The following is a 60948-nucleotide window of genomic DNA, read 5'->3' as shown; positions in this document are numbered from 1 at the left end:
TCCCCCCTTTGCTTCCTCAAGAAACGGAATGTTTCCTTGATGGAACAGTAAAAAGAACATAATAACTTTTGCTGACTAATAATATGCGAACAACAATACAGAAAAGGAAGAGAGGAAAGTTTTTGTCCAGAGGGGCGATATTTTTTTTTTTTCCTCATGAACCGACGCTTTGACATTAGTCTTGCAAAGGGAGAGCCTCTGCAGAGAGTACATGTTACAGATAGTATATAACAGAAAGGAGATAGTAAAAGCTAATAAAGCAAAACAGTTCATATAAAGTCTCTGAGTTCTCTTGTCTTCTTGAAGTGGTAAGATGTCATCAGGAGGAAACTGGATTCTGGTCTGGAAAACTGGATTCTGGACTCTGGTCTGGAAAGCTGGATTATCTTCTTTAACTGTTTGAATTGCTGTATTTTTAAAACCTTAGCATAGCATTGTCAATGATCAAATTAATAAATTCCATTACATTCCCTCCTTTATATGGTTAGACTTGTAATAGAGGGTTGAGGTAGTTATGCAATGTGTAACACTTTTTACCACCATGTGTCTGGATCAAAGCCAAATTTAGTATGTGTTCATGACACCTGAAAATGTTATGGAAAGGTTATCATACCATATCTCATGGTTCTGAAACAGCCAGGCTGGGGAAGGGCTGAGCCTGAAGCAGCAAATGTAGTTAGAAAAAGGTGAGCATGCGCATCAGATCTCTGGACTTCCCAGGCAGGGGAAGCAATGGGCTTGGCCATGGTAGGAGTAGAGGGTGGGGTCTGGAGAGGAGGGGAGGGACCAGAGCAATTTGAATCAGACTTGATTTTGAACTCAGGCCTGGATTCCTCTTCCCCCACTTTGCCTCCCGGTGCTAGGGGATTAAAAGCTTCTAGAGGGTGGGTCATTGCCTCCAGGCATGCAAAATTAGAGCAACAATTAGTGTTAGAACTGGGAAAAGCTGCAGGAATCTCTTCAGGTTTCTCTGAAAAAGCATGGTTGGGAGAGTGGGAGATATTTCCTTGTGTGAGTATGTTGCTGGCTCTTCTAACAAAAATAAAAAGAAAAATAGAAAATCCACAAAAACAAAGCATTAACATGATCTTATCTCCCATTTGTCTGGTTAAACAGACTAAAATCAAAAATAGGGTAATTAGGGAGTTTAAAAGGTCCATTCGAAAAAATTTAAAGGGAAAACACAGCCAGTGCGCCAGTACTTAGCAGTTTAAAGGGTAGGGGAAATTTCTTACCCAACCGGAAGATCAGAAGTGAGGTTCAGCTTTCCTCTTCGTGGTCAGCCATCTGTTAAGGGCTAAAATTCTAGCTAAACTGTCTAAAATATCTAATGAGTGGTCGCCAATAAATTATAAGCTTTAGCAAGAGTTAGACTTTTAAGCATTTATTAAGGAGAATAAGAATTTGGTAAAGAGAGAGAAAAAGGCCTAGATTCCTATCTATTAAAGGGAGAGCACATTTCTAGCTCCGCTCTCCACCAGAGTCCAAAGGAAAGAGCGCAAGACTGAGCGCCAGTCTCTTCCTTCCTCCTCCCACTAGTCCGCGTCACTTCCTGACTCCTGGTCTTGCCCTCAAAGACGTTCCCTTCATGGGCAGAACTCCTCTACAGTAAGTATCCAGCAGGTGGCGTTATTCCAATCGTTACAGTAACAACAGGGGGGACTGTAACGATTGGAATAACGCCACCTGCTGGATACTTACTGTAGAGGAGTTCTGCCCATGAAGGGAACGTCTTTGAGGGCAAGACCAGGAGTCAGGAAGTGACGCGGACTAGTGGGAGGAGGAAGGAAGAGACTGGCGCTCAGTCTTGCGCTCTTTCCTTTGGACTCTGGTGGAGAGCGGAGCTAGAAATGTGCTCTCCCTTTAATAGATAGGAATCTAGGCCTTTTTCTCTCTCTTTACCAAATTCTTATTCTCCTTAATAAATGCTTAAAAGTCTAACTCTTGCTAAAGCTTATAATTTATTGGCGACCACTCATTAGATATTTTAGACAGTTTAGCTAGAATTTTAGCCCTTAACAGAAGGAAGGAAGGAAGGAAGGAAGGGAAAATATATTTCGATCTTGCACTCTGAGTCTATCAGCTCTCTATCTGAAGGTGGAAAGCATGCTTCCTCATGAGTCCTCCAGAACTGTGTTGATCAGAGTTCCTTAGTCTTTCAAACCAACTTCCTCATTTTAGGGGCCCAGAGAGGTTAATTGACTTGACCAGCATCATAAAGCTAGTAAGTGACTAAGGGAGGATATGAACCAGGTCATCCTGATTCAAAGTCCAGGGCTTTATCCACTATGTCAAACAACTTACAGAAGATCACTTTAACAGCAGTGTCTCTGGAGGACAGATAGGAGAAATAAAGATTCAATACTAATTGTCTTATCACAGTGCCTCAAGTTTAGTAATATAATATTTCACATTTATGTATCACTTTAAGGTTTACAAAGCACTTTACAAATATTTTCATTTGATCCTCACAACCATAGCAGGTAGGTACTATTATTATCCTCATTTTGCAGTTAAGGAAACTGATGCAAACAGCAGTACTACTAGAGTAGCAGTGGTGTAAGTTGAGAGGTGACACATGAGAAAGAGAGGTTGGATTTGAACTCAGGTCCTCCTGAATCCAGGGCCAGTGCTCTATCCACTGCTCCACCTAGCTGCCCCCAATGAATTATCTTAAAGTCATTCATTGGCACTTCCTAGGGGATGGGTTTCAGTAGCTGGAGCTTACCCTTGAATAATGGGTGGACTTTGGTTATTGAAAGGATGGAATCTGCAGGGAGAATGAACATTTTTATGTGGACCTATAAAAATGAGCCAACACACCTACTCAGGGCTCTGGCTTCTGCCACCATGGTCTCTGGTACCTTGCACACCCATCCCCAAATTCTGAGAGTTCCCCAGCAGGTAAAAGCGTCCCACCTCTCCAAGCTCAGTCAATAGTAGCTGCTTTGGGAGCCTATGTGGACCAAGAGAAGATTTCATGGAAAATTATTCTAAATCACAGCATTCTTCATAGAAAAAAATCTGGGGTGCCACAAGCAATGGGTATTCAAGAACTGAGTCTGACTGGGGACAACACTAAAAAATTATTGTTCCCACCTGGAGTTTACTCTGTAAAATCTCTGAATATGGCTTGTGTCTAGGTTCCCAGAAATGTAGGTAAAAGGGTTCCCAGCTCAAATGAAAGCACTCATGGTAACAAATGATATTGGTACAGAACATCTTTTATTTCAGTCGATCAACAAGCATTTATTAGATACTTACTATATGCCAAGCACAGTGCTAAGTACTGGGTATACAAGAAAAGGCAAAATCACAGTACCTGCTTTCAAAAAACTCACATTCTAATGGGGGAAAGAACATGCAAATAACTATAAATACAAGATATATACATTGTAGATGAAAGGTAATCTTAGTGGGAAGGCACTAGCAAAGGGAGGGATTAGGAAAGGTCTCTAGAAAATACAGAACATGCAATAGATTCACAGGAGCCCATAAATGACTATTTAAAAAAAGCAGATAAAGGAACAAAGATGTACCAAAATATTATTTGTAAAAACGTTTATTTAATTTTATTATCACTTATTGTCTCTCCCTTTCACTACTGCCCCCAATTAAACAGTTTTGGGGGAAAAAAAACCTTTTATAGCATATGCGTATGTTGCTGTTCAGTTGTTTTCAGTTGTGTCTGACCTTTGGGGATCCCATTTGGGGTTTTCATGGAAAAGATACTGGAATGGTTTGCCATTTCCTTCTCCAGCTCATTTTAAAGATGAGGAAACCAAGTCAAATAGGGTTAAGTGACTTGCCTAGGGTCACATAGCTAGTAAGTGTCTGAGGCTAGATTTGAACTCAGGAAGAGGAGTCTTCCAGATTTTCAGGTCCAGCAAACTAGCCATTTGTACCACATAGCTGCCCAGCAAATATATCCAGTCTTATCAAAACAAATTCCCACACTATGTCCAAAAATGTATGTATCAAGTAGGGGATGCAGCAGATAAAATACTAGTCCTGGAGTAAAGAAGATGAGCCTTAGACTCTTACTAATTGTGTGACCCTTGTTAAGTAACTTAACTTCTACCTGTCTCAGTTTCCTCACCTGTAAAATAAGTATAATATAACTCCCAATGATTCTGTGAGGATAAATTCAGATTATATGTATATATGATTATACCTATATAAACTATATCAGATTGTTTTCCACCTTGGGGAGGGGGAAATTTTGGAACTCAAAATCTTGCAAAAATGAATGTTGAAAACTATCTTTACATGTAATTGGGAAAAAATACTATTAAGAAAAAAATTTGTCTACTTCTGAGAGGAGAAGATTGAAGTCCTCCACTATTACAGTACTACTATCTATTTCTACTTATAATCCATTTAACTTTCCTTTTAAAAATTTGGTTGCAATATATTTGGTGCTTATAGGTTTGGTATTTGTGTTGCTTCATCATCTATGGTACCTTTTATCATAATGTAGTTTCCTAATTTACCTTTTAACTGAATCTATTTTAGCTTTTTTAAAAAGGTTACATATGTGTGCGTTTATATACATACACGCACACACACAATTGCATAGTAGGTGCTTAATGTTTGCTCCCTTCAAGCTTCCCCTATTCTTTATGACCCAGAACAAATACAAACTCTGCTCTTCATCCTTCCCTGATCTCCCCACAAAGCAACGATTCTTCTCCACTTGGACAACAATGAATGAATGAATTAGAAAGCATTTATTAAGCTCTTGCTATGTTCCAAGCACTGTGCTAAGTCCCAGAGATACAAAGACAATACAAAAGCAATCTTTGCTTTCAAAGAGCTTACATTCTAATAAATAATACATGTGTAAATAAAGGTGGTCACAAGATACAAAGGTGACAGGTTATTTTGGGAAGAGAAGCACCAGAATCTGAGTTCCTCAGAAGGTGGCATTTGAGACCAGGAATCCAAGGGGGACAAGTCAAAATATGGGGGATGGTCAGTACAAAGGCAGAGAGAGAGAAAGAGAGAGAGAGAGAAGGGGGAAGGTTGTGTCAGGAACAGTAAGCAGGTCAGGATAGACCAATAGACCAACCATAGAATGCAACAGGAAAGGTAGGAGAGGGCCAGGTTGAGAACAAAACACAAACCAGTATATGTGCATCTCCCATTCATGTATCACAGCATCACAGATTTAGAATTGGGAGGCAATGCACCTGTAGGTCTTCTGAACTTGCACTTGGAGTCAGTTACCACAGGTTCTAGGTACTCTTTAGAACCTAGAACTCCTAAAACTACAACTCACAAGCACCTTTCAATTGTCAGTCAACGAACAAAAGCTATTTACTGAAATGACCTGGTAAGAAAAGTCATCTTTCCTGGGGTACACTTTTCCACAAATACAGGTGGCAGTAGCTGCACACTACCTGTAGTCTCAACCTCTTCTGACTTCTGGAGTGCAACTTTGCACTCCACATAGGAAGGATGCATCACAGGAACCACATGGGACATTTTTTTTCCTTCAACCAATAGTAGGACCCATCAAGAAATCTCTCTTTAGAAAAGAGGCGTCAAACACACCACAACAGAGTGTTGTCCAAACAAGATCAAACTGGACTAGGGAATTTAACAAAACAAATAAAAATACAATAGAACATAACGTTCCTGTGGTTTCTTTATGTCACCATGCAACCTGCATAGATCCTTGTGTCCTACTGAGTGTCCCCAATTCTACTTGAGTCTGATATTACTGCTCTAGAAGATCCAACCCCAGGAACTCCCAAACTCAAGAAATCTGAAACTTGGGAGTTGATGACATGACATCTCTCAAAGTGGGTGCCATCCTAGAAATCTTACTGGCTGGGAGGTTTGGTTATAAGGTTATGCTTTCTATGGAAGTCAAATGCCCCTCTCCTTTACAAGGAAGTTGGGGCTCAGGCAATGATGTCCTTGAATTCCCCTCTCAGTCAGCATGCATCTCATGTAACATTTTGTATTAGTTGTAATATTTTGTATTACATGTATGACACATGCACATGTCATGTCTCCTGCCTCCTCTCTGGATCCTGTGAGCTACATACAGCCATGAACCATGTTTCATTTAATCTCCTCTAGCACCTAGAATACCCTAACCTGAGTATTAATAGAAAGATGGACATAAGAAGAATTTAGTCATTCTTCTCTCTCAAGGCAACTAACACTACTGTAACTAGTGACAAAATCTGACACTTTGTCTTTGATGTAGAATAACCTTTTTGTTTTACTTTATGTCAGTGGGTATAAGTTGAGGGCACCTAGGTGGTGCAGTAGATACAAAACTGGCCATGCAGTCAAGAAGATCTGAGTTCAAATCCTTAGATACCTACTGTGTGATCTTGGGCAAGTCACTAAACCTCTTTGCTTCAGTTTTCTTACCTGTAAAATGAGGGTAATAATTGCATGTACTTCCTGGGGGAGTTATGAGGATCAAATGAGATACTCTTCATTAAAAAGTTAACAGAGCACCTGGAATATAGTAGGCACCAAATAAATGCTACTTATAATAATAATTATTAAGTCATCATGGAAGAAGATTTTTGGTGCAATGTTCCTGGGATCTGTGCTAGACACTGATCTGTTTAATATTTTAACTAATGGCTTAAAGGTGTACATGCCATACTCATCAAATTTGCAGCTGATACAAATGTGGCAGGGGCAGTAAATCACAGAAAGGATTCCAAAAGATCTCAACTTCCAACAGCATTGGGCCAAATTGACTATGATGAAATAATGGAAAATTTTACAGTTGAGTTCAAAATATCAACTGCATAAGTACAAAGTAGAGGTATGGCTAGAAATAGATCATAAGAAAACCATCTGGAATTCTAATGGATGACAGGCTCATGAAGGAGTCAAAGAGTGTAAGGGCAGCCAAAACAGAAAATTCAGTCTTATGGGTTACATTAGGAGAGAAATAAGACTAGGAGTGAGAGTATTGCAAATGTGCACATTAGTCAGAATACATTTAGAATTCTGTCATAGGATTTGCATACCCTATTTTAGGAAAGACATTGATAATCTTAAGGAGCCTGAAGGAAAGCAACCTAAATGGTGAACTGTGTGTTAGTTCATGTTATGTGAGGATAAACTGAAGTTATTTTATCTGAAGAATTGAAAACAGACTATCTATCATAGCTGACTTCAAGCATATGATGGTTTCTCACAGGCAGGAAGGATTTGGATTGTTCTCTTGGGCCCAGAGAGTATAAGTAGGAAAAAGGGATGGAAGTTGCAAAGAGGCAAATTTAGGCTTGATATAAGGAAAAACTTCCTAATATATAAAAGTGGAGCTGACTCCTTTAAGAACCAGTGGCTTCCTCCTCCTTAAAGAACAAAGGCTGGATGAGGATGTGTATGGTATACAGGGCAATCTTGTTCAGATAAAGTTTGGACTGAATGTTCTCTGAGATCCCCTCAAACTCTGAAACTTTGTGATTTTGTGTATCTTTTTCTTCTTTTATGTAATTTTTTTCAAACCATCATTTCAATATAACAAATGCACAGTTAATCTTTATTATGAATTCTCTCAGGAACTGTGAATTTTATTCATAAAGAATCTGATCAGCATTATCTGATAATTTCTAAGATTTTTTTCCTCGAGCTGAAGCTTTCTTTTTTTTTAATTTTTTTTTTTTACAGGGCAATGAGGGTTAAGTGACTTGCCCAAGGTCACACAGCTAGTGTCAAGTGTCTGAGGCCAGATTTGAACTCAGGTCCTCCTCAATCCAGGGCCCATGCTTTATCCACTGTGCCACCTGGCTGTCCCCCATAGCTGAAGTTTCCTGGAAAAAAATTGTTTAATTCTTTACAACAATTTTCTTATATGCAAAAGCCTGATTCAGGGTGTTTGCATTCCAACATTCATTATATTTAACAAGTTCCTCTCTTTAGTATGAAGTGTCTTATGGGCCTTTTATTCAAAAGTCTGCACACATTCATTATCCAGAATGTATTTTCAGTATGTATAAACAATATGTAAAACTCTGATGCATAACAACTATTGCTTTACAATATTCTGTGAATTTCATGCACCTCTGGGAGCATTAAGTCATGTTCTTTAAGATTTCAATCAAGTTTTCTACACTCAATACACTAAAAAGGTTTCTTATGAGCCTTTAGTTTTCTTGTGTATATTACAATTTCCCTTTCTGCAAAAGGCTTTCACACTCACTTAAGTTCTTAAGATTTTTTCCCATTATGATTTCACATCATACTGCATAAGTCTTGACTCAAACATAAAGCCTCTCCTGCATTCATTATATTTAAACAGGTCTCTCTCCAGAATGAATTGCCTTGTGTGTTTCAAATCTGGAACTGGTACAGAAGTCTTTCCCACATTCATTACATTTATAGGGTTTTTCCCCAGTGTGGACTCTTCGATGTCTTGAAAGCTTTTGACTACTGTTAAAGGCTTTCCAACACACATTACATTTATAGGGCTTTTCTCCAGTATGGAGTCTTTGATGCTGAGTTAGGTAGCTATTACTGCTGAAGGCTTTCCCACATTTATTACATTTATAGGGCTTCTCTCCAGTATGAGTTCTTTGGTGTCGTAACAAATTTTGATTATTGTTGAATGCTTTCCCACACTCATTACATTTGTAGGGTTTCTCTCCAGTATGAATTACCTGATGTTGCATAAGGGATGAACTTTGCCTGAAGGCCTTCCCACATTCATTACAATTATAGGGTTTTTCTCCAGTATGAATTTTCTGATGTTGCATAAGTGATGAACTTTGTCTAAAGGCTTTGCCACATTCCTTACATTTATAAGGTTTCTCTCCAGTATGAATTCTTTGATGTTCAATGAGATAGCTGTTACTGTTGAAGGCTTTGCCACATGTATTACATTTGTAGGGTTTCTCTCCAGTATGGATTCTTTGATGAAGAGTGAGCTTTTGATGGCTGCTAAAGGCTTTTCCACATTCATTACATGTATAGACCTTCCCTCCAGTATGGATTCGTTGATGTTGAATTAGGTAGCTATTACAGATGAAGGCTTTTCCACATTCGTTACATTTGTAGGGTTTCTCTCCAGTATGAATTCTTTGATGTTGAATTAGGTAGCTATTACTACTGAAGACTTTCCCACATTCGTTACATTTATAGGGGTTTTCTCCAGGATGGATTTTTTGATGCTGCATTAGGTTATTATTACTGATGAAGACTTTTCCACATTCGTTGCATTTATAGGGCTTCCCTCCAGGATGGATTTTTTGATGGAGATTTAAGTAGCTACTGCTACTGAACGCTTTTCCACATTCATTACATTTATAGGGTTTCCCTCCAATATGAATTCTTTGATGTCGTGATAGCTGTTGATTGCTGATAAAGGCTTTCCCACATTCATTACATTCAAAAGGCTTCTCACCTGTATGAATCTTTTTATGTGTTTCAACATGTCCCATCTGCCTGAAGGTTTTTCCACATTCATTACAGCTATAAGGCTTCTCTCCAGTATGGATTCTTTTATGTTGTGACAGTTGTTTATTACTAATAAAAATTTTCCCACATTCATTACATTTATACAGTTTCTCACCTGTATGAATTCTATGATGCTGAATTAGGTAGCTATTACTGCTGAAAGCTTTCCCGCATTCATAACATTTATAGGGCTTCCCTCCGGCATGGATTCTTTGATGCTGAATTAGATAACTATTACTCATAAAGCCTTTTGCACACTGATTACATTTGAAGGGTTTCACTCCAGTATGAATTTTTTTATGTTGAATTAGATAGCTATTGCTGCTGAAGGCCTTTCCACATTCATTACATTTGAAGGGTTTCACTCCAGTATGAATTTTTTTATGTTTGCTTAGGTAGTGTTTATTGCTGAAAGTTTTCCCACACTCATTACAACCAAATGATCTTTCTCTAGTATGAATTAACTTATGTTTAATAAATTGTGATTCCTGGAAGAATGCTTTCCCACAATGATTACACTTATAGGGCATATCCCTAGTATGGATTTTTTTATGTTGGTCTAAATAGTATTTTTTACTGAAAGCTTTCAAACACACATTACAGTCATAAGGCTTCTGTCCAGCATGAATCATCTTATGGATTTTAAGGTTTCGCTTCTGCTTAAAGGCTATGCCACAATCATTACATAAATAGGATTTCTCTCCACTATGAATTTTCTTATGTACAAAAAGGTTTTTCCAGGAGCTAAAGACTTTTTCACATTCTTTGCATTTATAGGGCTTCTCTTCAGTATGAGTTGTTTGATTTGCACTTAGGTATTGTCTACTGTGGCCAGCTTTCCCATGTTCATCAAATTCAAAAATTTTATCCTCATCACTTTGAGATTCAGGAAACTGTGAACTGATGCTGAAGCTTTTGCCAACTTCATCATGTTTAGAGAGTCTTCCCTGAGTATATGTCTGATGGAAATACATATGTTTTGAATTGTGAATGAAGGGCTTCTTGCATTTATTATGCTCAGATAGTTTCTCTGTTAAGCAGATTTGATTATGTTCACTTGGGTCTGAAAACAGATTCAAGCTCTTCCCAAGGTCGTCATACTCATGGACACAGTTTTTTTTCAGTAATTTTCTGTTTTGCAGCGAGGATTGATTCCAGACTGCCTTTCAGTCCAAATGTATTATGTTCAGGAAGAAAATCTGGTGGGGAGGGAAAGGTTAAAAGGTGTCGATATTCAATGCTCAATGACAAAATTAAATTAATTCATACCAAATTCTAGATTCTGTCACATTCATGAAGAAGAGTGAACATTAATCTGGTACAGGAAGAACATTCTTTATATAATCTTTTTTTTTTTTTGTGGGGCACTGAGGGTTAAGTGACTTGCCCAGGGTCACGCAGCTAGCAAGTGTCAAGTATCTGAGGCTGGATTTGAACTCCAGTCCTCCTGAATCCAGGACTTTATGCACTGTGCCACCTAGCTGCCCCAATAAGACATCTTTATGGACAAGGGATACATCTTTTTCTGAGGCTGTAGGGAAATATAAGGACAGGAAGATCAGGAGAATATAAGATGAAGAAGTAGCTAAAGAAGAACAACCACAATCCTCCAGAGCTTTGGGGGTCTTTTAGGATCAGGTCCTACTGACATCCTTACTGACTAGCTATGGTGCAGCTTGCAACCTTATACAAACATCTCCCTGATTTTTATAAACTCACCCACATAAATGCCTTTTAGGACTTCTCCCACTGGCAGCCACGGTGCTTCTCTTCTCTCCAACTGAGAAATCAGAAGTGGTTTGGAATCTAGAAGCTCTTGATCATGAGGAAACTTTTGGAAAGATGCTGAGAATGAAGAAATGTTTAAGAATTCAATCTTAACCTCTTTCTCTTTAGGAAAATAGAGAGCAGGCTAGGAAAGGACCTCTTAAGCATGCACTCTCTCTCTCTCTCCATATATATATATATATATGTAATTTAAGATTCTAAATGTGGATTCTAATCTGTTCCCCCAGTTTGGGGGAAACTGACTAAAAATCACTGATAAAACGAGTTTAGGTTTTTAAGGGTTTATTGGAAAATAGAAAGAAAAAAGATTGAGAACAGAATTCTAACAGCCTGGCATTCCTATCTTTCCTCAAATTTCCTGTGAAGTCCTCTGCCGCCACCACCATCAAGTCAGGAAGCCAAAAAACCCCAGCGCTCTCTGCACAGGCTCCCTTTCCTCCTTCCTGTCTCCTCCCAGACCATAGGAGGCTCCTCAAGTTGATTGGCTGGTAGCCTTGATAGACAGCACCCATGAGCAAACGTCATTTCCTGATGCCAAGGAAAAGTCACAATGCCTCTGAGGCATTTTCCTCATGGTGGAACTTTCCCACAGCAAGTCTCCAGTAGGTGGCGTCATTCCAATCATTACATATATATATATATATACACACACACTATAGTTCAATAGTATCAAGTATGGAAGATAACTGACAGGGTCTGAGTTAGGTTAAACACAATTAGTTTATTTCAGCACATTCCCTACAAAAACTGTAATAATATTCCATGTCTCCAAAGAGCTACTGGAATAGGGACTTGAGTGGAGAAGTTTTTGTCTTTTCTGAGCAAAATGTAGGCAAAGTATAGCTTTAGAAACAGCATAATAAAGCTGCTGATTTCCAGTTTTAAAAAGCCAAGGCCTTTCCTCTGGAGAGGGATCAGGAAACACTTTGCCTCTTCACACCAAAGGATTTAGGGCACTTTCTACATTATATGCATTCATGAGAAACCTCTGAACACCATGTAGAACTCAGTAAATCACTTGAGAAATCCCAAAACTGTTAGGAAATGAGAATGTAAAGTCACCTTGATGGTCAGACAATTCATGAGAGAAAAGCTATCCTTACCAAGGATAACAAAGTTCTCATAGTTTTCAATCATCACATCCCAGAAAAGGTCCTTCTCTGCAGGATCCAACAAGCTCCATTCCTCTTGGGTGAAGTCTACAACCACATCTTGCAATGTCAATAATTTCTGAAATAGTCAAAAACATTCCCATACATTCAAGGACCATTCTTTGTGTGAAACATGAGGAAGACATAAAATTGGCTGAACCTAAAGTGAGTAGTTCCCACAGAATCAAAAAATTGGAGTATCCCATGTCAAGTATTTCTTAAGAATTTATTTACCATTATTGAAAATTAAATATACTTTAACCTGCCCATCTCCTACAAAAAATAATAAACAGATCAGAGAAATTAATTTTATATCTCCTACAATTTGTTTTCATACTTGTCCTCCTACCAAAAAAAAAAATAGATCAGAGAACACAAGTCTCCTACCAGAAAACAGATCAGAGAACATGACTAAAAACCACATCAGAGAACATAATGTCTCCTAGAGGATAAACCAGATCAGAGACAGACAGAAAAACATAATACCAATTTAATTTGTCCCAAGAAGAAAGAAAACATGATCAGGTAGGAGACCCACCCCCTCCTCAGAAAGAGCTCAACAACTCCCCCTTTCTAGGGGGTTTTAAGGTTTCTTTGCTCACTTGTTACAGAATAACTTCATTAGCATAAAGCAAATCAACCCAAAGCAAATACTACAAATGTGAATCAGTTAAACAATACAAATCAGTTTAACAGCTCAGCTTAAAGCAGGTGCCATGGTTAGATTATGTGGAAACAGGAAGCATATTATCAAAGACAAGGAAGTCTATATAGTTGATCAGGAGAACAATAAGATCTATTTACTTTATTGGGAAAGAAGATTGTGAATAAGAATTTCAAAGGGCTATTTAAGTGACTTGCCCAAGGTCATACCGCTCTTAGGCATCAGAGGCTATACTTGTTTTTGTTTTGTTTTGTTTTTGTTTTTGCAGGGCAATGAGGGTTAAGTGACTTGCCCAGAGTCACACAGCTAGTAAGTGTCAAGTGTCTGAGGCTGGATTTGAACTCAGGTCCTCCTGAATTCAAGGCCAGTGCTTTATCCACTGCACTGCCTAGCTGCCCCTCAAAGGGGTATTTACATTTGTTCATTCTCTTGGGGAAAGTAAATATGGACTGCCTGGTTTCAGTTTGAAGTCTGAGCAAAAGGCATTTTGCTCCTATTAATCCAGGGTCTCATAAAATCCATTTGGATAATAAGACAGCTCCATCAAATATAGGTGATCTATATGTTCATATTAAAACCATGTTCTCCACTTTGAATTAGACTTTATAAATTATAGATCATTTTCATTTATTGGTCAAAGTCAACCTTACAAATTATTCTGCACAATGAGTCCCAAGCAAAACTTTCAAGTTACTCTTTTAAAATTTTTCTCTTTATTCAATTAACATTTATTTCTTATCCCCACCTCTCTTACCATTGAAAAAGAAAAAAAGAAAAGAAATCCACCAAAATATGCATAGTCAAGCAAAATAAATTCCCACAATAGCCATGTATTATAATATTTGATGATATAACCATTTCCCTGCTTTGAACTCTCATAGCAAATTTCTATTATCTGGGTAGGCAAACAGTAGAAATTTGCCATTGTAATAATGGATCTATTAGTAGACTAATACTATGGCCTCTGAATCACTGTAATAAGCTGCAAGAAGGAAAGATTTTGCTGTTTTAATCTGAATTTGTAGTCATTCCATGGTCTAAATAAGAGTTAAATCAGTGCTTAAACTTGTCATATGTTTACGAGTTAGTTCCTGAAGTATCTCTGTTTCAGAATGATATGAGACAAAGGTAGAGAAGCTTATGAAACAGAGATGTGAATCTATTAAGTTGCAAGGTTAAAGTCAGGAACCTCTTTCATTTTCTAAGGAAGAGGGTTTCAATACAGTCAACTATGTTAGTAGAGAATAGTAACCTATGAGCTATCCTGTGTTACCTTAATGAGAAATCTGATTTTACTTATGTTTGTTATTTAATCTAGGATTAGAACCTGTGTGTAGGACATATCCTGAAATACATGAAAACTACTTATGAGTCACCCTAAAGATGTTCCCATTGTCTAAAGGGATTCTGAGAGTAGTAGTCTATGTTCATATCCATTTGAACATGGTTAATAACTGAATGTTTTACTATAGACAACATTTCATATAAGTTGTGCCCTGTATACAATTTGGGATTATTATATTTATACATATCACCCCAAGTCTTTTGTTGTTTGTTATTAAGCATCTTAAAGAAAAATCACTTGTGTAATGTTGAACCTTGGAATGAAAAAGCATATACTTACCTTGAGTACTGGTTACATCAAGATAAGCTGTAATTTTTCATGATTAGTGTTACCAATGTGAAATTATAGTCAATACTTATTATCAAGGAAATGTGATCCTTGAGAGTTGAATCTACCTGAAGTTCTGATTATTGTAACTTGCTTTTTAAGACCTTATGTGGCTGTAACATATTGTTCTGAGTCTGACTCCCTTTGTTCCTTTTATCTGTAAGGTCTACTTAGTAAAGGGATTGCCCCCTTTGCTTTTGTCAGAGCAATGTTTGATTTGTCAAAGCAATCTTTCCCTTTTCCCCTCACATTGTTTCTCCTCATAAGCTCCATTGTTAGAAACCCTTGATGAAGTGCTTGTCATAGCAGTTTGTGATTCATTAAGGAGACTATGTCTTTCAACAGAATCAAATGAAGGAATGAGAAAAATTATTATTAATAACCATTGATTTGGGGAGATCTAGAGTGTTCTCCCCTTTTCCTAAAACCCTTATTTCAAGGCTCAGCCTCTGAAGGACAAGACTGATGATAATAGATAGCATTAACATTTGCCTCAATCTAGGTACTGGTACCCCACCCAACCTTATAAGGAATTTAACATATGGTGAAACTCAGGCCCATTGTGTTCTACTCTGGCTCAGATGGTCGATATACTGCAGATCCTTTGACTAGATTCACCTGAAGTTGGTGGTGATTTGTAAGTAAATGACATGATCAAAGTCAACTCCCCTAGCCCCTCATTAGAACAGGTCCACATCTCATTTTAATTTTCATTCTCTTTTATTAACTGTTAATCAGAGTTGATTGCTACACTCAGGTACACCCACTTTCAAGGGCATATAAACTAAGTCCACTGCCATGATTTGTCTTTGATCCAAGAGAGATGGCAAAACAACCACACCTTCAACTATTTAATTAATTAAATATACTAGCATTATTAATAAAACAATCAATTAACCAGAAACCATCTCTTGAACTTTTTAGACATCATACATGATTGTGAAGATAGTCTTACTCTAGAAAAGCATTTCTTCAATGCTTTCAATGTTATGTTGTCTTCATCATGGAGTTCTTTGCATTTTTATCTTGAATATACTTTTATATAGTTTAATAACACTATTATTTTCTTTTTTTGGTTTGTTTGTTTGTTTTTTAGTGAGGAAATTGGGGTTAAGTGACTTGCCCAGGGTCACACAGCTAGTAAGTGTCAAGTGTCTGAGGCCGGATTTGAACTCAGGTACTCCTGACTCCAGGGCCGGTGCTTTATCCACTGCGCCACCTAGCTGCCCCAACACTATTATTTTCATTACAAAAAGAGAGTAATGAAGACTTGAAAGCTATGTTTCCAGGTTTAAGAGCTAAAGATGTGATTTAATGTGAAAATAACTTTCCCCAAAGACACATACACAGAGTGATGCATTGGAACCATTAAGTTAACTTTTTCAGTGCACTCTTCTTACTTTTGGTAAAAAAACAAACAAAAAAACCCCCATGGAAGCCCAAAATATACTATTGTGGTGCTCCTAGCTCACTCTGTAGTATATGCTTATGTTCTTTGCTAATTCCTCAAAGACCTTTATTTGTTTGGGGGGTTTTTTGGGGTTTTTTTGTTTTTTTCACTTCTTTGCAGTATATCTATACTACAGTAGATTCACTCCTGGATAGTTTAGGCATTTTGTAGTTATTCTGAATTGGACTTCCCTTTTTATTATTACCTCCTGAATTTTATAATAATTACACTAAAATGTTGTTGACTTTTGTGGGTAAGTTTATTCTGTAACAATTTTGCAAAGTTATTTTCCTAAAACCAGGTCTGATCATGTTACTACCACCCATCCCACACTCAATAAACTCCAATAGCTCCCTTTCACCTCCAGGAACAAATACAAAATGTTCTATTTGGCCTTCAAAGCCCCTCTTAACCCAGCCCCCTCCTACCTTTCCAGTCTTCTTATGCCTACTCTCTGACATGTATTCTGTGGTAAAATAATGGAGTTTGGCAGACGCCTAGGGGTCTCACCTGAATGACCTAGTACTGATTTAGGGATGATTGGATATGGGCCACACCTGGCCTGCCCTTAGTGACATATACTGCTGATGTCAGCAGGGAAACCACTCTCCGATCGAGTTTGAAGGACCTCCCTTTTGGGGGAGGGAGAGTAAACGCTCACTGAGGGGAGCTCAGTCATTTCCGGTCAGGTGAGCTTCCAGGAGTGTACGAGAGTGAGTTTTTTCCTGGCGGTTTTGTCCTGTGGGCCTTGGCTGCACAGCTGTCTCCCATTGAAACTACAGACCCCAGGTGGGTGAGTTAATAAAACTAGCCCGGCTCTTTGAATTAGCTGAGCTGGAAGCAAGTTTGGGGGTTATATAGGCTTTTGTTAGAGTTAGGGGGATTATCCAATTTTTTCTTTTTCTCTATTCCCTTGTTCTTGACTTTATTAATTTCACCTTTGCTGTGTATTTTATTCCCATTAATAAAACCTGATTCGTTTGTGAAAAAGAGGCTGTTAAGCTCCTTTCTTATTGGCCTGGGAGAAATAACTAAAAAGGCAGTTCGGAGGGGAGGGAACTTCATCTTTTGCCTGTTTTTATGCATTTACCAGGCCAACTAGGTGGCACAGTGGATAAAGCACTGGCCCTGAAGTTGGGAGGACTTGAGTTCAAATCTGACCTCAGATACTTACTAGCTGTGTGACCCTGGGCCAAGTCTCTTAACCCCAACTGCTTAAACATCCAGGGTCATCTTCAGTCATCCTCATTTATATCTTGCCACTGGACTCAGAAGGCTCTGGAGGAGAGAGTGAGGTTGGTGACCTTGCACACTCTCCCTCACTTCAATCCAGCTGAAGGACAAACAACAGCACTAACCACAGTGCCTGGCACACAACAGGTGCTTAATACATGTTTATCGATTATCTGTCTGAATGGGACACATTACTTCTCAGTACCTCAGACAGCTCACACATCATATTTGGTTTACATATTTCTTAAGATATAGTCCAATCTTGAACATACTTCCAGAAAATTAATGATAAAGAATGTTACTCACCCCCTGAGAGGGAGGTGAGGACTAAATATGTAGAATGAGACACAAATTGTTGGGCCTGGCCAATGCAGTTATTTGTTTTGCTTGACTAGGCACCTTTGTTACCAGTGTTCTGTTTTATCTTTTCTCCACTGGGGGAGGAGGGGGGCAGCAGGGCAGAGGGTAAAGATAGGAGGGAGAGAAAATAGATTTTTGTTGATTGAAAAAAAATAAAATATTTTTTAAAAGATATGACCTCTACGAGCCCTATATCAGACATAAGGAGAGTTAAAGTCTTCCAAGGAAGAACAATTGATGGTTAGATCCCTGAATATGATTTGCTGAAAGGAGTTAAAGTGAATGAAAAGTATCTACACTTTTAGGAATGAAACTGTATTTCAGGAGAGAGAAAACAAAATAACTCACCTGGGACAAGGCTGTTAGGCGCTCAGACGCCATTCTTTTTGCCACCTTGATTCTCACTTTTTGGTCAGTCTTGAAAAGCCAAAACTGGAAGAAGGAGAAATACATCAAGTAGAAGATCAATTTTATCTTGCATTTCCTAAACTCAGCAAGATATAACTATAAGCACTCAACCTAGGAATCAGTTCCATGGTCCTCTACAGAGACAAAAATCAAGCCTACCCAAGAACAAACTTACATTTACCTAAAATAAAAAGGAAAAGCCACAGATATTAGTGCCTGAGACCTGGATTCTAAGCTGGTATGTCTAACAAGTTCTGAGAGACAAGGATCCAGGAGAGGGAATTAGTTGACATGAGTTAAATTTACAAAAATTCTTTCTACATTCTTCATTGATATTGAGTATGCAAACCAAGCTCTCTATGGCTCTACCACCTCTTTACTGAATTAAGGAAAATATTGCCATTCCCCTCTATTCCTCACAGTATATGCACAAAATTAATTTGTTGAAATCTTTAGAGAAAACTTTGTGACACTAATGCTCTGTTGCTGGAGTTACAAACTGGTTCAACCATTCTGGAAAACAATTTGGAACTATGCCCAAAAGTCTATAAAACCTTCTGACCCAGAAATATCAGTACTAGATTTGTATCCTAATGATATAAAAGAAAAGGGAAAAGAATCTATTTGTAAAAAAATATTTATAGCAACTCTTTTTGTGATGACAAAGATTTTGAGATTGAGATAATGCCCATCAATTGGGGAATGGCTGAACAAGTTGAGGTAAATGAGTGCGATAGAATAGTATCATGCTATAAGAAATAATGAGTAGGGTGGTTTCAGGAAAACCTGGGAAGTGGTACATGAACTAATGCAAAGTGAAGTGAACAGAACCAAGAGAACATTGTACACAGTAACAGCAATATTGTAACAATGATCAACCTCAAAAGATATAGCTACTCTGATAAAGACAATGATCCAAGGCTAGCCCAAAGGAACCATGATGAAAAAAAGCAATTTACCTCCAGAAAAAGAACTGATGAGTTCTAAGTGCAGACTGAAGCATACTTTTTTCACATTCTTTATTTTTCTTGTTTATTCCTGTGTGTTATTGCCATTTGCAACATGCTAATATGGAAATTTGCATGATTTCACACGTATAACTGATATCACATTGCTTGCCTTTTCAAGGGACAGGGAGTGAACAGGAGGGAGGCAGAGAATTTGGAACTCAATTTTTTTTTTAAGTGAGGCAATTGGGGTTAAGTGACTTGCCCAGGGTCACACAGCTAGTAAGTGTTAAGTGTCTGAGGCTGGATTTGAACTCACTTACTCCTGACTCTAGGAACGGTGCTCTATCCACTGCACCACCTAGCTGCCCCTCAACATTTTTTAAAAATGAATATTAACATTTTAAAATATAATTGGGAAATAGTGAAATAAATAAAATATACATACCAAAAAAAAAACAAAAAAGAAAAGTTTGTGACAGGATAGGAAAATAAATTACAAAAATGGCTAATGGGGAATTGACACCCCCTCCATACACTTTTCAACTTTCTTTTGTGTGTCTTCCTCCATTAGAGTGAAAGTTTCTTGAGGCCCAGAGATTAGCATGGTGCCTGGCCCACAGGAAATCCTTAATTAATATTTATTGATTGCCTGAAGTATGAGGATAGTAGGAAGGTACAAAACTACTTTTCAAAAGTTCAGATCACAAAGCCCAAAAGTACTAGAAGATTTTAAAATTGGGAATGCTGAGATACTTACTGCCTGTGATCTATGAAAGACTATGGGATATCAATAATTAAATTCTGGTTTCTAAAATATACAGAGAATTGACATAAATGTATTGTATCAAAAACTGTACTGTAATAGATAAGTGGTCTACGAAGACCAACAAGCTGTTTAAAAAAAAAATACGAGGGGGGCAGCTAGGTGGCGCAGTGGATAAAGCACCGGCCCTGGATTCAGGAGTACCTGAGTTCAAATCCGGCCTCAGACACTTGACACTTACTAGCTGTGTGACCCTGGGCAAGTCACTTAACCCCCACTGCCTTGCAAAAAAAAAAATACGAACCTCAAAAGGCCACATAAAACATAGTCTAAATTACTAAAAAAAGAAATAAAAGCACACAAAATAAACTGGAAAAAATAACAAAACATGGGAATAATATTAGGTAGCATCTGCATATCACTTTAAGGTCTGCAAAATATTTAACATATATTATTTCATCTAATCCTCCAACCAACCTGAGTTCAATCAGTGTTAGGAGAGCTGCAGGACAGGGTACTGATGGGGGTGCTATGAAATAGCCTAACCATTGTGAATTTCAATTTGGAATTATGTAAGAAAAGTAATTCAAGTGTTCATACTCTGTGACTCAAGAGTCAAATTACTCAGCAGAAAGTCAAGTATGTGACCCAAGTATTCAGAGAGACAAAAGTCCAATATATAAAAAAAAATATGACACATAGGACAGATTCAAAGTGATCTGCCAAGACTTGTAGGAAGTGGAGAGTAAAATGGGCAAAGCCATGAGAACAAATTGTATAACTACAGTAATATAAAGGAAAATAATTTAAGACTTCAATTTCCTGTAAATAATTTTATTCTTCTAGAACTGCTTCTATCACGTTTTGTTAAAGGGTGCATACTACACATTTCTGTGAAAAGTATAAGATCTGGGTAGCTAGGTGGTACAGTGGATAAAGCACTGGCCCTGGATTCAGGAGGACCTGAGTTCAAATCCGGCCTCAGACACTTGACACTTACTAGCTGTGTGACCCTGGGCAAGTTACTTAACCCCAACTGCCACACAAAAAAAAAAAAGAAAAGAAAAGAAAAAAGAAAAGTATAAGATCTGAAGAGCTTAAAAAGGACTTTAAAATCAAATAAGAGAGATTGAAGAAAAATTGGAAGAAAATAAGAACAATACAGGAAAACCAAAAAAATTTATGAAAAGTCAGTCAACCAATTGGAAAAATGAGATCCAAAAACTTAAGGAAGAAAATAACTCCTTAAAAACTAGAATTGGGCAAGGGGAAGTTAATGACATTGTAAGACACCAAGAAATAATAAAACAAAATCAAAAGAATGCAAAAATAGGAGATAATGTGAAACACCTCATTAGAAAAGCAATTCATCTAGAGAAAAGAGCAGGAAAGTTATGTTTACTTTTTAAAAGAGTCGAGATAAGATAGTACAAGATATTATCCAAGAAAATTGTCCTTATGTTCTAAAACAAAAGTGTAAAATAAAAATAGAAAAAAAAGTCACTAATCACTACCTGAAAAAGATGTCAAGATGAAAACTCAAGGGGATATCATAGCCAAGTTCCAAAGCTCCCAAGTTAAGGAGAAAATACTTCAAGTAAAAAGAAAGAAAAAAATAATAATTTAAATACTGTGGAACAACAGTCAGAACAACACAAGATCTAGTAGCTTCTACATTAAAGGACTGAAAAGCTTAGAACACTATATTTTGAAGAGCAAAATAGCTGGGTTTTCAACCAAGAATAACTTACCCAGCAAAGCTGAGTATAATCCTGACTGGGAGAAAAAAATGGACATTTAATAAAGTGAAAGACATTCAGGTATTTGTGGAAAAAAAAAAAACCAGAACACAAAAGAAAAATTGACATATAAGATCTAGGAGAAACATAAAGTAAACATTAAAGACCAATTATAAAGGACTCAATAAGGCCAAACTATTTACTTTTTATATGGGAAAATGTTATCTGTATTCTTAAGAATGTTATCATTAGGGGCAGCTAGGTGGCACAGTAGATAGAGCACCGGCCCTGGAGTCAGGAGAACCTGAGTTCAAATCCAGCCTCAGACACTTGACACTTATTAGCTGTGTGACCTTGGGCAAGTCACTTAACCCCAATTGCCTCACCAAAAAAAAAAAAAAATGTTATCATTACTTGGGTAGTTTGTAAGAGCATACATAGATGGAAAGCTTGGGGCTGAGTTGAGTGTAATGAGATGATTCTAAAAAAATAAAATTGGGTAGGGAGAGGTAAAATGGAACATTAATCTCACACAAAAGAGGCATAAATAGAAGAACTACAGTGCAAGCAGGTGGGGGTAGAAAGCTGGTAGAGTTAAAAGGAAATAATACATACTCTAGAAGGGTATACATCTTCCAAATATATAAAAGAAACAGAAAGGCTAGGGGATAGGATAAGGGAGAGGCTTTTAAAAGAAGTATAAATCACGTACTAGCTGTGTGACCTTGGGCAAGTCACTTAACCATCATTGCCCCACCCAAAAAAAAAAAGAAAGAAAGAAAGAAAGAAATATAAATCAAGAAGTAGGAGGGTGGGGAAGAGGATAAGGGATAGCATTTTTAAAAGGATGTGGATTAGGGAGGTCATGGTCAGAAGTAAAGTAGACTGTGAGGAGGGATAAGGTAAAAGAGAGAGTAAGAAGAGTAACAAAGAAGAAAAATAGATTGGAGGGAAATACATAAATAGTAATTATAATTTTGAATGTGAATGGAATGAACACATCCATAAAATGAAAATAGATAGCAGAATGGATTAAGATCAGAAATCAGAATCCAACAATATATAGTTTAAAAATGAGATACACACATAGTTAAGATAAAGGGCTGGAGTAGAATTTATTATGCTTCCAAAAAGCAGGGGAGCAATCATGATCTCAGACAAATTTAAAGCCAAAATCAATTTAATTAAAAGAGATAAAAAGGGAAACTACATTACAATACAAATTATCATAGAAAATAAAGCAATACCAATACTAAACTTACATGTACCAAATGCTATAGCATCTAAATTTTTAAAGGAAAAGTTAAATAATTTACAGGTAGAAATAGAAATTAATATTATAATGGGGTGAGACTTTATCCTTTCCCTCTCAAAATTACATAACTCTAACCAAAAAATAAATAACAAAGAAGTTAAGGAAGTGAATAGAATCTTAGATAAGCTAACTATGATAGATATCTAGAGAGAACTGAATGGGAATAGAAAGGAATGCACTTTTTTTCTTAGTGGTACAAGGTACCTTTATAAAAACACCATATATTCGGCCATAAAAATTTTATAGCTAAATGGAAAAAAGCAGAAATATGAAATATATCCTTTTCAGATAATAATGCAATAAAATTATATTCAATCCAAGGGACCATGGAAACACAGATTAAAAACTAATTGGAAACTAGCAACTTAATCTAAAAGGATAGAACAAATTATAGAAACAATAATTTCACTAAAGAGAATTACATTAATGAGACAACACAGCAAAACCTATGGATGAGCAAAAGCAGCAGAGGAAATTTTCTCTCTCTAAACATTTATATCAAGAAAATAGAGAAAGAAAACAATGAACTAGGTATGTGATTTTTTTAAAAACTAGAAAAAGAACAAATTAAAAATCCTCAGTTAAACACCAAATTGGAAATCTTAAAAAATTAAAGGTGAGATTAATAAAACTGAGTCTAAGAAAGAATTAATAAATAAAACTAGTTTGTTCTGTGGGGGGAAAAAAACAGATAAACCATTAGTTAACAGGATTTTTTTTTTAAAAGAGAAGAAAATCAAAATCACTAGTAATAAAAATAAAAAGGGGGAAATCTCACCAGTGAAGATGAAATTTTTAAAATTATAAGGAGTGGAGGCAGCTAGATGGCGCAGTGGATAGAGCACCGGCCCTGGAGTCAGGAGTACCTGAGTTCAAATCCGGCCTCAGACACTTAACACTTACTAACTGTGTGACCCTGGGCAAGTCACTTAACCCCAATTGCCTCACTGAAAAAAAAAATTATAAGGAGTTATTTTGCCCAACTAAATGCCAATAAAATTAACAATTTAAGTAAAATGGAAAAATATTTATAAAAATAATAAACTGCCTAGATTAACAGAAAATAGAAGATCTAAATAAACATATTTTAGAAAAAGAAATTGAACAGGTCATAAATGAGATTCCTAAGAAAAAAACATCAGGAGCAAATGGATTTACAAGTGAATCCTACCAAACATTTATAGATCAACTAATTCCAATATCGAATAAATCTGAAATGACAGGCAAAGAAGGAGTCCTATCAAGCTCCTTTTATGAAACAAATATGATACTGATACCTAAACCAGGAAGAGAAAAAAACAAAGAAAGAAAATTAGATTTTCATTAAATGAATGTGGATGCAAAAATCCTAAATAAAATATTAGCTAGGAGACTACAACAATATATTCAAAGATTATACATTGTCACCAAGTGGAATTTATACCAGGAATGCAGAGATAGTTTATTATAAGGAAAATTGTTAAGATAATTGATTATATCAATAACAAAAGTTTTAAAAAACATATATCCAAAGATGCAGGGAAAAGCTTGTGATAAAAGACAACACTCATTCCTATTAAAAACCTTTGAAAGCATAGGTATAAAGGAATTTTCCCTTAAAATGATAAGAAACAACTACCTAAAACCATCAGCAAACATTATCTGTAATGGGGATAAGGTTTAGAAATCTTCCCAAAAAGATTAGGAGTGAAACTAGGATGCTCATTGTCACCAATAATGTATCAGAATGGGCAATGAGGTGATAAACTGTCCTTTTTGTAGAAATTACAAGGATATCCTTGGAAAATCCTAAAGATTCAACTAAAAGGTTAGTGAAAACTAATTTTAGCAAAGTTGCAGGATATTAAAAACCCCACATAAATCATCAGCATTTCTATATATCACCAACAAAACCCTGCAAGAAGAGACAGTAAGAGATACCCCATTTAAAATAATTCTACACAGTATAAAATACCTGGAGTATACTTACCAAAAAACCCCAGGGAACTACATGAATATAATTATAGAACACTTTAAAAATTTTTTTAAATAAAGTCAGATTGAAATCTTAATTATTAGAGGGTAGGCAGAGCCAATATAATAAAAATATCAATTTTGCCTAATCTATTTATTCAATGCCATCCCAATTAAATTACCAAAAGCTAATTTTATTGAGATAAAAACATAACTTAATTCATTTGGAAGAACAAAAGGTCAAGAATATAAAAGGAATCATTTTTAAAATGTAAAGGAACATTTAGTAATACCAGATACTCAAATCAACTACAAAAGATGACCTATTAAGGAAGATGCTAATTCACATCCGAAGAGTTGATAAAGTGATGTATAGTCTGGTTTACACACAAAACAACATACATATATATGTATGTATATGTATATACATATATACATACACACATACATATATGTCTAATGGTAGTCTTCTCTAGAGTGGGGTAGGAAGGGAGAAAAAAAGTATAGAGGAGATAACAAAGAAGCAGAGAAAAGCAGGGTAACTTTGAAAATGAACTACAGAATTAATTATATGGTTTTTCAAAAACGTAAATAATGTGAAATGGAAATTCATGGTTTGATATTGAATCCTCTTTTTATGTTTTGCTGTATATATGGAAGTGTTCTTTGTCTTTTTTGCATTAAGTTCAATATGAATTTTTTTAAATTTCTTTAGAAAATATAAGATCTACTTCTCTTTGACTTTTTAAAAATGGTATGATCATCAATATTCAGGCCACATACCAATTTCAAATTTACTATGGAATCTTATATTATGTTAGCCCAAATCTATGTCTTCTTTCCAGTTATCCCAGAAGTTGTCAAATAAGTTCTTTCCTAAACCATTTATATCTTTAGATTGGTTACTAAGTTCAATTATTTCTGATTTTCCTTTATTAAAACTGTTCAATGAGGTATAGAATAAAGCATATATTTTTTAGACACAGGACTATGTGTCAATTTTCTTACTTGATAATACTTAGTTGTTAAAGGGCATAGATTATATTGGGAGCACCTGGTCAGTAGTGACCAAAAAAGAAAAAAGCATCATATGTTATATATACACACATATATTTAAGATACATGGTGAGAGAATAAAGTTAATACAGGGACACAAACAAGCAGTACAGTTTTGCTGCAACCATTCCAAATTTAAGCCAAAAATAATAAAAATTATACCTAACAAGTTCAGAGCTTTATTACAGTCTCCTATCTTGCTCTTTATGTAGTGAAATGTTCATGTTTATTGATGTTTAAGTTCATAATGAAAAAGATATCATTTTTAAACAATACATGCATGTCATGTAACCATATACATATAACACAAAATGAAAGAATAAACTAAGTTCACCTTCAAGGATCTGAGGAATATTAATAGTTGCCATTTATATGTATGTATATATATACACATATGTAAATATGTATATTCATATTTAAGGGTTAAAAGTACTCTGCACACCTTACTTAATTTGGTCTTCCAAAAAACCCCTATGATTCAGGTGCCATTATCATACTCATTGTCAAATGAAAAAATGAGGCTATTTAATATAGATAATATATAATTATAACAAATTATATATTACAGCATATAGCAATACTATATAAGCACCTTGAATATATAAAAATTACATGTTTATTTACATACAATTGGTGTCCCATGAGTTTGTTTTATACATTTTAAAACATGGTTCAGAGGGTATAGACATCATCAGAATGCTCAAGGGATCAAGGACACAAAAAAGGATTAGGAACCCTGGTCACAGAAAAAGGCTTTAGGATTGTACCTGATGTACTTATACTGCCAAAAGCACATAGTAAATGTATGAAGAAGGATTTGATTTCCAAATTTTGACCAGCTTGAAAGAAAACAGACCAAAAAGAATTACTGAAAAGGAAGACTAAATAAAATGGAAAAGAGAACCCTAGTCATCATCTCAGCCAATCCCCTTATTTTAGAGGATGTAGCCTAAAAAGCTTAAATGATCTTTTCATAAAGCAGAGGTCTGACCAGGTTGCATCCCTCCTCAATGAACTCCAAAGCTTCCATATCGCCTTTGGGATCAAATATAAACTCTTGACCCCAAACTAACCATTGCAACCAATGCCACCCCAAACTCCCTTTCCTATACTCTATGGTCAAGCCAGACTGGCCTTGCTCCTCACCCCTATTCATCTCCTGTCTCTATGTCATCTGTAACTGAGATATAGTCCTGCCTCATCTTTGCTTCTTAGAATCAAAACTGAACTTTAATGCCACCATCTGCATGAAACTTTTATTGATGTCTCCTGTGCCCACAACCAAAAATTACCTTGTATTTATCTTGAATATATTTGTGTTTATGCATTAAGCATGTCACCCATGACAAATATAAGTGTTCTCCCAGGGAAAGTAAGTACCCTGAAGGTAGGGACTATATAATTTTTATCAGTGTATCTCTAGCATCTGTTATACATCAAGTACTTAATAAATGCTAGTAGATTCATACATGAAGAAGACAGTGAAGTAGCAGAACCAGGATTCAAACCAGGTCTTCTGAATCCAAATAAGATCCTCTTTCCACTGGGCCATGGTGATGAGGGTGAAAATCAGGGCTATACTTGTATTTGTTTAAACACAGAGCCCTCTGAAAAAAATGTATCTATTTACATGAATAAATTTGTGATAAATTTTACTGAAATAAAGATGTGTCACACAATTTACAAACAATAATGAAATATATAATACTCTTTATTGTAAATTCCATATAGCCATTTGTTTCTCAGGGAATGTTTTCACTGATTTTTGCCAATCCTTGTATCATTACTCAACCTATGCTTGCTACCTTGTAATGACAAACGTAGTTGAGCACCAATACACTCTTTTCCCAAACTTATTGTAATTATATCTGATATGTTATCTGTATGCACTCTCATACAAATGATATTCATTAGGGGCAGCTAGGTGGCGCAGTGGATAAAGCACCGGCCCTGGAGTCAGGAGGACCTGAGTTCAAACCCGGCCTCAGACACTTGACACTTACTAGCTGTGTGACCCTGGGCAAGTCACTTAACCCCAATTGCCTGACCTAAAAAAAAAAAATGATATTCATTAAACTGAAACCTCTTTTTCTCTTTAGCACTAATGACTGCAATAGTTTATCTCTTTAGTTTTCTGTATAGTGGCAGGGATTAGAACAATGTTTCTACATTACATACAAAAGCCTGAAAATTCTTTAAAATTAATTTCATGTTTTAAAGTTTTACTCTAATGATACTTTTTTCATCAGTTATTTGGAGTTGTTCATAAGATCAAGAAGATGGGGGCACCTAGGTGGAATAATGGAGGGCACTGGCCCTGGATTCAGGAGGACCTGAGTTCAAATCTGGCCTCAGACACTTTGACACACACTAGCTGTGTGACCCTGGGCAAATCACTTAACTCTCATTGCCCTGCCCCCCCCCCCCAAAAAAAGTTGTTTTAATTTTCATTTCTCTCATTAATAGTGATCTTGAGCATTTTTTTCATATGATTATAGATAGCTTTGATTTATTTGTCTGAAAACTGCCTCTTTAGTTCCTTTGACCATTTATCAACTGGGGAATGACTTCTATTTTTATAAATTTACTCAGTTCTCTATATAGTTGAGAAATGAGGCCTTTATCAGAGATACTGGTTTCAAAAATTCTTTCCCAGTTTTTGTTTCCCCTTATAATCTTGGTTACATTAGTTTTGTCTGTACAAAAATTTTTTTTAATTTTATATAATCAAAATTATCTATTTTACATTTTGTTTTGCTCTATTTTACTTCATCCTAAATTCTTCCTCTGTTCATAAATCTGATAAATTATCCCATGCTCTCTAATTTGATTATGGTATCAACCTTTATAATGTTAAATCATGTACCTATTTGACCTTATTTTAGTATAAGGTGTGAGATGTTGATCTATACCTAGTTTCTGCCATAATATTTTCCAGTGTTCCCAGCAGTTTTTATCAAATGAAGTTTTTGTTCCAAAAGCCTTAGATCTTTGGGATTTATCATATACTAGATTACCAGTCATTTACTATAGTGTAATATCTACCTGTTCTATTCAAATGAGCCACCTCTCTCATTTCTTAGGCAGTACCAGATTGTTTTGACAATTACTGCTTTAAAATACAGTTTTAGTTCTGGTATTGCTAGACCACCTTCTATTTTTTTTTCATTGATTCCTTGATATTCTTGAGCTTTTGTTTTTTCCAGATGAATCGTGTTATTTTTCTAAATCTGTAAAATATTTTTGATAATTTGGTTGGTATAGCACTAAATAAATAAACTTAGGGAGGACTGTCATTTTTATTATATTGGTTCAACCTACCCATGAGCAATTAATATTTTTTCCAATTGTTTAGATCTGACTTTGTGTGAAGTGTTTTATAGTTGGGTTCATATAGTTCCTGGGTTTGTCTTAGCAAGTAGACTCCCAGGTTTTTTATATCGTTTACAGTTATTTTAAATGGAATTTATCTGTTGTTGCTGCAATTTGTTAGTAATATATAGAAATGCTGATTTATATGGGTTTATTTTGTATCCTGCAACTTTGCTAAAGTTGTTGAAATAATCTTAAATAAAAATGTTAACAAAAATTTTTAAGACAGTCAGTCATTAATGAAAAGTCTTGGTAAGAAATGAGTGTTAGCTAATCACTTTGCCAAACTAGAAAACAGAAAAATGCATATCTAATGCAGGATGTGTGTCTCATGGGGCAGTAACTGCTGGTAAACTGCATGCCACCCATTCTTGCCCCGATACTGGATCAGTTTTAAACATTCTGATTTCTTGTTCTTTAGCTACTGTTTCTAGCTCAGCTTATTAGATTAGTGATATACAGAATAAATTGTATCCAGAAATATTTTAACTTGTCTTAGTTCAGACAACTGTCGAGTAATAATTGTCCTTGACTTAAAGCAGCCTAAAAATAATTTTAATAACTTTGTAGCTATTCTTGATTCAGCACCATCTGAACAAAATGGAATTAGGTTCACTTTCGAATTTTGTTATTAAAACCACAATCATTTAAAATAAACAATAACACATTCAAAGTACACTTTGCTGCAGGGGGCAGCTAGGTGGTGCAGTGGATAAAGCACTAGCCCTGGATTCTGGAGGACTTGAATAAAATCCAGCCTCAAACACTTGACGTATACTAGCTGTGTGACCTTGGGCAAGTCACTTAACCCTCACTGTCCCGTCCCGTCCCCCCCATAAAAAAGTACACTCTGCTGGCTTGCCACCAATTCTTTAAAGTAACACATAACATTACTTGTTATGATTGGACTCAGCACTGGTTGTGTTTCACAGGGTTCACAGAATTCCTGGGCATTTTTCAATGGTCTCCTGGGGCTGGTACAACCTATCAAGAAGGTACTAATGAGGGGTTCTAGATCTGGGGTCTATGGACCCCCGCCCAAGGGCCCATAGAAAGATTTCAGGGCATCTAGCACTTTGGATGGAAAAAACGTCCATTAAAATTCAGTTGGTTTCCGATGTGTTTTTGGTTGGTGTAGTTAAAAAACATGATTCTGAGCAGGGTCATCAGACTGTCCCAAGGGATCCAGGACACACAACGGGGATGGGAGCCCCGGCCAAAGGCAAGGTCTCCAGGACTGTGGCTGACCCGTATTCACTAAAGCCTTTACTCGCGTGATCTCCTCTGAACAACCCAGGGAAGTCAGCAGTCTTACTGGAGAAGGAGGTTCGGGGCCCCCCGGCCTCGCACTCAGCTGGTCCCGACCCCCAAGCACCTCACTGGGCGGGGAGAGGCAGGCTCGAGGGAGGAGGCCGAGAGGGGAACAGAAGGAGGCCCGGCTGGGGGGGCTCTCATTCCGTCCCCAGCACCTGCCGCACGTGGGACCCGGGGCGACTCACCTGCGATACCTGGGGCGGCCTAGGCCACACCCCCAGCTCACCTCCCCCATCCCTTTCCGGGCGCGGGGGTCCGGACCTGGTGCGCCACCCCTACCCCCCAACCCTGCCACACGCACACGCCCTGCGCGGTCCCCGCCCCTTGTCTTCCGCCACGGAGTCCCCGAGCCCCTCCCCCGCAGCCCTGAGGGAGAGGAAGAAGGGTACCCAGCCAGGTCTTTGTCCGAAGGACCAGAGCCTTGGGGAGGGGGCGGGGGAGGAGCTAGAAGGGCAGAAGGGAGAGCGGAGGCGCAGGCAGACATGCGGGCTTGCACTCCCACCGTCACGCTCACACTCACTCACAATCACTCACCCGCTGCAAAAAAAAAAAGGACAGGCAAGAATCCCTACATTCCCGGAACTGCGCCTGCGCATATTCAGGCATGAACTCTGATTCCCAGAATCCATCGGGAATATGCACATCCGTTCTACCGCGGGGTGGATTCTGGGAAACCAGAGTTTCGTCCCCGTGAACCCGTAGTAGTCCCCCAGCCTTCTGGGAATGTTAGTCTAGCCGCTATTTATGCCCTGGCCCTCTTCTTGGCCTGTTAGAGAAATATCAGTCAACTAATAAGCATTCATTCAGCGCTTACTACATACAAGGATCCGTCTTAAGGGATACAAAGACAAAAAGTTATAGTCCCTGTGCTTAGGGAGTTTACATTCCATAGGGGAAGATGTCCCTCTAAAAATGATTACAACTAAACAACTCAAAGAACCACCATGAGCAATACAATTACCACCCATGATTCCAGAGGATAAAGGATGCTGCAGGGTACTGTAAAAGGCTAAAATTCTAGCTAGTCTGTCTAAATATATCTAATGAGTGGTCACCAATAAATTATAAGCTTAGCAAGAGTTAGACTTTTAAGCATTTATTAAGGAGAATAAGAATTTGATAAAGAGAGAAAGAAAGGCCTGGATTCCTCTATTAAAGGGAGAGAGCATTCCTAGCTCTGCTCTCCGCCAGGAGTCCACACAAAAGAGAGTGAGCCAGCGTGCCAGCCTCCCTCTTCTTCCTCCCACCAGCAAACGTCACTTCCTAACATGGTCCTGCCCTCAGAGGCCCTCTCCCCATTTGGAGCTTTCCTATAGTAAGTCTCCAGCAGGTGGCGTCATTCCAATCGCTACAGTACCCACCTCTGAATAGAGGTGATAGACTCAGTGTAGAATGAGAAATACTTTGTTGGACCAAGCCAACAACCAGGAAATTTGTTTTAATGATGAATGATTGTTTACAAGGATTTTGTTTTTCTTTCTCTTGCCTTGCCCCTCCCCCACCTTCCCATGGGATTAAGTGGGACAGGGGTGTAAGAAAATAGAGCACTGTCCTCTTGGGAGGGGGGGGCAGGGGCAAGGGAAATGGAATGTGCTATTCGAGGAACAGCATGAAGGCTTTTTGCAGCCTGCAATGAGTATAAAGGAATAACCTTTAACAAACCTGGAAAGTCATCCATGTCTAGGTCTCTCTTGTACTCCTATTTTGTGCTTCACCTCCCAAGTTCTGGCCACAGAGAGTGATATTGACCAGACCTGATCAGTTTCAACTATCCAGTCCACAGAGGGCTCAGAGATTCTTCTTCCCCCCAAACCCTTAGACTTTCTGAAGATTGGAAATGAAGCTGAAATACTTTGGCCAGCTCCTGAGAACACAGGACTCACTGGAAAAGACCCCAATGTTGGGAAAGATTAAGGCAAAAGGAGAAGGCAAAGGAAGAGGATGAGAATGATAGTATCATGGAAGCAACACACGTGTTGCTTGGACAGACTTTTAGGAGATAGTGCAGGTTTAGTGTTAGGAAAATTATAAATATAATTTAACATATTGTTAACAACAAAAATAATATCATTATATCAACACAGAGAAAGCTTTGGATAAAATACAATGCTCATTTCTGTTAACAAAAAAGAGGGGTGGAGGAAGGAGGAGAAAGAGAGCAATAGCAAACATAGGAATACATGGACCTGTTATGGGAGGATTATGGGCCCCGGTCACCCCAACAGTTGTCTGGGGAGGTCAAGGAACTTTTTCCTTGAAACCTCAGGAGTTTTCCCTTGAAATCAAGTAGGCCTCTCCTTGAGCTCAATCAAGGACGTACACACCCAAAAGAGATAAGCGGCACCAGATCAAACTGAGCGTGCTCCAGGACCACCACCCACCAGCCGACTGCTCCAACCCATCAGGACAGAGTTAATGCCCATCACCAGATTACACACAAGTGATCTCTCCTACCCCAGTGCAACTCCAGAGAACCACCCCCCCCCCCCAGCCCCTCACGCAATAAGGGACACTCTTACCCACGCCATCTAAACCCTATAAAAAGGCGCTCCTAGAGCGAGTTGAGGAGGAAAGCATTTTGTTTCTCCAAAAACCTTCCTCGCCGGCCAGTTTCTCTTGTACCCCAATAAACCTGTTCTTTTATTCCTAATTAGGTCTTGTGCGAGAGTGTAATTCTTTACGGAGGAATCCTAAGGACCCATGTGCTTTCCTCCCCATATCAGACCTTTCCTTAATAGGGTATACTGTATATATCTGAAACCAAGAGGCAGCATTATATGGGATGGGGATAAAGTAGAATCCTTTCCAATAAGATCAGCAGTGAAGCAAGGAGATCCCCTGTCATGATTACCACTTAATATCAGTGTTAGAAAATGTTAGCCATAGCAATAAGTCAATATAAAGAAATCAAAGTAATAAGCTTAGGTAAAGAAGAAACTGTTAATATGAATGCATATAGATCAACTAGATGTGATGGAGCTGCCTTATTATCCAAAAGTATTTTTTTATGAAAACCTAGGTTAATAGGAGCAAATTGCCCTTCAACTGAACTCCAAACTGAACCCAGATAGCCAGCTGATAAAAGTCCCTACCTGGTAAATTCTTTTCCCTAAGGATAGCAAGTCCTTATCTTATGGGGACATCTCAGTGTCCTCATCCTTGCCAAATCCTTTCTCTGGAATTCCTGTAATCTAATCATGATGCCTGTTACATCCATTCTTGTTATAGTATTTGCTTTTGGGTTGATCTGCAACTGACAATGCCCATGTAACAAAAAAACTATGTACCCTCAGAAATTGGGGAGTCCCCTAGCTCCGTTCTTAGGAGAAGTCTCCTGCATGATCATGTATATTTCTTCTTGGAACAAAATTAAATAGGTATTTATGGCGTTTTTTTGTCTGTCCTCTGATCTGGTTTGTAGCCATGTTCTTTTAATCTGGTTTTAGTAGGAGATGTATGTTTCTCTGATCTGGGTTTTTGTAGGAGGACAGGTATGGAAACAAATTGTAGGAGATATTATAAGACATTATAATTTCTCTGATCTGTTTGTAGGAGACAGGCAAAAAAACCCTCTATATATTTTAATTTTCTACAAAAGTATCACTTTTTAGAGATTATTTGATTTGGTACCTAGAAATCCCTAGAGCAAAGCTTCTTTTTTTTTTTTTTTTTTGTTTGTTGTTTTTTTTTTAGGTGAGGCAATTGGGGTTAAGATGACTTGCCCAGGTCACACAGCTAGTAAGTATTAAGTGTCTGAGGCCGGATTTGAACTCAGGTACTCCTGACTCAGGGCCGGTGCTCTATCCCACTGTGCCATCTAGCTGCCCCTAGAGCAAAGCTTCTTAAACTGTGGGTCTCAATCCCATATGGGACTGAATGTGGGGGAGTCACAAAACAATTGGGCAGTAAATATTTGATTTGTATATCTATTTTAATTATACCTATATACCTGAGGTCATGTAAAAATTTCTCTGGGGAAAAGGGGGTCCACTAGTGGAAAAAGTTTAAGAAACCCTGCCCTAATATGGGATACTGATTGGACCAAACTATTTCTTTTATTTTTGGCGCTGTGTTGGTTCTGTTTTGAAAGTTTTTCCTCTTTGCTCTGATTCTTCTCTTATAACATGACTAATGAACAAATATGTTTAATTTTATTATGTATATATAACCTATATCAGATTGCCTGCTGCCTGGGGGGGAGGGGAGGGAGGGAAAAAAGTTTGAAATTGGAAATCTTATATAAACAAATGTTGAAAACTATTTACATGTAACTGGAAAATAATAAAATACTTTTATTCGAATAATAAAAAAAAACCCTGCCCTAGAGAACTAAAATTTCATTGAAACACTGACTACAGCAAAGTAGTAGGATATAAAATAAATTCACATAAATCATCATTATTTTTATATATTACCAACAAAATCCAGCAGGAAAAGATAGAGTCTTCCATTCAAAATAACTGCAGAATGTATAGAATACTTGGGAGTCTACTTACCAAAACATGAATAAAACTATATAAATGCAAATTTATGGAAATAAAGACAGACCCAGATGATTGGAAAAATATTAACTGAACATAAGTCAGGCTACTATGAAAAAAATGATGTACTGTAGGCCTCTATCAGTTGTGGTCGACCATGGATCAGCGCCTTGAAGAGCCACTGGCTACAGTGTGGCTGTGCAGTCCGATATGGGAGCCGCAGCTCCTGAGTGACTTATAATCAGTAACTGCCACATCCCATGTTGTATCTACCCCATGAGGAGTAGCTGGAGTGTCCTCTCCAGGGTGCTGGCCTGGGAGGATCAATATGGAAAACAAGCTGTTACCTATGCAGCAGGTTTTCCCTCTCTGCGACATTGGTGGATCCTAAGGAGAGGCAGAATCAATACAGTTTGGCACCAGTGCCGCCGCAGGAGTTGCCAGAGGGATGTGATGTCCAACATCCAACTGCCTAAGGGACTCCAACTCCTGATTTTTCCTCGGGGTTAACTCCCAAAGCCTTTCCCGTATATGGGTATAGCTGAAAGGCAGCAAAGGTTTAAAATCAGGGTTTCCTTCCCCTAGGCGGGATAACAAAAATGATAATGTTACCTAAATTCATTTCCTTATTCAGCTACCAATCAAATTACCAAAGGATTATTATGTAGAAATATAAGAAATAATGAAATTCATCTGCAGGTAGCAAATGGTCAAGAATCTCAATTGGAAATATTTTTTTAAAGTGGGAAGGGAGGGAAACTAGCAATATAAGATCTTAAACTAAACTACAAAACAATCTGGAACTTTGTGGTGGCAAAGAATTGGATATTGAAGGGGATTCTCATCAATGGGTTTTGATTGTCATAGAATCAAAAGATTGCCCTATAAGAAATAATGAGCAGGATGGTTTCAGAAAAACCTAGGGGAGACTTATGTGAACTGTTGTAAAGTGAGCACAGCCAAGAAATCATTATCCACAGTAATAACAATATGATACCATGATCAACTGTGAATGACTTATGTAGTCTAAGCAATACAATGATCTAGACAACTCCAAAGTACTCATGGATGAAAAATGAAATTTACCTCCAGAGAAAAAACTGATGGAGTCTGAATGCAGATAGAAGCATATGTTTTTAACTTTATTTTTCCTTTTTTTTAAAAATTTCTTTTTTTTCTTTCTTTGTTTTTTGTTTTTGTTTTATTTTTTTAGGTCTGTGTTCCTTTTGAAACATGGCTAATGTGGAAGCACATTTTTCATGACTGCTCATGTATAATCTCTGTCAAGTGCTTGCCTTCTCAAGGAGGAGGGAGGGCAGAGCAGAAGGAATTTGGATCTCAAAAATTGTTAAAAACTGAATGTTAACAGGTGGGGCAGCTAGATGGCATGGTGTGATAAAGCACTGGTCCTGAATTCAGGAGGACCTGAGTTCAATCTAGCCTCACAGACACTTGACATTTACTAGCTGTGTGACCTGGGCAAGTCATAAACCCTCATTGCCTACCAAAAAAAAAAAAAAGAATAGTTAATGAACTGGTGCTGAATGAGATGAACAGAACCAGGAGAAACATTGTACACAGTACAGCAACACTGTGTGATGATCAATTATGATAGACTTGGCTCTTCTCAGCAGTGCAATAATACAAACCAATTACTTTTTTTTTTTCTGGGGAGGTGGGGCAATGAGGCTTAAGTGACTTGCCCAGAGTCACAACAGCTAGTAAGTGTCAAGTGTCTGAGGTCAAATTTGAATCGGGTCCTCCTGAACCCAGGGCTAGTGCTTTAGCCACTGCACCACCTAGCTGCCCCTTAATCCAAAACAATTTCAAAGAACTCATGATAGAAAATGTTCTCCATATTCAGAAAAAAAGAACTGTGGGTCCTGAATGCAGATGAACCATACTGTTTCTACTTTTTGGCTGTTTTTTTTTCTTTTTTGAAGTTTTTCCTTTCTGTTCTGATTCTTCTTTCACAATATGACTAATGCAGAAATATGTTTAATGTGATTGTACATATATAACCTATATCAGATTGTTTTCTGTCTTGGGGAGGGGGAGGCAAGGGATGGGGAGAAAATTTGGAACTAAAAAAACCTATGAAAACAAAGTGTTGAAAACTATCTGTACATGTAACTAGAAATAATAAAATACTTTTATGATAAAAAAATGAATGTTAAAGTTATTTTTACATGTCATTGAGAAAAGAAATAGAAACTTCTTAAAAATAAAAAAAAATTAGTTCAAACTAGTGTGAGCAGATTAGACACACAGCAAAGAAAAGCAAAGAACTTAGTAGCCTAGTGTCTGATTCAATCCAAAGACCCCAGGTACTTGACAAAAAAGCTGGAAGAACTAAAATCTAACAGAAATTATACAACATCTTACACCAGGGGGCAGCTAGGGTGGCGAAGTGGATAAATCACTGGCCCTAGATTCAGGAAGACCTGAGTTCAAATCCGGCCTCAGACATGTGACACTTACTAGCTGTGTGACCCTGGGCAAGTCACTTAACCCTCATTGCCCTACCAAACAAACAAACAAAAACAACCCCAAAAACAAAAACAAAAAACACCTCAATAGCAATTTGGGATCATTAATCCATAAGATACCTGTAAATGGCATTTGACTTAAATTTGAACACTATACTATCTATATTTAAAAAATAATTAAGTTAATTATTTAATTTCCCTAATAAACATGTACTCTGGCTCCCAGAACACTTGTAAACAGGTTGTTGGGAGATACCTGGTCCAGTGGCCAAGGGTTTGACACTTCTATGTCAAACAGAAAGCACATTTACCAAACTAAGCTCCAAATAGATACAGGACCCAGACATAGAAAAGTCACATCAAAAACGAAGTAGAAGAACAAGGATGAAATGACCTGTGATATTCATTCATCTCATGACCAAAGTATAATGAGTCTCACAGAAGATAAAAGGATCATTTTGATCACAACACATTTTTAAGTGTCTGCACAAATATATACACCCAGCTAAGGTTAGCCTGCAGTCCATGGCCTTTCCTCTCCCAGACCTGGCTCTTCTCATTCAGTGCTTGTGCTCTTAAGGATTTAACTGGACTAAATTTTATTTAGAACCTGGCAGCTATAATCTTCCACAAGTTAGCTGACGCAGCACAATTATAATTCCACCTTTCTCATGCTGAGGTCTTCTGTGCTTCACACCTTTTGGTGAAGTTAGAATAGGCCTCTGGAGAACTCCCTTTGCTACTGCCTCCCCCATTCCTTGACCCCGTAACTCCATCAACAATGTGGCAGCTGCCATGGAAAACCCTTTGTCTGAAGACCCAATGTAAACAGGAGCTCCCAGTAGCTTTGAAACTTTGACTGGCATATCTGGGTCACCAACCTGCATGCTACTCAACTCACATCAGGGGCAAGGGAAACCCATTCTTTTCCCTGACAGAATCAATGTCCACCTAAACTCTACCCTATCATACTGTGCACGGCTGGATCAGTAAGCCATTCTGACCCATCCTGATGTTGAATTCTATTCACCAAAATTCCATCATTAATTTATAGAACAATTACAAGGGTAACAGTTGCGGGGGGAGGGGGTATTGGGGGAGAAGAGAGAATCTTTGCAGCGAGTTTCTCTGATAAAAGTCTCATTTCTAAAAATAAATAAGGAACTGATTCAAATCTACAAGAATAAGGAGCATTCACAAATTGACAAATGATATGAACAAACAGTTCTCAAAAATCCAAGTCATGATTCCTGGCATAAATCCAACTTGGACAATCGTGTATTGCCCATTGAATTTCTACTCATTTTTTTTTTGTGGGGCAATGGGGGTTAAGTGACTTGCCTAGGGTCACACAGCTAGTGAGTGTCAAGTGTCTGAGGCCAGATTTGAACTCAGGAACTCCTGAATCCAGGGCCGGTGCTTTATCCACTGAGCCACCTAGCTGCCCCTCTACTCATCTTTTAACCCCAAGTCAAATAGCCATATGAAAAATCCCCTAAACCACTAATAATCAGAGATATCCTAATTAAAACTATTCTGATGTTCTACCTCACACCCATCAGAGGAAGGAGTTGCTGATCACATTAATGGCATTAGAGAAAAAAAAAAAGAAAAGAAAACGATAAATGTTAGAGAGGCTGTGGCAAAAAAAAAAAGGTAGTATCAAAGTAAGAAAGAGGATGAATGTCTTTATACAGCAGCCAGTGAACATGTAATTCATTTCCTGTAGAATGTGTGAATAGTCAATAATGTTTGGATAGATTCATAGATGGCTGATTTATATAATGTGTTTGGGGTTTTTTCACTGCTTTGATACTTATCTTCCTAATGTTATATCTCTGAAGCTCTATTGACTGTACACATGACATGACATGGGTCTTCTCTCAGAGATGCTCACAGCAGTGAGTGAAAGAGCTCCAGCCTCTCCCGGTGCAGCTGGTAGAACAATTTGGCCAAACAGTAGAAAGGAGCTTCAAAGTTTTCCATCTTCTTAGCAGATGTTTCAAAATATTCCAGGCCATGGGGCAGCTAGGTGGCACAGTGGATAGAGCACTGGCCCTGGATTCAGGAGGACCTGAGCTCAAATCTGGCCTCAGACACTTAATTGCCTCACTAAAAAAAAAAATATTCCAGGCCATGGCTCCTAGCCCATTCTTGGGCTTGACTTGACTCTACCACTCACCTGTCAGCCAGGGCAGTCATTCACCACTAAAACACCTGGAAGAGAAGAGCCTTGAAGCTGGGCCCATACCCTATCCAGTCACTTGGCACAGTTGGTCATGTCAAGCACAAGGCATAAGAAGTTGGGATGTCCCTATAGCTTCCCCAACATTTCTGAAAACAGGTCTTTACTGGTAGAATTAAAGACGAAGAGTTCCATACTGTTGTTAATGTCAGGAACTGTCAAATGCATCACCAGTACATCCACCCCTGTTGTCAATGTGTAGTTCTGGAAATGAGCCCCATTGCTCTGTACATCTGAGCCAGGACTCTCTTCCCCACTGTGGCATCACCTGCCAAGATACATTTGGTTACTAGCTTAACCATGTTTGCAGTGGGGGCCTGGGAGGCAGGGGCCAGACTCACTGTACAGTCAGTCATTGCAGAGCTCCAATATCCACCTCCATCTCCACTCCTTCCCACCTTGGTTTTTATTTTATTTTAATGTGTTATTAAACAAAAATTAAGGGCATCTGAGGTATTTTCCAAGCCCATGAGGTCAACGCTTTAGAACTTAGGTATCAGGTTGGTAATTAGGCTAGGTGATTTACATTAGCAGAACATTTATAATTGTTTATAGACTTGAATTTCAGGGTCAGCACTTTAGCTGTTTAATTTATTCTAGATGCTATGCCTAGAATTATGGTAGCTACCACAACATAGTAATAAGTATAAAAGATAGTGTGCATGTCCACCCACGTGGTATAGAGCCTCACAACTCTCACCTAGGCATATGGACACCAACTTACTCTTTGGGTTGGCCTCCTACTCTAACCTGTTCTCACACTAGTAGGTCTAAATTCCCGGAGAAAGACTACTGCCGGGCAATTTCACTTAAATTTCTTCAGGATGCTAGGCTTAGTACACCCCCTTACTATCATGTTAGCTCTTGAGCCTCCACTGATGTGCTTCTATTTATACAACCAACCATTCATGAAGATGACATATACTTATAACTATATATATATATATATCCTAAATAACCATATACTTAGTAATAAGACAAAATGAACAATAATATTGCAGACTTTCTTATATTAAAGCAAGTAAAGAATCAGTGAATCACAATCTACACATAAACCTAGGTCAAACAATTATTCAGTATCTGTGGGAGAGTGGAAGTACATGATGAACAGGAACCCAGCATATGGAAGAATAAAACCCATGTATTTGGGATAATTCAAAACCCTGGACTGCAGGTTTTGATGTCAATGGTGCACGCAGGTACTTCCAGACAACATGAAAATGCTTCTCCATTAGCTGTTTGTTGGTTATCACCAATCTCCATCTGTGCAAATTCTCTTCCATACTGTGAAGGCCAAATCTATTATATGGAAAGTTAATTGGGTGACTTGCCCAAACTATTGGGGTCCCGGAAATAATGAGGGACCTCTAGGTTCAAAACTCCCTCCCCTCCAAACTGCCCTTTTAGATATGTCTCCCAGGCCAATAAGAAAGGGGCCTTACAGCTTCTTTTCCACAAAAGGATCAGATTTTATTACTTGGGAACTAATTAAACAACAAAGGTGAAATTAATAAAAAACAAAGATAAAGAAGTAGGGAAAAAGAAATACAGATAAGTTCTCCTAGCTCTAACCTAAGTCTATACAATCCCCAGCTAATTTCCAATTAAGCTAATTCAAAGGAATTTGTGTTCACTCACCACACCTGGGATGTCTGCAGTTGCTTGTGCTACCAGAAAGGCAGAAGAGAGAGAACTAGCATTCCGGAAGCACCTCAGCCTCCCCTCAGGGAATGTTCAATCTTCCTCCCCCAAAAGGGGAGGTCCTTCAAAAACTGCCTATGGAGAGGTTTCTCCTTCTGACCTCAGTATCATACATAACTTCAGGATGGGCCAGGTGTGGCCCCTCCCAAATTAGTCAGCTAGATTCCAATAATTTTTACCACAAATAATTTTTACCACAATACTGAAATACAGTATTCATAAGTGCTTTTAAGGTGTTTAGGAAGTGTAACTTTTTAAAATAGCAGCTCCTTTTAAGTCAGAAATCTGTGAAGTCAATCAGGCTTATGATCTCTGAGCTACATAGATTAGTTCAATGAATTCTTTAGTCATGAGGTTGCTATTTTGTCCAATAAGAATAGTACTCATGGCAAAATAGCTCTGACAGTCATTCTGGGCAATGAAAACGAGCCTAGTTGGCTCTTCTTATACAGCAAAGAGTTGCAGTAGCTGTCTTTTGAGAGAAATATTTTTATCATATTAATAATAAATTATTAAATTGGGATCCAGGCTTTTTTTTTTTTTCCATGTTCCTCAGGGCCCAGCCTCTGTAGGTCAGTCTCTGAAGAACATGACTGATTGATGAGATTATCCCTAACCCTGGCTTGGGTTTAAAAAAAACCAAACATTTAATTAAAACTACTAATAGACCAGACCCCTGTAACCAGGTAAAGCAAGAAGAGGGGTCCCACTATGAGCCCTTATCAGGTGTCCCATGGGTTTATTTCACAATTTGCTGAGTGTCATTCATAGTTCTTTGAAGCCGATGGATATTTGTAACAATTTCCCCTGACCTATTAACATAGGAACAACAGGATTGGTTAATGAGAGCACAGACTCCTCCTGAAGCTGCTGCAATGAGAAGTTCTAAAGCCAATCGATTCTGCAGGACTGTTTTTTTGCTAATGAGTCAATCCCTTCCTGGAAGAAGATGGCTTTAGTTGTCTGAGCAATGGCTTGAGTTGTATCCCAAGCTAACCTTTCAACCTCAGCATAAATGTTTCTAATTGAGTCAGTTACTGTTATCATTCCAAATGCAGGTGCAATAGCTCAAAAGGACCTTTGTGCAGCATTTGAGTTGGACATTCAGAGTCAGGTTTGCTCACTAACTGATCTTGAGGCTCCTGTATCTAATAAGCAATCATAATAAGTGTTCCCAATGTTTTTTTTTTTCCTTTTTTTTCAGGGCAATGGGGGTTAAGTGACTTGCCCAGGGTCACACAGCTAGTAAGTGTCAAGTGTCTGAGGCCAGATTTTAACTCAGGTACTCCTGAATTCAGGGCTGGTACTTTATCCACTGTGCCACCTAGCTGCCCCAAGTGTCCCCAATCTTAAGGGTTACTTGGGGTTCATTATTTGGGGGAGGTGAATGGATGGGGATAATAGGGACTAGGCTTGATATTCCAGTCCTTTTCCCTCCCCCAACCGGCAGACATCACTATTATTTTGGTTTTACACCCTCTAGGACCCTCTAAAGTCACCAAATCTCATTTGTCTAAGGCCTCTCTGTCTTGGACTACACTCCTGCAAAATATGGCCTCGCTTATTGCAATAGAAACAAGTTCATGAAGGCTGACTAGATTTTTGCCACTTGAAGTAGATTTCTAGATATTTCCTGTAGGGGAGCTAAAATAGTCTGCATCGTGTTTATTTGCTCAGGGGTTGTAGTATTTAACACCAGTTAAAGAGATGTTTTGCACCTCTTTCTTCTGCTTAAGTTTCTACTCTATTTTCCTCTCTATAATCTCTCCTATCTTTTCTTTCTCCTTTTCTTGAGTCTTTCTTGTATTTCCTTTTCCACTTTCTCTTTTCTCTCTCTTCCCTCTCATTACCTTCATATACATATAATGTAATTTCTTTTACTCTTTCTGTGCTCAAGGCATTCCATCCTGGACACTGCCTTTCAAAATACCTCCTTATTTCTGACAAATATTGATTTACAAAATGACTACAAATGAAATGTGCATCTCTAGGATTTAATGGAACTAATCTAGCATATTGCTTGGCCCTCTTACATAATCTATCATAAAAATCTATTAGGTCTTTCATTAACTTCCCAAGGTGTATCTAGAATTTTTTGCCAATTATCTGTTTTGCTAGCACATAATTCCATTGCTTTTAACAATGTTTCTCTCACCTCTTGTAATTTGTTAAGTTGCTCAGGGATATTGAGATCCCAGTTAGGATCTTTTAAAGGCCAGCATGTAGCTAATAAGGAATTTGCAGTTTCAGTAATATCTGTTCTTTCTTCTGGGGAAAGTATCATTTACATTGGATCCATAGTGTCACCCCAAGTGGGCAGGAATCCCCTAAAGATCACCTAAAATGGCTTATAACTGTTGTTGGATCTTCATCAAATTTAGGGATATCCCTTTTCCATGTGCTTAAATCTTTGTGGCCAAAAGGCTTATGCTGTCTCAGTGATGTAGGAGGCAAAAAATGGTTAACAGAAAAACCTAAGACCCAAGTTCTAATTTAGATCTGAGCTCTAAGGGGGATTCAGACCCCAGTTAATGGATAACTTGAGACTTGAGTCTTCATTAATACAAGTCAGGGCCTAGATTCTCATGTACCCACATTAATCAGTACCCATAACAAGAACATAAAGAGGCAGGTCATAGAGACCTTAACTAAAACAATGATACACTGACAGGGTATAGAAATTCAAACTGATAAATGAAGCTATTTTGAAAACTGGACATGGGAATCAAAAAGTGACATGTGCAGAAAAGGCCAAATTTGTCCCCAGATTCACCTTATGACAATGTAAACCCCCAAAACACACCTCCATGGAAAAAGGTACCTGCCTCAGGGGTTGGCTTAGGTCCCCAGGAACTCCATATTAGGATAAGCCCTCCTCTGTACCTCCCTAAGGTGAAGATTATTATAATGAGACTGATAATCAATTTACCCATACTATAAATATAATTGTCTTTTCTTTCCCTATTCGAGAGATACCTTTCCACTTTTCTGGTTCTCTCCCTGTGGTCACTCACAGTATTGCAATAAAACTTGGGAAACTGAGTCACTGAGTCTTGTAATTCTTTTGGGATGACTCACGATCAATTTGATCCTAAATTCCATCCTACATCACTAGGACCACTACTGCCCCTCTCCAGTCATGAGTGACAATCCCTTGTTGAGGTAAAATGTCCTTAGGTTTCTCTCTCCTTATGAAAGCTAGACTCTCAGTTGATATTGATTTAGAGGATACAAGGGGAAACCACGAGCAGGAAGGGAGGGAAATAGAAGCTGAAGAAAGGAGCAGGGCCACTGCCTTCAGGAGCTCAGCAGCAGAAGTGGGGCAGTGTCAGAGTTGGAGAAGCAGGAGGAGGAAATGCAGCTAGTGGAGAGGGGGCAAGACTAAGGAGGGATTAGAATAATGAGGTGGGATGGAATAAAAAGCTGGGTTGAAAGGATAATAAAATGGAGGATATGGTGGGAAACACATGAGGTAAAGGTTTGGAAAAGGTGAGGGAAGAGGAAGGTGAGTCCAGGGAGATCCCAGAGGGGTAGAACAATTTGCAGGGGGAGGAGTTGAGACAGATTGTGAAGGTGGAAACCCATCTGACAAGGCTTGAGTGGGGAGGCTGAGGGAGAAGCTGTGCTGGTATTCCCACGAATGGTCTCCCAATCCATGAATCTGCTCCAGAGATAACAATAAACCAGTTCATTGGGAGCTCTATTCCCTATGACTAATTTTAAATCCCTCAGTATCTGATAATTAAAAGAACCATATTTAGGCCACAAAGATTCCCTTTATAAGTTAAAATAAGTTTTATGCCAGGTATAACAGAGTTTAATAAGCTTTTTTTTTCATTCCTTGTTTGACTGATAAAGAACCTTTATCTCATTTTATAAGAATTTTTTTCTAAAGGGGTTCCTTGAGTTACATATGTCTTACTGTATGGCCCCCATTATTTGTAATTCAAAATTACTATTTCTACACAGATAACCTAATAAAACCTTCTTATGAACTCATACTGTAAAAGGATTTGGACCTGGCTTGTTAAGACAAAAAGTACTAAATTCCTCAGAAGGCCCTTTTTCTTGCCTCCATGTCTGCACTTAGAAGGTTAAATCTGATAGTTTGAGAACAAAATTCCCCAAATACTTAGAAACAGTCATAAACCAAAATACCAAAAACAGGGACAGACATACAGGCACAGAAATTCTTACCAAGATTGATTGAAGATCAAAATCAGAAGTTTCAGGTTTCAAATGCCCTTAACATGGTTGGCCAAAACTGTGGGTTGTTGTTTTGATTTTTTTTAATAAATTGCTATTTTTATATATCAGTTTGGGGTAAGTATATTATTATTTTATTACTATTATACCTGTAAAGGATTGACCACATATCTCCCTAACTTCTCATGGTCTCAGGCTGCATGGTAGAAAAAGCAGGGAGACAAAACCTAGAAAAGTCACGCCATGAGAGCCAAGAAAGGCTCCTGGCTTCTTGCCAGGGTTTTTATCCTTTTTAGTTAGAGGTGGGTCATTTTACATTGATCAAAGTTAATTGGTTAACATCATTCAATTCCATTGGTTGACATGATTTGAAGGTGGTCCACATTAAAATGAACTTTATAGATAACATCAGGGAAAAGACCCTTGCTCAAGTTGCTTAAGGCAAAGTCCATTACCTAGGTGTGATTTGATCCCATCAGTCCTTCACTGAGTTAAACAAAAGAGTATATCTCCATTTCTTTTTGTTCCCTTGGGTTTGTCCTAGATGAGATCTGAAATTTCTCAATAACTGGACTTTCTGGAGGAGAGGGATAACCACTGAGAAACTGATCCCTGGGTCCCCCAAGAAATCCATTATTAATATTTATTTTCTCACATGCCTAACAGTGGGATCTCTTGGTCAGTAGGTACAGACGATGGAGGCACAGAAGACAATATATCAGAATGGTGACTGTGATGACATGGTAATTCATATAGCCTAGTATGCATATGTGTCAAGGTGATTATTCTATTCCTCTATGTTTTAGAGGCACGGGCATTACAATACACAAGGAATATGGAATCAGACCTGAATGATTATAACCTAAAGATTGGTGATGAATTAGCTGATATCAACCTTGGAAGGGAGAATACTCTGCTTATGTGCCTCAGACTTGTGTCTTTGGCCATGTCTTGTTCAACAACTTTTTCCACAACTTAGAAAAAAGTAGGCGTAACATACTTAACAAATCTGTAGATAATAAGAAGCTGGATGCAACTGTTAATGAGTCAGATGACAAATTATCTCATATGAGGTGAACATTGAAAAGCTCGGGGAGGGGCAGACCAACAACAAGATCACTCCTGCAGGGCCAGCCACCAGAGAGACTTTGTTAACCCAGAAAAAGCAAGCAGCTAAGCCCTGAAGCCCAGTGAAAACAACGAATAAGAGCCAGAGCCTCAGCACAAACTTTGGGACAACTAAGGAATAGAGCCCAACTTGAATAAAAACATTAAGGCACAAAAAATGAGCAAAACAACAACAACAACAACAAAAAGCTTGACTGATAACAATTACTACATGAATAGGGAAAATCAAGGCATAAACAGAGAGGAGGACAATAGTATCAAAATGGCTACAGGTAAAACTTCAAAGAAAAAGGCAAATTGGTCTCAGCTCCAAAAAGAATTCCCGGGGCAGCTAGATGGCACAGTGGATAAAGCACCGGCCCTGGATTCAGGAGGACCTGAGTTCAAATCCGGCCTCAGCCACTTGACACTTACTAGCTGTGTGACCATGAGCAAGTCACTTAACCCTCACTGCCCTGCAAAAAAAAAGAATTCTGGGAAGAGCTTTAAAAGGACTTTAAAAAACAAATTAGAGAAGTAGAAAAAAAATTGGAGGCAAAGAAATAAAAATAATGCAAGGGAACCATGAAAAAGAAATACAAAAATTTACTGAGGAAAATAAGTCCCTAAAAACCATATTTAACCAAATGGAAGTACAAAAGGTCACTGAAGAAAAAAATTTCTAATTGGAAAAACAACTGACCTAGAAAATAGATCTAGGAGAGATAATATAAGAATTATTGCACTACCTGAAAGCATTGACAAAAAAAAAAAAAAGCCTGAACAATATCTTTCAAGAAATTATCAAAGAAATATCCTCCACCAGGAAAGAAGTCCCCAGTAAAAGAAGGAAAACTAGGTCAGTAGGCACAGCAGGGAAGGGAGGTCATTCCAGGCATGAGGGATAGCATGAGAAAATGACTCAAGTCAAGAGATAAAATCTCTTGTTCATGGAATAGACAAAATGCCGCTATCACTGGATTAAAGAGTATGTGGTAGGGAGTAAGACTGGAAAGGTAGGAGGGGACTGGGCTATAAAAGGTTTTGACGACCAAACAGAGCATTTTTCATTTGCTCTTGGAGGCAATAAGGGAGCACTGGAGTTTACTGAATGGAGAGTGGAGGGGTGACGAGTAACATGGTCAGACCTTCACTACAGGAAAATCACTTTAGTGTCTGTAGGATGACTGGGACAGAGAGATTTGAGGCAGGTTGACTCACCAACAAGCTATTACAATAATTCATGTATGATGAAAGCCTGAACTAGAAAGGTGGCAATGGCAGAGTCGGATAAAAGAAGACACATAGAAGAGATGTTGAGAAGGTAAACTCAGTAGGCCTTAGCAACATCTTGGATATGGTGTTGGGCAGGGGGGAAGCACTGAGAGATAGTGAGGATTCCAGGATGAATCCTAGGTTGAGAGCTTGAGGGACTGGTAGGACAGCGTTGCCCTCTACAGTAATACGGAAGGGAGGAAAGGAGGAAGCTTTAGGAGGGAAGATAAATGAGTTACATTTTGGATATATTCTGTTTATGATGTCTCCTGGACAGTTCAAGATGTCTGAAAGGTCAATGAATGTGTGAGACTGGAGGCAGTAGAATTTGTGTCAGGATATGTAGAATTGAGAGTCATCAGTAGAGAGATGGTAATTAAATTAAATTCATGGGAGGGGATAAGATCAGCAAATGAAGTAGTATGAAAAGGGCCCAAGACAGAGTCCTGAAGGAACACCTATGGTTAGATGGGATATTTTGGAAGAGGACCCAGCAAAAGGAGACAGCGAAAGAATGGTCAGATAGGTAGGAGGAGAAAGAAGAGAAAAGTGGTGTCCTGAAAACCCAGAGAGAAAAAGAGTATCAAGGAAGAGCAAGTGATCAATAGCACCAAAGGCTGCAAAGAGATCAAGGAAAATGAGGACAGAAAAAAGGCAATCGGGGGTGGCTAGGTGGCACAGTGGATAAAGCACCAGCCTTGGATTCAGAAGGACCTGAGTTCAAATCTGGACCTCAGACACTTGACATTTACTAGCTGTGTGACCCTGGGCAAGTCACTTAACCCCCATTGCCCTGCCCCCCCCAAAAAAAGGCAATCTGAGTTGGTAATTAAGAGATCATTGGCAAGAGAACAGTTTCAGTGAAATGATAAGGTCAGGGTTAAGAAAGGAATGGGAAGAGAGAAAGTGGAAACACCTATTGTATAAGGCCTTTTCAAGGAATTTAGCTATAGAAGAAAAATAAAAACATAGTGGGGATGGAAGGATCAAGTGAGGGTTTGGGTTTGGGGTTTTTTTTAATGATGGGGGAGACATGGGCATGTTTGTATGCAGTATGAAATGAGTGCGGGAAGGACTGAAAACAAGTAAAAGAGTGGGAATAACAATGGGGGTAATCTGTTGGCAGAGAAGGAATGGAATGGGACCACTTGAATAAATTAGAGGAGTTAAGTCTTGCTTAGGAGCCACTTCCTCATAAGATAGCAACAGTTTTAGTGGTTAACAGCAATTTGGTTACAAAAGACCTCCTTCAATAGGTTCCCTTGTAAATGCTTTGGCATCTACTTTAGCAGTAAAATAACTTCAATTTATCCTTATATATACATAAGTATATATATGTATATATGTATATACATATATATACACACACAATGATAAAAAATATATACATTAGTAATGCTTTTAATCAATGGAACAAAATAAACTTTGTTAGCAAAAGAAAGAGACCCTTCATAGATGTTTTTCTACTGGTTTTGGTTGGCTTTCCCAACATTATATTTTGGGCAGATGAGGATTCTACTTTGGACATGATGAGTTTGAGATGCTTATGGGATATGTAGGAAGAGATATAGCTGGGGCCTCCAATAAGCAGGTAGTTAGAGCTGTGGGACTTAAGAGAGATGAGGGCTGGATATTTAGATTTGGGATTCATCTGTGTAAAGATAGATGAATTCATGGGATCTCCTATTCACGGAGAGAACTTACAGGGAAGGGAGTTAAGGTATGGTATACTTTTGCAAGGGGGCCAGAACATGAATGACAAAATTTCAAATGATACTAAGAAGGGTCTGTCTCTTGCTCACCAGATCTTTTCTTGTTTTAATAATAGCTAACATTTATATAGTGCTTTGGAATTTGTAAAGTGCTTTACTTGTGTAATCTCAATTGATTCTCACAACAATTCTGAGGTAGGTGCTATTACTATCCCCATTTTACAGATAAGGAAACTGATTGGTTAAGTGACTTGCCCAGGACCCACAGATACTACATATCTAAGGTATGATTTGAATTAAGTTCTTCCTGACTCCGGGCCCAGAAACCTATACAATATACCACTTAGGACATTCTTTTGCTAACACTGGTGTCTCTGACCTCATTTGGTTGGTGTTGATTTATTTAGCAGAGAAAAATAGTCAAAAACATTCACATGATACAAGTGTAAGATGTTGATAAGGGGAGTTTCCCCTATCAACTCAATGAACTCATAAGGTTTCCATTGTCTGGGATCTTGGATTGTCCATGTCTTCTTCAAGATTACTGATATATTCATTGGTCCCTTGCTAAGAGGACAAAAACAACTCCTAATTAAGTCTCAGGACCTGATATTGTTCTAAAATGAATTGGTTTGGAGCCACTCATTGACATCCCCCAGGGGATGGGTTTCAGTGACTAGGTTGCCCCCAAGATAAGTGGGCACTCTCTCAGGAGGATAGATTGTGTTGGAAGAACTTACCCTTTTGTAGGGACATATTAAAAATGAGCTGATATTTGTTCAGGCCTTTTTGGTTTCTGCTTTGGCTCTTGTACTTCTACCAACACCACCACAAAACATTCTGAGAATGTCTGAAGAGGGCAAGGAGTAGAGAAAGGATTTCTTCCTTCCCAGACTCAGTCATAGCTGCCTTAGAGCAGAAGCATAATGGTTAGCCCATGTAGATCAAAAAGGGATTTTATAGAGAATGTTCCTGAATATCAACTTCCTTCATGGTCTCCACAGCTCTGGAAGGTACTTTCCTACAAATATTACTGGTATCAGTAGGGAGAATTAAACACGAATAGGGGTCATTAGGAGAGAAAGACAGATACCTAAAGAGCACCCATGGTCAGGTCACACATGTAATTGTACAGGGCTACAGAGTTGGTAGTGTCCTTATACTGCTCTTACTTACCTTGTTCTCACACTCTCTGCCCACCAATGCCCTAATGATCATTCCTGTAGACTTCTTGGCTGCAGTATCCATGCCTACAGCTTCAAGTTCAGTTGAAATCCTTGGTTGTTTAATGTTGCAAGTAGGAAACTGCATAGCATTCATATGTATTCTTTACTCCCTTCTCCCAGGATTAGGAAGCATCTAGAAATCTTTCCTAAGAAAATCCAATTCCTGAACATTTCAAACTTAGGAGCTTTTCAACTTGAAATTACTCATGTGGCAATTCCCAAAGCTGGTACTGTCTTAGAATTCTCCTTTATCTACCTGAAGGTGAAATTACTCAAAAGAAAGGAGGTTGGGGTCACACAGGAAGCAATATTTTTCAATTTCCTTAATAGGCAGCATGCAAATAGAAGATTCACATGTCATTTTGTATGTTATCTATTATATGTCATGTCCTTTGTCCTCAAAGATAGGCTATAAGAGCTACATGAAGTCAAGCACCATGTTTTATTTAATCTGACCTAATACCTGAGGATTACCAAATATGAGAACATAGTCATTCTTTCTCAAGGCAACTAACACTAATGATAAAATCTGACTGCTCAACTCTCCAGTGTTGAATAAATTATTTCACTTAATGTCAATGGATTAATGTTAACTTGGAAAAAAATGTCTCATGTAGAATCTCTGGAATTTATACTGAATCCCGTGCTGCTTAACATTTCAATAATGGCTTAGAAAAAAATATATATATATATTAAATGTTTATCAAACTTAGAGCTGATACATACCTTAAAAGGATAGGAAACACAATGGATCACAAGATTTTTAAAGATCCTGATCTGCTAGAACATTGGACCAAATTGAATATTATGAATACTAAATAATAAGTATTTAAGTACATGGAAAGACAGAAAATCATCTGAAAAAGACCCATGGAATTTAGTTGTTGACATTCTCAAAAGGAGTCAAATAAGTTAAAAGAGAAGCCAAAATGCATTCCATTTTAGGCTTCATTAAGAGACACATACTACCTGGAATGATGGAGATGATTATTATGGTACATTGTGCCCTCTCAGACCACATCTAGAATTCTGTCAGATAAAAAATGGATTGGGGGGGAGTGCAGCTAGGTGGTGCAGTGGATAGAGCACTGGCCCTGGAGTCAGGAGGACCTGAGTTCAAATCCAGCCTCAGACACTTGAAACTTACTAGTTGTGTGACCCTGGGCAAGTCACTTAACCCTCAGTGCCCTGCAAAAAAAAGAAAAAATGGATTGGATGGTCTCTGACTCCTCCTGATATTGAAATTCTCCCATTCTGTGACATCTTCTTAAGAAACCCCTCCATTATTGAATCTGAAGTAAATATTCCAGTATGAAGTCTTGCATAAACAAATTCATTCATGGAAACTTGCCGCTATTAATTATCTGATGGTATTTAAGTCCTTCCCTCTAACAGAAGCTTTCAGAAAACATTCCCTGTGAAGACCTATCTTGTATAAAGGTATGATAGCTTGAATACATTCTCACATTCATTATATTCAAGAATTTTCCCTCTCTGGTATGAAGTCTTCTGGGATCCTAACGGTTTTCTACTCAGTCTGAAAGTTTGTCTGTTTATTCAATTAAATGACTTTTCAGAATGAAAGTTTTGATGTCAATGAAGTCTGCTTTCATATAAAGCCTTTTCCTCATTGTTGTTGAGTTGTTTTTCAGTTGTCTGACTCTTCATGAGGGCATTTGGGGTTTTCTTGGCAAAGATAAGGATAGATTTATTTCCCAGCATACTTTACAGATGAGGAAACCGAAGCAAACAGGGTTAAGTGACTTGCCCAGGGTCACACAGCTATTAAGTGTCTGATACCAGGTTCAAACTCAGAAAGATAAGTTTTCCTGACTTCAGACCCTGTAACCTAGCTCCTTTTTCCCCATTGCATACATTCAAAGTGCATCTCACTATCATTGTATCATATCCCTTAAAGTTCCCACATTATTCAAAAGCTTTTCCATATGCATTACAGCAAAAAGGTTTCTCTCAACTTTGAGTTTTTCTGTATCATAAGACTTCTCTTCTGGTGAATGTCTTCCATACATTCATTACATTTCTAAGGTTTTTTTCCAGTATGACTTCTCTAACATAAGGTTTCACGCACACGACATCACTTTTCCCCATATTTATTACATTAAAACGGTTTCTCTTCAGAATAAATTACTTTATGTATATCAAGGTGAGAATTATATTCTTAGGGCTTCTTTCCAGAATGTTTTTTTAATGTCATAACAGTTGTTGATTAGTAATAAAGGCTTTATCGGGGGTGGCTAGGTGGCGCAGTGGATAGAGCACCGGCCCTGGAGTCAGGAGTACCTGAATTCAAATCCGGCCTCAGACACTTAATACTTACTAGCTGTGTGACCCTCGGCAAGTTACTTAACCCCAATTGCCTCACTAAAAAAAAAAAAAAAAAAGTAATAAAGGCTTTATCACATTCAGTACATGTATGGGGCTTTTCTCCAGTATGGATCCTTTGATGTACTATGAGGACTGACTTTTGCCTGAAGGATTTGCCACATTAATTACATTTATAGGGTTTCTTTCCAGTATGGATACTTCAATGATGTGATAGCTGTTGATTGGTCATGAAGGCTTTATCACATTCACTGCATTTATAATGCTTCTCTTCAGTATGGATTTTTTGATGTTAAGTTAGATAGCTATTACTCAAGAAGGCTTTTCCCATTTATTACATTCACAAGGCTTCTCACCAGTATGGATTCTTTTATGTTCAGTAAAGTAGCTATTACTACTGAAGGTTTTATGACATTCATTACATTTATAGGGTTTCTCTCCGGTATGGACACATTGATGTCTTGATAGCTGCTGATTACTGATAAAGGCTTTCTCACACTCATTACATTTATAGGGCATCTCTTCAGTATGGATTATTTTGTGTCTAACTAGGCAGCTATTATTAATGAAGGCTTTATCATATTCATTACATTTATAAGGTTTCTCTCCAGTATGGATTTTTTTTGATGTTGGATTGGCTTTTCCACATTGGTTACATTTATAGGGTTTCTCTCTAGTATGAACTCTCTTATGTTCAATGAAGCATCGATAATTGAGAAAGGCTTTCTCACACTCATTACATTTGTGGACTTCCCCAGTGTGAATTCTTTGATGTTGAATTAGGTAGCTTTTACTACTAAAGGTTTTCCCACATTTGTTACATTTATAGTGCTTACATGGAGCTTTATGTTCAATGAGGTAGCTATTACTGCTGAAGACTTTATCACATTTATTACATTTATAGGGCTTTTCTGCAGCATGGATTCCTTGATGTTGAATTAGGCAGTTATTACTGTTGAAGGCTTTCTCACATTTATTGCATTTATAAGATTTCTTTTTATTACAGATTCTTTGATGTTGAGTTAGGTATGTACTGCTATTAAAGGTTTTTTACATGCATTACATTTATAAAGTTTCTCTCCAGTACAGATTCTCTGATGTTCAATGAGGTAGCAATTACTGCTGAAGACTTTTTGACACTCGTTACATTTAGAGGACTTCTCTCCAATATGGATTCTTTGGTGTTAAGTACCTATGACTGTTGAAGGTTTTCCTACATTCATTATATTTGTGGAGTACTTCAGTATGACTTGTTTTGATGCTGAATTAGGTAGCTATTACTGCTAAAGGGTTTCCCACATTCATTACATTAATAGATGTAATCTCCAATATGGATTTTTTGATGTTGAATTAGGTAGCTATTACTTCTGTAGGTTTTTCCACATTCATTACATTTATAAGAATTCTCTTGACTATGGATTATTTTATGTTGCTTGCACTTTTGTCTATGTGTCTTATGTTTAAGAAGAAAAACTGGAGCAGGAAGAGGGGAGGAGGAAGTATCAATCATTGATCTCGGTGATGAAAATAAGGTTACTCTAGAAAATAATAAAATACTGAACAAGAGAAATATCAATTTTGGGTGGCAGCTGGGTGGCATAGTGGATAGGGTGCTGGCCCTGGATTCAGAAGGATCTGAGGTTAAATCCAATCTCAGACACTTGACACTTACTAGCTGTGTGACCCTAGGTAAGTCACTTAGCCCTCATTGCCCCGCAAAAAAATAAAAGTAAAATAAGGTTACTAAGTTTTACATTGTCTCAATCAAGGAGATGATAAGTCCTTTGCAAGAGGTATAACAAGCTTTCCTAAGAAGGAAATGAAGTTCAAGGTAGCTGAGAAAATAACAATAGAACACTTAGTAACGTAGTAATTCATGACTGGCTGAATTATGAGAAAAGACAAACAGGTTAATGCTAGAAAATTCAGACTGTTGAATCTAAAGTTGATCTTTCATTTCCTATTTGTGAAAATTTAGAAAAGTATGAGGAGCCAGGGATGACACCTACATTACAAGTCTGGGTGACTGAGAAGATAGTGATGCCCTCAACAATAACAAGGAAGGCTGGAAAGGGAGAGGATTTAGGGGAGGAAATGAGTTTAGCTTTGGGCATGCTGAATTTAAGATGTCTAAAGAATAACCAGTTCAGAATGTCCACCAGGCAGGTGAAGATGTGAGACCAAAGATCAGCAGAGAGGTTAGGGCTAGATAAATAGATCTGAGAAATATTGGCATAGAGATGATAACTGAATTCATGTGAGCTGATAAGATGACAAGTGAAATGGCAGAGAGAGAGAGAAGAGGAGAGGGCCCCAGGATAGTCTTTAATGGGTGTGAACTGTGTAAAAATCCAGCAAAGGAGACTGAGAAGGAATGGTCAGACAGGCAGAATCACAACAGAATAATGCTACAGAAACATACTGAGAATATCAAGAGGAAATGTAGGAATAGTTCTTAAAAGAAGAATGGAAGCCAACAATAATCATGTAAAAATAATTAGAAATATTGAAGTAACTCTGAGGTTCTACCTCATACCAATCACATTGGCCAAAGACAAAACAATGATTATTAGAAGTCCTATGAGAGGGCAGTCACACATTATTGTTCAAACTATGAACTGGACCAGCCATTTTGGAAATAATTTGGAATTCTGCTGCAAAAGTCACTAAACTGTGCATCCCCCTTAACTCATCAATAGGACTAATAGACTTATGCCAAAAAAATCAATTGGAGAGAATTCACATGTACAAAAATATTTTGGGGGGGTAGGGCAATGAGGGTTAAATGACTTGCCCAGGGTAACACAGCTAATAAGTGTCAAGTATCTGAGGCCAAATTTTTTTTTTTTTTTTTTAGTGAGGCAATTGGGGTTAAGTGACTTGCCCAGGGTCACACAGCTAGTAAGTGTTAAGTGTCTGAGGCCGGATTTGAACTCAGGTACTCCTGACTCCAGGGCCGGTGCTCTATCCACTGTGCCACCTAGCTGCCCCTGAGGCCAAATTTGAACTCAAGTCCTCCTGAATCCAGGGCTGGTGCTTTATCCACTGCACCACCTAGCTACCCCACAAAAACATTTCTAACAGGATTCTGTTATGGGAAAGAACTAAAACCTAAGAGGAAATGGTTAACCAAATTATAGTATATGAATTTTATGGAACAAATGACCAATGGTACAGTTTCAGAGAAACCTAGAAAGACTTGTAGCAAATAAAGTGAGCAGAACCAGGAGATCCATTTATATAGTAACATTATAAAAGATTTTTTTTTTTTTTTTTGCGGGGCAATGGGGGTTAAGTGGCTTGCCCAGGGTCACACAGCTAGTGTCAAGTGTCTGAGGCCGGATTTGAACTCAGGTACGCCTGAATCCAGGGCCAGTGCTCTATCCACTGCGCCACCTAGCTGCCTCAAGAAAAAGAATTTTTAAAAGACCTAACCACTAGGATCAATGCAGTGAACAACCATGGCTCCAGAGAAGAAGCAAGTTGTATGTTGTGTAGATTTGTGGATGAACATACATACATCTTTCTGTTCTCCTTTGTATAGAGAAATAGCCACTTTATTCGATGTTTGTTAAATTAAGAATTAAACAAACTGATGTTTTGCATATGTTTTTTTTTAAAGAAAGCTGGTTGTAAAGAGAGTTTTAGTTTCATATAAAATGCACTTTCTGTGTTCTTTACATACACAAATGTCTGCACTAATTGGTGTCTGTAGAGTACAGAATAATAATAACAGTAACAACAACAAAAAAAGCCAGGAGAGAGGGGGGTATAATTTCTCATGAAGTCTTATGGATCTAAGCAGCATCACCGGGGATGCTGAAAGTGGAGGCTGCCAATGGAACATTTACCCAGTTTATGATTTGTGAAATTGAGGCATCAAGACTGCCATACTGGAAGGGTGGAGCCTAGTTTGTTTGCACTATGCAGTTAGGGATACAAACATCTCTCTCTGGACTAGAGGTAGACATGCACATTAAGGAATGTGGGCTTTGAAAAGGGTAAAAATAAGAAACAGACTCTGTGCATTGATTTGTAAGCGGATCCATACTCTTCTGGTCTATGCCAAGAAGCAGTGGGAAAACCCCATATACGTGAAAGACATGATTATCATCTGAATTCAAGAACTTGGAGATTGAGAAAAACACAAAATTCCACCAACTCATCATTCATATGAGTATGGGTATTTGAGTTGGAAAAGGTGATTAACATTATGTGTTACTGCTGAAGGACTCATGAAACTTAGGATGAAAGCAAATGAGAGTCAGTCAATAGAATACAAAGGAAAATGTAGGACACATCGTCCCCTAGAACTGATGGCCATCATATGAATACTGGCCTTTTAGGGCAAAGTTTATATTCTAATCAATGAAACGAATTACTTCCTTTTTAACTGCAGTGAGGACATCAAGATTAGGATGCACAAAATATAGGAAAAGGCAGCCATCCTCCATGTAATTGTCATGGCAGAGATGTGCAACTGGTGCCCCTGGATATCACAGAGAATGGCCAGTGGGAAGGTAGGGACCCACTGGGAAGTTTATCTTTCAAGCCTTGATGATAATTGTATTTTAGCTACCGTTACCTAACTTAGGGATGTATCTTCTGTGCCTGAAGGCAGAGATACAATGTAGTAACTGGGACTGGATGATATTAGTAGTTAGATGGTGATTTGTCCATGCATAAGTAAGACATAAGGTGAACTATGGTAGACTTTAATGAGTTTATACTGAAACCACTAAATAAGTCCTTGACTGTTGTGCAGAAAGATAGAAGGAGGAAGTACCCCAAGGTCAGCAGGCATGGTAAGAATCTATTTAGAAGGAAGTAGGAAGACAAGGGTGAAGGAAAGGAGTGCAATTTAGAAAAACAAGAGACAAAGAGAGAAAGGCTAAAGTCCTGGGTCATAGAACAAAAAAAAATGGAATCCTAAGTCAAGTAGCCTGGTTTTCATAATTTTCCTAATCAACCCAGGATAATGAGGTACTGAGCTTTAGAAGACAAAAGCAGTCATTGGAGAAGGAGTTTCTTTCTGTTCAAACCTGGAGAGATTCTCGATTTTATGTGGGCTACTGCCATTGGGAAAATGGACAAAGACACTTGGAGGAACTGGGAGTTCCACCCAACTTTCATTATGAATCCTAAGATGAAGTTAGTAAAGATAAAATTAGTTCGGGGGCAGCTAGGTGGCACAGTAGATAAAGCACCAACCCTGGATTCAGGATGACCTGAGTTCGAATCCAGCCGCAGACACTTGATACTAGCTGTGTGACCCTGGGCAAGTCACTTAACCCTCACTGCCCCCCCCCAAATTAAAAAAAGATGAAATGAGTTTAACTATACTCTCAGCATTCCTTCAAGCCAAGTCTTGAACCTAAGGTCTCTCAGGGCAAGTTCAAGGAGGAAAAGTGATGAATTTAAGATAGAAAGGCTGTTACTACTAGCTGAGGGACTACAGTTAGTCAAAAATACGCTGAGTTGCATTTAGGTTAATCATCTATGAAATCAGAATATGATAATATTATCACTATTCACTCACAGGTTGGGAAAGCATACCATAAAACATGGAGAGTTCTAGGTCCTATCATTGAAGGAAATGGTCATTTAAAAAATATTTTTCATGGAGCAGTAGGAATAGAAAAACATATTATAGCACTTCAGGACAGCACTTCTCCTGACCATATAAAATGGAGCAAAAAAGTATAGACTTTGTATTTATTTGTGGGGTGTGATAATGAATGGAGATCATTAGAAGAAAGACAAAACAGGTAATAAGAACAAGCAATAGGTTTGGATCTTTTCAATAGAAGTCAGACCATCTCTGAAATCAGGAGGAAAGGAAACTTTGAAGGGGCTGAAGATGCAAGAAGAGGAGAAAATAATTACAGGAAAAGGCCCAAAAGGATGAGAAGCAGAGTATAATTGTAGAGGGGTTAGCATCATACACACACACACACACACACACACACACACACAATTTCTCTGGGGCTGGGAGGAAATATCAGGGAATAATCAGAGAGATCAGGAAAGTGATTACTTCAAGTGAAAAATGAGGAAAGAGGGACAGACACAATTTTCCTCCAGATGTCTGAGGGTCTTTTATGATCACTCCTAGTCCAAGCAGTTAAAGGTAAGGTACCCTTGCTGACCAGTGGGGCAGCTGCTTGCAATCATACCTATCTGCTTGATTTTTGTTCATTCACCCACATAAATACTTTTGGGGATTTCTCCCTCAGGCAGCCCTGGTACTTCTCTTTTCTCCAATTGAGAGATCAGAGCTAGTTTGGAAACTGGAAGTCCTGCTTATGGGGAAATCATTGGAAAAATGCTAAGAATGAAGAGACATCTAAGAAAATAATCTTGGCTCTTTCTCTTTAGAGAATAGAAGGCAAGGTAGGAAAAACCTCTGAAGGATGCTCTAAGTAATGGTTCAGTACCATATAGCATGGTGGATAATCGACAGGGTCTGATTTGGTTTCAAAGACAATTGACTTTAATGCATCCCCAACTAAGATCAGAGAAATTTTCCATGTCTTCAAGAAACTACAGTAAGACTTAAGTAGAGAAATTTTTTTACCTTGAGCATGAAGTAGGGAAGTTGTAGCCTTGGGACAGGACAATAAAGTTGTTGCTTTCTAGTTGTATAGACAGTCATCTGGAAAACAGAAGTGGAGACACTGTATCTTTACAGCAAAGGATATAGGAAGGAGCCTTTCTACATTATATGTATCCATGAGACTATCTCTACACACCAAGTCAGAATTTAGAAAATCTTTTGAGACATCCTACAACCTTTAGGAAATAAGAACATAAAGACACCCCAATGGCCAGACCATTTCTTTTTTTTTTTTTTTTGTGGGGCAATGAGGGTTAAATGACTTGCCCAGGTCACACAGCTAGTAAGTGTCAAGTGTCAGAGACTGGATTGAACTCAGGTCTTCCTGAATCCAAGGCCGGTGCTTTATCCACTGAGCCATCTAGCTGCCCCTGGCCAGATAAGATGAAAAGCTTTCCTTACCATGCAAGAGAAAGTTCTCATAGTTTTCCTGCATTACATCACTGAACAGATCCTACTGAGCAGGTTCCAACAGCTGCTATTCCTCCTGGCTAAAATTCACTGTCACATCTTGGAATGTTAGGACCTTCTGAAATATCAAAAATAAATAAATAAATAAATAGATATTCCTGCTCACCTGAAGACTATCTCTCCCAAAGAGTATGAAGTAGGTATGAAGTTGCTGGAGCCTAAAGTGAGAGTTTCCAACAGCATTAAGGATTTGAAGTACTCCATGTCAAATATTTCTTCAAAATCTACTTGCTAGGGGCAGCTACGCAGCACACTGGATAAAGCACTGGCCCTGGAGTCAGGAGGACCTGAGTTCAAATCCAACCTCAGGTACTTGACACTAGCTGTGTGACCCTGGGCAAGTCACTTAACCCTAATTGCCCAACCCCCCCAAAAAAAAAACCCAAAAAATACCTGCTACTTGCTACATGTTACTTCTGTAACGATTTGAATGATGCCACCTGCTGGAGA

The 60948-nt window shown here is 38.1% G+C and overlaps 1 protein-coding gene and 1 pseudogene across 1 annotated transcript; both read right to left on the bottom strand.

Annotated features, from left to right (window-relative positions):
• Window positions 1-3747: 3747 nt before the first annotated feature.
• On the bottom strand, window positions 3748-31229 carry LOC122743653 (zinc finger protein 345-like). Its single transcript, XM_043988756.1, has 5 exons — window positions 31161-31229; window positions 18105-18188; window positions 12330-12456; window positions 11158-11283; window positions 3748-10637 (listed from the first exon to the last, which is right to left on the bottom strand). Exon 5 carries the CDS (start codon window positions 10410-10412, stop codon window positions 8277-8279), a length of 2136 nt encoding a protein of 711 aa, XP_043844691.1. The 5' UTR covers window positions 10413-10637; window positions 11158-11283; window positions 12330-12456; window positions 18105-18188; window positions 31161-31229; the 3' UTR covers window positions 3748-8276.
• Window positions 31230-39489: 8260 nt separating this feature from the next.
• On the bottom strand, window positions 39490-40143 carry LOC122744732 (annotated as a pseudogene).
• Between the last annotated feature and the right edge of the window lie 20805 nt (window positions 40144-60948).

This window comes from Dromiciops gliroides, chromosome 2, assembly GCF_019393635.1.
Source record: "Dromiciops gliroides isolate mDroGli1 chromosome 2, mDroGli1.pri, whole genome shotgun sequence".
Lineage (NCBI taxonomy): Eukaryota > Metazoa > Chordata > Mammalia > Microbiotheria > Microbiotheriidae > Dromiciops > Dromiciops gliroides.
This window is presented reverse-complemented; position numbering and strand designations above follow the sequence as displayed.

Excerpts from the sequence above, each read along its gene's own strand:
- LOC122743653 (XM_043988756.1), bottom strand. The coding sequence starts at position 10,412 with ATGTATTTCCATCAGACATATACTCAGGGAAGACTCTCTAAACATGAT.